Genomic DNA, 72089 nt, shown 5'->3' on the forward strand with positions numbered 1-72089 from the left:
CAATTATGGCACTGCAGTCCATGTCCTCATCCTCCAAGAACAAATTCTTCAACCCAGCGAGTGCTTCTTCCTCTGTAGTTCCCCATATTGTGTCAGCATGATGAAAAGCCTATTCCAAACATGGCACTAGTTGCTCAAGAGGGTAATATGGTCCAAGCCATGGAGGCGACCAATCATTGTACTCTTGCCATGTATATCGGTATCCGAGCCCAAAAGTGGTACCATGATTTTTCAGCTGTATTGGCTTGGTGATACCTTGGAGGTTCTTTCCCAACCCTTTGCCGGGTTCATATCCGAACCATGCTAGTATGCTTTCTATTTTGTTACTCCACCACTTATCCTTCTCGATGGCATTGACCCGTTCGATGTGATGATAGGTTTCTCCTCCTAGCCTTCTTCTATGTCCAATGGTCGGGATGATTTGACTAGTGTAGATAGGGTTACTCCCATCTCCGTATATGATCACCTCTTAAAAGTTCCATTTGAATTTCATGGCTTGATGTAGTGTGGAAGTCACGGCTCCAGCAGCATGGATCCATGGCCGGCCCAACAGAAGATTATATGAGGCTGGTATGTCAAGCTCTTGGAATTCAATGTCGAACCAAATTGGACCCATCTGCAAGCAAAGGTCGATTTCCCCGATCGTGGCCCTCTAGGACCCATAAAGAGCCTTCACATTCATGCTTCCTACCCGTATCTCTTGGAAACCTTTGTCCAACCTCTTCAGAGTGTCCAATGGACAAATATTCAGGCTCAAACCTCCATCAACCAGGACCCTGGCAATGAACTTATCTTCAAATTGCACTGTGATATATAGTACCCGATTGTGATTCAAACCCTCGGACGGTAGCTCATCTTCATAGAATATAATCTTATGGCTCTCCAACACCTGACCGACCATGTTGGCCATTTCTCCACCAGTGATGTTATTGGGTACATAAGCCTTGCTCAATACTTTCATTAAGGCGTTCTTGTGTGCCTCTGAGTTCTGCAATAGTGACAGGATAGATATCTGAGTAGGGACATTGTTCAGGTGATCAACAATGGAGTACTCATTTGCCTGTAGTTTCCTCGACAAGTCATGTGGCCCGGTCTCAATAATAGGCTATCTAGTAGTGCCCTCCTTACTTGAACCTACTAGGTTTTCAGGTGGATAGACTCTTCCAGTTCTAGTCATCCCTTGTGTAGCTTCAGATTCCTCTACCTTGGATTTCCTCTTTCGCCGAGCCTCGGCAACATAATCCCAGGGTATTGCTTTTGAGCTGAATGGGGGTGTAGTTGATATTGTCACAGTAAAATGTGTGACCACTTCTACTTCAAATGGAGCGGAGGTGGCTGCGGGCGGAGCTACTTCTACCTCGAATGGAACTGATGCAGTTACTCAACATCAATAGGTGCCTGAGTTTGAACCACAATAGGAGTAAGTGTGACTGCAACCTTAAAGCCATCGCCTTCTCGAATAAGTCCGATCGACCTCTCAGGGTCCCATTCTTCATTTGTCTCTATCACATGTACACCATCACCTATGTGATCAGGGAGGAGATTGTTGCAGACATTAGGTGCAGCTTCCTTTGCTTCTATGACCTTGTTGTCAATGAGTGTCTGGATCTTATCCTTTAATGTTTGGCACTCAGCAGTGGTGTGCCTTTTCATACCGGAATGGTACGCACAAGTTTTGTTCGGATTGACCCATTGGGATGGATTTACTAACGCTACAGTGAGAACAGGAGTGACGTAGCCTACGGCTTTCAACCTTTCATACAGTTGGTCGATGGGCTCAGCAATGGTAGTATATTATCTGGGTGGCTTGCGGTCGAAGTTGGGTCTTGGTCTTGGATAGTTTTGGCGAGTTGGTGGTGATTGAAAGTGGGATGGTTGGGAGTTATAGGTATGATGGATAGTGGATGGTTAGGAATATCTGGGAGATGAAGGTCGATATGTAGGCGTTAATGTTTGGTATGTGGGTGGAGGTGCTTGATATGTGGGTGGAGGTTTTGGATATGTTGGTGGAGGTGTTTGATAGGTGGGTGGAGGTGTTTGATATATGAGTGGAGAATTTGGGTCCTGGGCCACCATTACTGCCCCAACATCTCTCTTCTTTGATATGCCACCTGATTGTAGTGCCTTATTTGTGGCTTGCAGTGCCTCGAAGTTCGTTACCATCCTGCTCTTGATTCCTTCTTCGATTTTTTCCCCGAGTTTGATGATGTCATAGAATTTGTGATTTTCGATAACCATCAACCTCTCATAATATTGTGGATCCTGTGCCTTGGCGAAGAATTTATTCATTTGTTCTTTGTCCAAAGATGGCCTGACCTTGGCCACTTCTGACCTCCAACGAGTAGCGTATTCATAGAAAGTCTTCGTAGGTTTCTTCTTAATGTTCTGGATGTAGAAGACATCCAGTGCATTTTCTGTGTTGAACCTGAACCGGTCCATGAAATCTGACGCCATGCTTACCCAATTAGACTAGTTTTTGGGATTTTGGCTGATATACCAAGATAAAATGTCCCTAGTAAGGCTCCTCATAAAGAGCTTCATTTGGACCTTCTCATCTTTCCCGACCCCAAAAAGCTTATCACAATAGGTCCTGAGATGAACCCTGGGATCACCTGTACCATCAAACATTTCGAACTTGGGAGGTTTGTACCCTTCTGGCAGGTCAACATTCGGCTGTATGCACAAATCTTCATAGTTCAAACCTTCTATTCCTCTGTCGCCTTCAACACCTTGAACTCGGCTTGTCAACTTCTTAAGTTCTTCAGCCATGTTTTTAATAAGCAGGTCCTTCTCGGAGGATTCTGGTGCACAGGAGATTGGTTGGGTAGAATGAGGTATAGTTTCTACATATATAAGATTGCTTTGATGGGTTCCAGGAACTTGGGTGTAGTGATGGTCATTGGTGGAGTTTTGTGGATCGGGAATGGGTTGTGTGTTTTGGGGAGTGTGGTAAGTGGTGGTTGGTGGATACTGAATTAGTTGTTGATGATATTGTGGTAGAGTTGGTATTGGCAGTGGATTGATGTTGTGGGGTGGGGTTGCATATTGATTTAGTGCAGTAGGATTTTGTGGCTGTTGGTTTTGTGTGTTCTAAGGAGGTGTTGGGTTCTTTGTGTTTTGTTGGTGGATATCGGGGACATTGAGTGTGAGTGACAGGTTTGCTAGGTTGGGATCTGCTCAAGTTCTCCTTGCAGTTCTAGTATCTTTAGTTCCAATCTCAAAACTAGGTCATTCGGGGTCGGAGTACTACGGCCATCTAAAGTTTCTGCATTCTCAACATTTTCCTTTCAGATTCTGCTTAAGTCGTTCATCTTTGTCTTTCCTTTGCCCTTTATGTTGCTTGGAGGAAGAGGAGGTGGAGGGCCTCTAGATCTGGTATGATATGTTGATGAGGCCAGTATGAATGAACCAACCTAAGGGGATGGGAATAATCAAAAAGTAAAGAAAAACAAAAGGTAACAAGTCGGTGAGAATTCTGAAATATTTGTAGTATTTAAACACATATTGCGGAATGTAAACTCATTTCCTATTTGGGGAACCACATTGTGCTCGAGGTAGGCCTAGCGACAAATAAACTTGGAGAACTTTTAATGCCAATAAATACTTCATTTCATAATATAAAAATAGACGAATCCCAAAACGACACTAAGATAATAATAAACTAAGTCACTATTGGCACTTGGCCTTATTACATTTAGGAAAAGCAAGTAAATCTAGCCTATTTGGTCCCAGAAGGACCTTCTCCAGATTCGATCTTCCGGACTCCATCATATAGATCCCCCAGCTCGCGCAGTCCCAGTAGCAAGTAGGCTCTGGCCAGATTTCCTCCTTCAGCATTCTGGCAATTTTCAATCCTCTTTATGACTTTGCCTTCCAGCTCCACTATTCCTCGCCCTAGGTATTCCAGCTTTCTGTTGGAAGTGACTGCCATTTCTTTCCACTCCTCGATCAACCTCACATTCCTTTCATGTATTTCCCGGTGATTATTCTCAGAGTTGTGGACCCTCTTGCGCAGCCTGTTGTATTTAACTTGAGCTTCAGCTTCCTCGTCTATGATTCTGTTCCCTTGACCGATCACTGGTGTCACCATTCCTTTCAGATTATCCTCCAACCATGCCAAGTAGAGAGGCTCGCACCCTGTATGATACCTGTCTGGTTCAACGGTGCTTTTTTCCACAATGATTTTGCAGTGCCACACGTGCTGAGCTTGGCACTTGTAAGGGACGTCGTCATCTTGGAAGTATGCCCTGAAATGACTCATTTTGACAACCCTTGGTACAACCTATTTTCTGCCTGCTTGCCTCATAACTCGCATAGGGACATATGGGTATATTCCTCTCAACCCGATCAGCACCAAGTATGGAGTGTCCCGGGACCTGATAATAAACTAGTCTATTGGGAACCATTCAAACATCACTGCACCTATTCCTCGGTCAGATTATCGAAGAATTCTACCCATTCCTTGGCGCTTTCCGGCTGAGCAAATCTATCTGGACTGTAAGTCATCTGCTGAGGGTGATGGAAGGCAATGTGGTCGTTCCAAGCCCTTCGCATAAATTCTTGATGATAGCGAGCCTTTTGGAAATGTTCCAGCAACCATAACTGCAGCAACAAATTACAACCCTCGAAATGTTTGACCCATTTTTGACAGTGTTCCAGAACCCTGTAGATGTCAGCTATGATCATGGGGACTATGGTATATGTCTATCCATTAATCCCTTCCATTAGAGTCTTAGCGACCATGGCCAACCTAGTGTGGATTCTTCCTTTTTTCATTGGGAACACTATCAGGCCTAGAAAGCATACAATGAATACATACACTCTACGGTGGATGCGACCCAAAGAAGTGAGAGAGATCTCATCATGGTAGGTACATAAAGACTTGCTATGGCCATACCTCTTGTACAAGTATTTGAAAGGTATGTAGGAGTCCTTTAAGCATACTAGGTCGACATCCTTCTTCAGCCCCATCATCGTCAAAAACCCCCTGCCCGTACAATTTTCTGGTAACAATAGCTTGGGACTGTCCCAAGTCAATCCTGCAAGCCCTCCTATTTTCTCTAGAAGCGGTGTCATCTCTATGTCACCGAAACGAAACACAGCTCTTTCACTATCCCAGAATAAAGTGGCAGCCTCGATCAATTTGTTGTTTGGCTCAATATCTAGCAAGGAAGGAGGTTACCCAGGCACTTTTTCACATGTTTCTTGTCACTTGAGGAAAGGTCCTCTCACCAATCTAACAACAATGGTGGGATGTTGCTAACCATACCGAATCTGGGGACCTCGTGCCTCATTTTCTGCAAAACAAAAGGGTTAGACCTTACTCCCACCGGACTCAACTATTTATACATTTATGATCAACATATCGGCATTTAGTTCTCCAAATTAATGCACAAAATATGGTTGCATCTGTTGGGATTATGTAAAACCCGATGGACTTTGGATAAGGCCTATCTTAAATGATCATTATGTGGACAACATAACTGATCCGACTAGGTTTGACCATGATACATGCATACTTTTAACCAGAGTAAGGATTCTATAGGGTTTTAGACTGGTACCCTCAAGCGGACAACTCGAGGGGGAAGGCATGGAACCGTCAACTGCACCACTGATCGACTAGTTTTACCGCAAATAAGACTTTCCGAATTTAAGGGTAGTAAATAGGAAGAGCACAACCACTCATTAAAGCGTTGTTATAGGATTTGATACGCACGAGTGGAATATGACGCGGAGCATGATTTATGCAGCAATTAATAACATGTAGTCAAGTATTTTCATGTAGGAAAATAAATACAGCATTTAAATAATTAAAAGAAAACTACAGAAAAAGAAAACAAAGAGACAAGTCAGTTTCAGGACGATAAGTAAATCATAAATTCTTGAAAAATAGACAGTTAAATTCAAATAAGGGATAAAGTTACGGGATAAAGCATGCTTGGACTAATTTGTAAAAGATAAGTTTGTTATGGTAAGAGCCTAAAAATATCCCCAGCATAGTCTCCATGCTGTCGCGCCCCCTTTTTTTCCCTCCGCGGAGAGAGGTATGGGTTTCGACATTCCATGGGGTATGATAACTCATTTCCTTTTTGGGAATTGGTTACTTGAAGAGTCGCCACTTAACAGATTACGGTGCGTTAGGGCAGCTAGAGTGACTAACTCTTGGATTGGTTTGCATTACCAGAGATTTGGGGTAAGGGCTCAAAATAACCTCAAGGGGAAGGTGTTAGGCACCCCTCTTGGTCCACAACTGTGGGTCCCAGCCGTACTCATATTCACAAATTATTCCATTACAAATAAATAGTTGAATCAAATAGGTTGCAAGTAAAGCACGTTGGATAACTCAGATAGAGACAAGTTGTATAAAACAAAGGTTTTAACAAAAAAAGGAATTTTGGAAAAAGAGGAGTCCTAGGTTAGTTAGCCTATAGGATCACCCCACACAATGTCCAATAAACACTCCTCAATGAGGGGCTACACGTGACATTAGCGCGTAGTCATCATATCCCATATCTACCCTTCCCACCCCCTTAGTGGTCATTTAAAGCGAGTGTTTGGTCAGCGATCTCTATTGTGTGTTGTTACTCGTCCCTTCTTAATGGTCCCGGAGGGATTTAGGACATATACCTATAGGTGGTTCTAAATAGACCCCTAAGGTTTAAAAGGTGAAAATACTAAGGTGGCGGGCAAGAACAGTTAGGACTTTTAGCAAATAAGAATAAAAGGGAGCAATTAGAGGCTTAAAGTTTCCTCCTCAAACAAGGCACATAAATAGCACGACTCAAGCACAAATAAGGTCTTTTGTTAAACAGTATCCTAAGTCATAATGTCAAAGTGAATATACAGAAAACAGGCAGTTTGTTTTATAAACCCAGAAGTAATGACCCTATCAGTTGCCAACTGATTTTTTAAAACCCGTTAAAAAGATCAGAATGACATCAAGTATCAAAAATAGTTTTAGCATTGCAAGTTTTGGAAATGCCCTATAGGCTTGCCTACGCATGGAATAATGGTGACTATATTTTATATAGAACGAGACAAGGCAGGTTTAAAACGGACTCTTTTAATCTCTATAGGTATGATGTCTAAGGCGATTTTAAAAGAACTCACTTCAAGGAAATATAAACCACTAATTGAACTGATTTAGAAGTGAACTAATCGTTAACCAGATTAATTTATTTAAAACCAAAATAGTGTAGATCTATAGGCAGAATTTCTGGTGTTGTTTCCTATAGGCATGATATCTAGTTGAATACCGATTTTAGAAACTTGCAGGCATGAACACATGTAAACACTTGTCATAACAGAATTTGGATTAAATTATATCCTATAGGCATGGCATCTATTTGTGAAGCTGATTTTAAGACTTGTAGACATGATTTCTATTACGGAATTATTTGAAAGCTATAGGCATGATTTCTAACTGTATTACCCCATAAACATGCAGCTACCCACCCCTTTCACTAATTACTCCAATATTCGTTTACAAGTTATTACAGGCCATATGAATGAATTACATAAGTAAATAAGAAAAGAAGAAGTTATTCTATAGGGAGCCTATAGATAGGCCCAGATTTCCCAAAGCCTCAAATAGCCTCAATTCCATAGAAATTATCATAGTCTAGGTGCATCAAAGTTCCCAAAGGATCTCAAGAATCCCGGGCAGTGCTTACACCTAGACTTTGTAATCAAAATTGAATAAGTGCAGTGTGGAAGATCTAGCCTCGGTATGCCAAAGTTCAGAGGATTCTCCAGAGGATCCCAAGGCAGTACTGATACTGGAGGGGGTAGAACTTATTGACTTAGAAGTAGAGTGAAAGTGCTTGACACAAGTTGAAAGGTTTTAATGGGAAAACTGTACTAAGAGGAAGTTTGTTTGAAATAACTTAGTAAAACAACAGAGATAGTTTGAAAAGATAGTGGAGGAGCAAACAACAGTCCAAACACAACACTTTTAAGACAGGTTCATGCACAACCAAGGGTCACAGAACCAAAGCAGGTTCAGTAGTCAGGGGTCAAGGGATTGGGGGATACATAGAACACTTGATTGTGAACACATAAAAAGAAAAGGTCCTGGGAATTGATATAGACTTGCTCAGAAACAACTGACCAGACATAGTAACAGAACCAGACATAAAGAACAAACTTACATACATGGGTGATAGGGATTTGGGGGTACATGAGGATAAGCACATAACAGGCAGAGGTGATTGGTACATACATGCTCAAAAACAATTGATCAGACATGGGGGGACATGTTTATACTAATTCTAAGGAAGGGGAGTTCATAACCTGCTAATCATGTAAGCATATTAACTACAAGTCTCACAGTAAAACCATAGATAAAATTAAACTAGAAACAGGATGGATTGAAACAATAAAAGAACCATATTGTTGTTGGAACTTGAATTGAAACTAGAACATACCAGTAGAGAAGACAGTAAACAAAAGTGAAGGAGCAGGAGAATACAATGGTTAGAATTGGCTTGCAGCCGACTAACTTAGAATAGTAGCAAGTAGCACAAAAAGAGAGCAGAAAGTTTAAGTGTGTGTGTGTGAGAGAGAGAGAGAGAGAGCTTTTGAACCAAGAGTGTTCGTGTGTTTGTGGTAACAAGAGAGTGTGTCTATATAGTTTGAAAGCAGGTAGCAAATAAGGTAAAAATCAAAGTTCATCAGTAATTATGGGGACTCATAATCAATCAGTCATGAAATCAAAGTAAGTACTCCTTTAATTGAGGAGTCAACTTCAAATGGTATTAAACATGTGGCAAATAAGGAAGGAAATCGTATAAGGCTAAGCATAACAAATAAGGAAATATTTTTGCATAGTACCAGTACCCAACATGTAATAGAGGCTAGGTTCAGCATATTACAAGCAAGGAAAAGATTTAAGAAACTAATTAATAGCATAATTGACCGTAGAATAAGGTTAGAAAATATTTTACAAGGTTAAAAATTAGTAGAGATATCACGCGAAATCAGTGAAAAATCAATCACAAAGACTCAAGGACTCAAAATTAGAAAATAGCACTGATTTAGCACAACTTTATAAGAACAACCACATAGTAAGCAAAAACCAGAACTCTAAAAGGTCGAGTAGGACAAAAATCGTATATAAATTAGGGATTCATGTAGAGCACAGTCTGAATTAGTAGAATAAGCATACATGTAGGAGAAGTGAAGAATCAGAAACATTGGTGAACAAAATAGGGTAAAATCACACAATAGGCAGGGATAACCATACTTAGGAACCTTAGCAAGCAATCATAGGGTAAAATCACAGAATCACAGAAACATATAGATTAACTAAACACACTATCAAAACAAAACTTAGAAACCCAAGATTGGAACTAAGAAATTAGGGTTTTCAACATAGGCAAGTTGAAAAGGTAGTAAAATCATACAATCAGTCGAAATATACAAGAGATAGAAGTTTAAACATAAAGAATCGGTTTAACAAGTTTTTAGAAGAAGTTCCGAAAACCCTAATTTTAGAAGAAGGTGAAAACACTTTGAAATCGATGATTCTTGTAAAGAGTTACAAAGAGAGTGTAAAACATCAAAGAAATAGACTCAAATCATTTTAAGAATCGTACAGATCTAGCAAATGTAAGCAAAAATTAGGGTTTCAGAAGAAACCCAAGTAAAAATGAAAGAAAAAATAAAAATGAAAGAACCTGTCTAAAATCTCCAAGATCGTAACAAGTATAGCAAGATTTTGCTTGAAATCATATTGAAGTAGCCCAGAATAGACCAGATGGCAAACACTAGATGCAAGTCAGCTTGGCCCAGGGCCCTTGAAGGCCTCAGAGAAGGCGAGCATGGCAATAGAGGAGCCATTAGAGGCTTAGGAGTTGAAGGGAGATCACCGGAGAAGACCGGAGAAGGCAGTCGACGGTTGAAGGAGCTAGGGTTAGGTTGAGGGGTTGAGAGAGGAGAGGAGATGAGAAAATATAGAGGCGACGGATTTGAGAAATGAGATAGGGTTAGGGGTCGTTTGGGATAAAAAGGGAAAGAACTCATGAGGGCCATTGATCTTTTAGATCAACGGCCGGGATTTAACGGGTCTTGGGTCGGGTAGGCGGATTCAGGGTTTGGGTCAGGTGTTTCGGTTAGAAATTGAGCTGGGGTTGAGTTTAAAATTGGGCTGAAATTGAAAGGCAAATCTGGCTATATTTTAAATAGCCAATTTTCACCTATATAATTTATAATAAATAATAAATAATTTTTGGAAAATAATTTTGTGTACCAAAATGATTAAAAATATATATTTAACATTTTAAAAATATAGAAGATTACTTTCACGCCTATAAATGTAATTATGCATTAAATGGGCTAATATTGCAATTATGTGCAATTTAACTTTAAAAATATGAAATGCAATTATAAAAAATGCCAAAAAATATTTTAACCATATTTTGGCATAAATATAGAAATTAAATGATTAATTACCACAACAATATTTTGAGGGATAATTATTGGGGATTTTATGAATAAAAAGGAAGGAAATAAATCAATTTAAATCCTTAAAATTATGGGTAAAAATTATATAAACCTTATGAATGCTTATATATGCCTATATATGCTATTTTGAAGGTATTTATGCATATATAAAAAATATAGGAAAAAAATTGGGTATCAACAATCAAATCCAGATGAACCCCGGGGATAGGGAAAAGACTTCGTTCATCATGAAGTATGGTACCTACTGTTACAATGTAATGCCCTTCGGGCTGAAAAACTCAGGGGCTATGTACCAATGTCTAGTTAATAAAATATTTGAGCATCAAATAGGCAAATCTGTGGAAGTTTATATTGATGACATGCTAGTTAAGTCCCTGCGCGCAGATGACCATTTGACTCATTTGCAGGAAATATTTGACATCCTCAGAAGTTACAACATGAAGCATAATCCCGAGAAATGTGCCTTCGGAGTGGGTTCGGGCAAGTTCTTAGGCTTCATGGTGTCGAACAGGGGGATCGAGATCAACCCCGACAAAATCAAGGCCATCGAAGAAATCACGGTGATAAATAATGTAAAGGCAGTGCAACGGCTGACAGGGCGGATAGCAGCTCTGGGCAGATTCATATCAAGGTCATCAGATAGGAGTCATCATTTCTTCTTATTTACCGTGAAAATGATAATAACAAATAAATTTGATTATGGGATTCTAAAAATACGTGATCTAATTTTATGATAGTTGCTAGGCTGTTGATGCTATGTGAAAGACTTAGAAATGAGATAAGAGCTTTAAAATGAGATGTTAACCAAACCGAATCGCTGTCAGTCGGGGCCTCGAGCTTGCCTATTCGAGGGCCTTGGGGTCGAGTCTGAAGCTTAGTTGGGAGCTATTAAGGGTGGTTGATTGAGACTAATAGTTATGAATAAATCAATGACGGCTCTTTATGGCTAATAATAAGCAATAAATGATGAACAATAAATAGAACACAATAGATATAAGCAATAAATAGAGTAATGAGATCAAGAGAATATGTTAGAGAGCAGAGAGAATGTTCTTGTGTATTTAATATTGAGCAACAGATGTTTACAAAGTAACAAGGATCCCCTTTATATATAAGGGGAAATCCCAACATAGTACAAGTACATTTATTACAAAGATATGGAGATGGGACAACTAGTTAATGCCATGATGCGGGCTCAGACTAGCGTGACAGACTTTGTCGGCGCTAGCTTCACGCCTTGGGAACTCCCCACTTCTCCCCTAACCGTCAGTCTGTACCGCCCCGAGGTCAAACATCGATGGCCTTCGAGGGATGGAACTCGACCGTGGTTTTGAGCCTCGAGACATTGTAACAATGGAAAATTGGACCCTCCGATTTTACCGTACACAGATAGTCCATGCGTTTCTTAGAGTAGAATGATAAGAAACGACCTTGACAACCAGCTTTCCTAGTTTCCATAATGATATCATACTGATGACGCGAGTCCCCGTGATAACCGAGATGTCCCATCGTTTCACCTTTCTAGAATCATTGAAAACATTACCGTTTCTTATTATTCAAAGCAATAATGTCGTCGTCGGTCTAGCTCCCAAGGATTCATTGAATGCACCTGCTGATACGTCTTTCAAAGACAATAATTGCGCCGTCAGTTACCCTGCCGCCCTTTCTATAAATGGGTGCCTCCTTGAACCAACTTTTTATTCAAGTGCCTTCCAATATCTTTCCATCCTTTTTTTCTCACCATCGTCATCCATTGTTATCCACCATGTTTGAGGCTCATGGCCTTAAGGTTACATGGAGGCGTTCTCATTGGTCGCGCCATGGCCTTTTTCCTAGGCTTTTCCTTGCCGATCAAGATTACACCGTCTTGTCATTGTTGTTGTTGTTGTTGTTGTTGTTGTTGTTGTTACTACTATCGTAGTTGGCTCGAGACGATGAGACAGGGGCTGATTTCTTCCGGCTTCAGAAGGTATTTGGACTCTTCACCGCTGCTCACGAGGGCGTTCGGACTATACACCGCTGCTCCCCTTCCTACCCCGACCTGGCATGGCACTTTATCCCTTTTGCTTTCTGTGGGGTGAAGTGGCACCTCTGGCTGGTAGCTTGTATGGCACGATGTCCCAAGAAGTGGACTCAAAGTATCCATGCAAGTAAGGCCAATGCCCATCATGTCTTCTACCAGATCGTGATCTTCCTGGCCTGGTGAAAGCATTTACTCTTTGGCAGGCTATGGTATTTTTTCATCCCTTTCTGCTTCTTCATATACGAGCGGCTCCTTTTAGAGCTTAATTTCTTCCTGAGAGAGGTCCTCAAGATAGGTTACCATCTCGGGACTTGCAATGGTGACAATGGCTTTCTGGAGCCCATCTTCCTTTGGATGGAGGTCCTTGAGATCGGGTACCATCTCAGGACTTGTAGTGATATTAATGGCTTCTTGGAGCATGTCTTCCTTTTTATGGAGGTCCTCGAGATCGGGTACCATCTCGGGACTTACAATGATGTCAATGGCTTCCTAGAGCCTAACTTTTTTTGATGGAGGTCCTCGATATTGGGTACCATCTCAGGACTTGCAATGATGCCAATGGCTTCTTGGAGCCTAACTTCTTTTTGATGGAGGTCCTCAAGATCGGGTACCATCTTGGGACTTGAAATGATGCCAATGGCTTCCTGGAGCCTAACTTCTTTTTTATGGAGGTCCTCGAGATCGGGTACCATCCCGGGACTTGCAATGATGCCAATGGCTTCCTGGAGCCTAACTTCTTTTTGAGGGAGGTCCTCGAGATTGGGTACCATCTCGGGACTTGGTTGGTGCGGGGGTCTCCGACCCTAAAACATCACATAGAGTCGTCAAATGTATGACACGGCTACAAAGTGACCGAGGCGATCCCGCTAGCACATCTTCCCGAAGTGATATCGACCAGTATTTTTAATTGGCCTTTGAGGCAGGCGGACCGTCACTGCCTTTTCCATATATAGGGTTGTCTCCGCCCTTCTGGAGATTCCGTCACTCTGAGTGGTTAGTCTCACTTACTACGTTAGGCCTTCCATTATTTCAGTACTAACGCTCTTGCAGTTCTCTAATTTTTCCACAGTCATGAATGCTACTTCAGGATCCGTTCGGTAGGGAGAAGAGAGTTTCGCCTCCGGTTCTCGCCTCGTTGGCGGAGCACCGCTGATGCCAAGCGGGCCTAACTCGGGGCATTTTTCTTGGAGAGGGGACTTTTTATCAGAGAAGTACCCCGATGCTCAGGATCAACAGGAGCATACCTTGAAGTTTACTTCTTCGATAGGAGAGGAACACCTTGGGTTGGTGAGAAAAGACTATGGATAGGGGGGAAGGTAGTATTGCAGATACTTTCCCCGGATGAGGGCATCACGAATCATGCCGATGGGTTTTTGAATGTATACACATATCCTTTCACGCTTGCCCCCCATTGATGGGGTCATGCTCGACTTTTGTCGAAAGTACCAGGTCACCTTGGCACAAATTCACCCGTTATTTTGGCAGACAGTATTGATGATAAGGTTCTTTACAAAAGATGTAGGTCTTAAATTCACTCTTAATCACCTCATCAGGATGTATCATCCCTTTCATCATCGAGGCATGTTGACCCTGCGATGCCGATCCACTACATCTTTCGTTGTTGACGACAAAGAAGATGGAGATCGGGGGTGGATGAGCCGATTCGTTCGGATACAGACTGTCGATATTATTCCAGTGGAGTTTCTGCCATTTCCTGAGGAATGGAATTTTACACGTAAGTGGTACACTCGTGCCTTCTTAGTTTTGTTTATAGCGAATGTTGGCTTCGTGAATGCGCCTCCTTTTCTTTTTCTGCAGCGATTTCGTGGATGCCAGGCGAGGTTCTCGATCTGCCGGATTGGGTTTGGAAGTTGGCGACCCACTCGACTTACAATGAGCATAAGTGGAGAGCTTTATCTATGGATAGGTGGGAGGCAAAACACCATAGTACGTGCTATGTGATTTGCTCCCCCCCCCCCCTTTTTCCTCTCGGAAGGGCACATTTTCTTTCTGCATACTAACTCTGTCATCGTAGGCATTGGGGAGTCCCTCAAAGCAAGGTCGTGCCATTTATGAGAGAGGGGAAGATTTCCAACTTCTGGGCTAAAGAATGATAACAATAAGAGATAGATGCCTCTGTAGGGCGACGGCACTCAAAGCAAGCGAACCTGTACCGGGGGCCCCGAGTGGAAGTATTGACTGAGCCTGCCGTGCATGTGATTCCTGGTTTTGGAAAGGCAGTTTCTCCTCTGATGTTATCTTCTTTTTCCATCGAAGGTACTTCGAGGGACACTCAAAACTCGGGGTCGTATGCACGGAGCGACTGTGCCTCAATCGGGGTCGACTGTTTCAGAGCTGAGGGAGCAAGGTTAGAAGATGTGCTCTTGACCTTCGAGGAAGCCCATCGGATTCACTCTGTGGTGAGTTTTGGCATAGGCCTTTCAAGTTTCGCGCCTTCCCTTCCTTATTGAGTTCTCTTTTGCAGGCCTTTGACAAGTTTAAGTCCGAACTGCTTCACCGTGAGGCCAGGATACGGAAAGCTCTGGATGAGGAGAAATCCCTTAGGCTCCTTTGTGATGAAAAGGATGTCAACTTGGCACACTTACGGTATGAGGCGAGTCGGAGCTTGAATTATGAGAGCTACTTGAAGGAATAGGTAGTTTTTGTTCCGAGTGAGTGTGTGTTCCTCCTTCTAGCTCCTGAGGCTAATGTTTCGTTTATTTCAGTTGCAGAAAAAGATGGAGGACTTGGAGCGCCTTCGGGATGATATTGGCCAAGCCAAGTGCGAGTATGACGAGTTAAAGACTCAGGCGGACGCTCAGGAGTCGACGGAGAAGGGTGCTCTGGCTAAAGCTTCTGCCTTTGAGGTTCAACTTCGCTTAGCTCATGATAATAGCTTGGTTCGAACAGATATGATTATGAAGCTCGAGTCTGAGCTCTTGAAAATAAAGGCTGAGGTTGTGGATGCTCGGGCTGAAGCTATAATGAGCCAAACTAAGGCTGACCAGAAAGTGGCGATCTATTTGAAGGACGATGTCGATGCCCAAGCTGGGCTGAGAAGGACTCTTGACCGTGAGGGAAGGAGCAAGGAATATACTCGGTGTAAGTCTCGAACGGAACCCTTCGAGGAGATTCATGCTAGGGCCTTTGACCTCTCGAAAGAGGTGAAGCGGGTGAAGGCGGACGAACATGGCGCTAAGTCACTTCTGTCTGACGCCGAGGATAATGAGGATGAGGCCGATGGGCCATAGTCCCCAAGGGGGACATAGATTTCCTTTTCTGATTCTACACATAGTACTTTCGAAGTATGTTGTAAATGGAGCTTCTATTTTCCCGCATGTATGTATAAAAGGAAACCCTCGCGGTTTCATTTCTTCTGCATTTCTTTTTGCCTTGATTTTAGCCATATGAACTAGTTTTTTAGTTAGAAGGAATCCTTAGATTCGTGGTATGGCCCTGAGGCTCATTAAGCTAGCCCGTAGGCTCTTACGCGATTGGTAGATACGACCTTTGGTTTTAGTGCTGGCGACAGTGGCTCTTACGCTTTTGGTCGGTTCGACCTTCGATATTAGTGATAGAGATAGTGGCTCTTACACATTTGCTCTTAGGCATATTCAGTTAACTATTTTGGGTTCAGTCTCCAAATCGAGTTTTGACTCGAGCTCATTCGACCCTCAAGTTTTTGAATTGCAAGCTGGTCCTTAGGCTCTTACGCGTTGGGTTGGTGCACCTTTTCTATGGTCTGGCAACAATGGCTCTTATGCCTTAGGTCGATACAACCTTTTATGTGGTCTGGAAATAATGGCTCTTACGCCTTAGGTCGATGTGGCCTTTTATGTGGGCTGGCAACAATGGCTCTTACGCCTTGGGTCGATGCAACCTCTAATATAGGCTTTATTTTTTCCTCATTAAGGACTTTCCGAAATAGTGTTTGCTTAACTCTTCTATGGTTTAATAAAAAACCTCGATTGTGAGTCATTATGTAACGATGATCGAGCACCTCGGGAGGTTTGGCTCAGAGGCTGAGTGTCTCGAAGCCAGTGTTTAGGAGCTAACATGGTCGAAGCTCTTTTGCCTATATCGAGGGTAGCCTGTTTAACCAGTTCTTTCGAAGCATATTCGAAGTAATTGAAGGCCTATGATTTATAGAGACGGTTAGGCATCCCCGAGTCGCATTAGTTTGGCTGGTATAGCCTTGTGACCAAGTTCGATATATATTGAGGGTATGCCTTTTTAGGGGTCTTACAAGTTCGATATATAGCCTAAACTTTGAGATCGGGTTTATGCCTTTAGTAAGGTCTTACAATTTTTACATGCATTTGAGGTCTTATAGTTTTGGATATTGGTACAAGTATGGTTCATGCCTTGCTTGAGGTCTTACAGATATTGCTATTGCCTTTTATAGGTCTTACGAGACCGAGGCTGCCCACATGTGGCCTTACGGCCCCGGGTTTGATAAGTTGATGGAGATGGCAATTGATCACAGTCCCCGAGGCATCGAGGGTTTCTTGGCTCGGGAGCCATTACTTGTGAACTTGGTATTGCCTCATTGAGGGCTTGCAACTTTGTAGTTTCCAACCCGGAGGTCGTGTGGCCTTGAGTTTTTGATACCAGTCCCCGAGTGTTCGGGACGTTTTTGGCTCTGGAATTATTTTTTGATCTCGTTGTTGCCTCATTGAGGGCTTATGAGTTTGAAGCTCCTACCCGGGGGTCGTACTTTTTCAAGTTGTTGACGCCAGTCCCCGAGTATTCGGGACGTTTTTTGGCTCAAGGGCCATTTTTACAAAAAATGATGAGCATCCTTGACACGCAAAATGCTTTGGAAAGTATTCTTTGATTACTTGGTACAAGTATACATGTCTTTGTTGTTTAAAGGCCCAGTTGTTCTATACGGGCATGGTTTGCTCGACGGTTTGGCCCGGTACATTATTTTCCTATCGAAACCCTTCTTGACGTATCTTGGCTTCTCTGAGTCGGTGACCTTCCGTGGGGATGCCCCCCAATATTCAAGGTTGATTGAAAAAGAAGCCTTGGATACTTGTTGAGTCTTCCTCAGGTAGCATATGGGTGTTGCCTCGTTAAAAACCTTGTTGGTAAAACCCTTTTTGGGATAAAAACTTGGTCGAAGGAAAAGTGTGCAATGCATGCTTTTTGAAACCTAATGCCTTCGAGTTGGAGAGTGCCTTGGTCATTTCAATCTGATGCCTGCACTCAGATCGGTGTAGAATGTAATTGAAAGAGAAAAGAGATGGTCATACCTTAGTGCAGAATGTCGGCGAGGTTTCGAGCCCTGGTATGTTTCAGTCGCTTGTGATGAGGACGCGGCACAATCCCCTACTTTGTTTAGTCGGGGATAGCTGAGATTGTAGCTTGTTATTGCTATTTTACTATTTGCTTATCCTTCGGCACCTTCGAAGGTGGAGGTACCGGTGTCAGGGCCACATCGTGCACCGCAAACATTTCTCTCACCGCATGTTGTTCCCTATAGATGGTCTTAATCCCATTCTATATGGGGAATTTCATTATTTGATGGAGGGTGGATGGTACTACTCTCATGCACTGTATCCATGGCCTTTCGAGCAAGGCGTTGTACCTCATGTCTCCCTCGATGACATGGAATTTGGCATTTTAGGTTGTGCCGGCCACGTTGGCTGGGAGGGTGATTTCCCCTTTTGTTGTTTCTCTTGCCATGTTGAATCCGTTGAGGACTCGAGAGGCGGGTATGATTTGGTCAAGCAGTCCAAGATGCTCTACCACCCTCGACCTGATAATATTAGTCGAGCTACCTGGATCCACAAGTACACGTTTAATTTGAAATGTATATACAAGAAAATAGATTACCAGTGCGTCGTTGTGAGGTTAAGACAAGGTCTCGATGTCCTCGTCGTTGAATGTGAGGGCATCCTCGGGTATGTAAACTCGAGTTCGCTTTTCTCTGGTGATGGATATTTTTGTTTTTCTCATCATGGGCTCCTGTGGGGCATCGATGCCTCCCAAGATAATGTGGATGACATGTTGTGGCTCATTCGTTTCGTTCTTCTTGGACTCCTCTCTATCTCTCGGAACTGATTTTTGGCCCGGTCGCTGAAGAACTCTTGGATGTGACCTTTATTGAGTAGTCTGGCTACTTCCTCTCGAAGCTGGTGGCAATACTTGGTCCTATGGCCGTGCGTGTTGTGAAATTCACACACTAAGTTATGATTTCTTTGTGAATGATCTGATTGCATAGGCCTGGGCCACCTGGCGTCTCTGATTTTACTGATGGCGAACACGATGTCTGATATGTCTACATTGAAGTTGTATTCTGACAAGCAAGGTGCCTCCGTCGGCCTTGTGTACCTATCGAGCCCAGCTCTGTTGACAAGTCCTCGAGGATTCTGACCTCGGTCCATCCTTCGATCATTGCGGGGTATGTTGTGCCTCAGGGCGTTTCTTCTATCTTCAACGTATGGTTGGTATCTTTCCTTATTTGGCTTTGGCTCCTTCGCCAGAAGCCTACTTGGATATACCGAGCCTGAGGGGGGCCTTAGTTGGTCGTCTTGACCCTAATTTTTGATTGATATTGATTGTGAACATCCGACCAAGTCACGGCGAGATATTCAACTAGATTTTGTTTAAGCTTCTTCGAAGCCACCGAGCTTCGTTCATTTAGACCTTGAGTAAAGACCTGCACTGCCCAATCGTCGGAGACTGGTGGTAACTCCATTTTTTCCATTTGAAAACGAGATACGAACTCCCGCAGCATCTCATTCTCCCTCTGTTTGATCTTGAAGACGTCGGATTTCCTCGTTGCTAATTTGATGGCACCGGCATGTGCCTTTATGAAAGAATCTGTCAGCATGTCAAATGAGTCTATAGAGTTAGGAGCTAGGTTGTGATACCACATCAGGGCCCCTTTCGAGAGTGTTTTCCCGAACTTCTTTAGCAAGACGGTCTCAATCCCGTCGTCCTTTAGATCGTTGCCCTTCACTGCAAAAGTGTAAGCAGTAACGTGCTCATTAGGGTCTGAGGTTCCATTATATTTCGGAAGGTCTGGCATTCTGAACTTCTTTGGAATGGGTTTTGGAGCCGCTTCCTCTGGGAACAGCCTTTGTATGAACTTTTTTGAATACACACCTTTCAGAATCAGGGGTGTGCTCGAAATTTGGTCGACCCTGGAGTTGTAGGTCTCGACCTTTTTGTCGTTGGCTTCTATGTTCTTATTGCCCTATTCGATCCTCTTTGTGAGGTCTTTGAGTATATTTACGATGGTAGGGTTAGCCATTGACCCGTTGTTGCTTGATCTCTCTGGTACTTGCTCGGCTGGGGGAGCCGTCCCCGGTGCTATCGTGTTGGGAGTTTTCTGGTGACTTTGCAACTGAGCTGTCGCTAGCTATTGTGCCTGCAACATTTCAAAAATAACGTAAAGGCTAACCTCCTGTTCTTCCCTAGCTGGAGTTTTTTGAGCTTCTTGTTGGTATCCTCGGTGCACGCTCCTGTTAGTGTGGGAGCTTACATCAACTTGTTGAGCATCGTGTGAGACTGCGTCCACGGGAATCAATTCTGGTGTGTTCTCAGGGTTTCGTGGTGGTACACCAACTCCTAGAACATCCACACAATTTTCTCCATGGTTCTCAAGTTGTTGTTCACTGAGTCAGACATTTTGACCTGAAATCAAAGATCTTGGGCAAGAAAATGTGTGAAATATAACTTGTGCTATGTAGTTAAACAAGCAAGAAAATAATCACTACTATTTTTATCCCCATGATGGGCGCCAAACTTTTTACCGTGAAAATGGTAATAACAATTAAATTTGATTATGGGATTCTAAAAATACGTGATCTATTTTTATGCTAGTTGCTAGCAGTTGATGCAATATGAAAGACCTAGAAACGAGATAAGAGCTTAAAAACGAGATGTTAACCAAATCGAATCGCTGTCAATTGGGGCCTTGAGCTTGCCTATTCGAGGGCCTTGGGTCGATTCTGAAGCTCGATTGGGATCTATCGAGGGTGGTCGATGGAGACTAACAGTTATGAATAAATCAATGACCGCTCTTTATGGCCAATAATAAGCAATAAATGATGAACAATAAATAGAACACAATAGATATAAGCAATAAATGGAGTAATGAGATCAAGAGAATATGTTAGAGAGCAGAGAGAATGTTCTTGTGTATTTAGTAATGAGCAACAGATATTTACAAAGTAACAAGGATCCCCTTTATATATGAGGGGACATCCCAACATAGTACAAGTACATTTATTACAAAGATATGGAGATGGGATAGCTAGTTAATGCCATGAGGGCTTAGACTATCCTGACAGATTTTGTCGGCTCTAGCTTCACGCCTTGGGAACTCTCCACTTTCTCCCCATAACCGTCGGTCCGTACCGCCCCAAGGTCCAGCATCAATGGCCCTCGAGGGATGGAACTCAACCGTGGTTTTGAGCCTTCGAGACTTCATAACAATGGAAAATTGGACCTCCAATTTTATTGTACAGACTTCTCTTTACTCAAAAAGAAAAACAACTTCGAATGGACTCCAGAATGCCAACACGCCTTGGAGGAATTGAAGCAATATCTGACTAGTCTGCCTATGTTCCACACACCAAAAGAGGATGAAATGTTGTATTTATACCTAGCCGTATCCGAGATAGCGGTGAGCGGTGTCCTAGTTCGAGAAGAGCAAGGTACGTAATTCCCTATTTATTATGTAAGTCGGACCCTAGGGGATGATGAAACCAAGTATCCGCACCTAGAAAAATTAGCTCTCGCATTAATAGGCGCATTGCAAAAATTGAAACCTTATTTTCAATGCCACCGTATTTGCATTTTAACAACGTATCCTCTCCGAAGCATATTGCATAAACCCGAACTGTCAGATTGATTGGCCAAATGGGCCATCGAACTCGGGGGGTATGATATCGAGTATCAAACCCGAACGGCTATCAAATCCCAAATTCTGGCGGACTTTATGGCTGACTTCTCGCCCTCCCTCGTGCCCGAGGTAGAAAAGTAACTTTTACTAAAAATAGGCACATCTTTCAGGGTATGGATCCTATTCACTGATGGCGCCACGAATGTGAGAGGATCCGTACTCGGTATAGTCCTGAAGCGACCTACGAGTGGCATAATCAGGCAATCTATAAAAACTGCAAGATTGACTAACAACGAAGCCAAGTATGAGGCTATGATTGCAGGTCTGTAATTGGCCAAAAACCTGAGAGTTGAGATCATTGAAGCAAAGTGCGATTCGCTCCTGGTAGTAAATAAGGTAAACGGGAGCTACGAGGTCCGAGAAGACAGGATGCAAAGATACTTTGACAAAATCCAAGTCACATTACACCGTTTCAAAGAATGGACCCTGGTCCACATACCTCGAGAGCATAACAGTGAGGTTGATGCCCTCGTAAACCTGGGATCATTTGTTGAAGAAGATGACCTACTCCCTGGGGCTGTTGTTCAGCTATCCAAATTAGTGGTCGTGGAAGGTCATGCCAAGATTAATTCCACTAGCCTAACATGGGATTAAAGGAACAAATATATTGACTATTTGAAAGATGGGAAACTACCCAGGGATCCTAAGGTATCGAGGGCCCTGCGAAACATAGCAGCCCGATTCTCGCTCAACGAAAACGAGACTCTGTACGAAAGAACTTTCAATGTCCCCCTAGCAGTATGTCTGCGACCGGGAGACATAGATTATGTACTCCGAGAAATTTACCAGGGTACTTGCGGAAACCACTCCAGCGCCGATTCCTTAGTCTGAAAGGTGATCAGGGCAGGCTACTACTGGGACAACATGGAAAAAGACACCAAGGAAATTGTCCGAAAGTGCGACAAATGCCAGAGATTTTCCCTATGATTCACCAACCCAGCGAACAACTACATTCGGTCTTATCGTCATGGCCGTACATGAAATGGGGAATGGACATCGTCGGACCTCTACCAACGGCACCAAGTAAAGCTAAATTTATTTTATTTATGACTGACTATTTCTAAAAATGGGTGGAAGCGTAGGCCTTCGAAAAGATAAGAGAAAAAGAAGTCATTGACTTCATCTGGGACCACATTAAGTGCTGATTCGGGATTCTTTCCGAGATAACAAGCGATAATGGGAGGCTGTTCATTGGAAGCAAAGTAACATAGTTCCTCGAGGATCACAAAATCAATAGAATCCTATCGACGCCCTACCACCCGTGTGCAAATGGTCAGGCTGAGTCTACAAACAAAACCATCATCCAAAACTTAAAAAAGAAGTTGGAAAGCGCTAAGGGAAAGTGGAGAGAAATATTGCCCGGAGTGTTGTGGGCATACCGAACAACTCCAAAATCAAGCATAGGGGAAACACCTTTCTCTCTAGTATATGGTGTCGAGGTTTTGATACCAGTGGAGGTCAGAGAGCCAAGCTCCAGATTCTGACACACCACCTAGAGCTCAAACAATGAGGCCATGACTATGGCCCTCGAACTATTGGATGAAAAGCGAGAAGCCTCACTGGTCCGAATGGCCGCCCAAAAGCAAAGGATTGAAAGGTACTATAACAGGAGAACAAACCTCCGACATCTCGGAGTCGGGGACTTGGTCCTAAGTAAAGTCACCCTCAACATCCGAAACCCTAATGAAGGAAATCTAGGCCAAAATTGGGAAGGACCGTACCGCATCCTCGGAGTAATCGGCAAAGGGTCCTACAAGCTCGATACCATGGAAGGAGAACAGCTTCCAAGCAATTGGAACATATCAATTCTGAAATGATACTACTGCTAAGGTGTCCAATGGAAGATTCTGAAACACCCTCAAACTCGAGAACATCGGGTTCTTAAAAGCATGCATTGTACTCTTTTCCTTCGACCGGATTTTGTCCTTAAAAGGGTTTTACCGGCAAGGTTTTTAACTAGGCAGCATTTATATGCTACCTAAGGAAAACTCAACAAGTATTCAAGGCTTCTTTTGCAGTCAACCTCGAATACCGTGGGGCATCCCCCCCGAAAGGTCACCTCATCAGAAAAGCCAAGAAGTGCTGAACGGGGTCTCGATAGGAAAATAATGTACCGGGCCAAACGGTCGAACGAACCATGTCCATATAAGAATAATCGAGTCCCTAACAGCGAAAACATGCATACTTGTACCAAGTAACCGAAGAATACTTTCCATCAAAGCATTTCGCGTTTCAAAGAAGATCGGTATTTTTGCAAAAACGGCCCCAGAGCCAAAAACATCCCGAATACTTGGGAACTGGCGTCAACAACTCGAAGTCATATGATTCCCTGGTCGGAGCTTCAAACTCATAAGCCCTCAATGAGGCAACATCAAGATCACAAAATGGCCCTAGAGCCAAAAACGTCCCGAACACTCGGGGGCTGGCATCGAAAACTCAAAACCACATGACCTCTGGGTCGAAAACTCCGAAATCATAAGCCCTCAATGAGGCAATAACAAGTTTACAAGTAATGGATCCCAAGCCAAGAAACTTTCAATGACTCGGGGACTGCCGCTAACTGCCACCCCCATCGACATATCAAAACCCGAGGCCATAAGACCACATGCGGTAGCCTCGGTATCCTAAGACCTATATAAGGCAACAACACTATACGTAACACCTCAATTAAGGCATGAACCACACTTGTACTAAGTAAGCAACAACAATATCTGTAAGATCTCAAGCAAGGCATGAACCATACTTGTACCAAGTAAACAAGACTGTAAGACCTCAAAGGCATGTAAAATTTGTAAGACCTTACTAAAGGCATAATCCCGATCTTAAAGTTAAGGCTATATATCGAACTTGTAAGACCCCTAAAAAGGAATACCCTCGATATATATCGAACTTGGTCACAATCTCAAAAAGTCCTTAGCGAGGGAAAAATAAAGTCCATATAAGAGGTATTACCGACCCAATGCGTAAGAGCCACTTTCGCCAGCCCATACAAGAGGTCTTACCGACCCAACGCATAAGAGCCTAAGGGTCAGCTTGAAATTCAAAAACTTGAGGATCGAATGAGCTTGAGTCGACACCCGACCTGGAGACTGAACCCAAAATTGTTAACTAAATATGCCTAAGAACAAAAGCGTAAGAGCCACTACCGCCAGCCCGTATGAAAGGTCGTACTGACCTAAAGCGTAAGAGCCTAAAGGCCAGCTCTAAATTCAAAAACTTTAAGGCCAATGAGCTCGAGTCGAAACCCGACTTGGAGACCAAGCCCAAAACAGTCAACTAAAAAAGCCTAAAGGCCCAACGCATAAGAGCCACTGTCGCCAGCACTAAAATCGAAGGTCGCACCGACCCAACGCGTGAGATCCACTGTCGCCAGCACTAAAATCGAAGATCGCACCTACCGAACGTATAAAAGCCAAGGCCTACTTCTAGACCTAAGGGTCAGTAAACCCGCGCCGAGGTACCGATGTAGGGATTGGGCCCCGCACGTTCGACCTTTGACCATTACGAGTCGCTCAGCAATAGCAAAAACCTGAGGGTCTAACCCAAGGTCTAAGATCTCAAATTGATTATCAAAAAACATCACACATTATTCAGGCAAAGGAGAAAAGAAGTGATAACAAACGGAAAGCCTTTTATACATATTGCTCACAGAGGTACGTTTACAAGGCCTTTAAAAACCCTCACAAAGAAGGAGCCGAATTTAATCTATCATCGAGCCTACATCTTTGACGGCTCCACCGGAGGTTGTGCCCCAACGGATCCGGCTACAACCCCAGGACCTTCAACGGCCTCTTCCCCTTTGGGGATCCCGCCTTCATTCTCATCATCTCCTGAGCCACTACCCGACACACTGCCAAAAGTAACCAGTGCAGCAGCTTTCTTCTCTAGAGTCTTCACCCTTTCGAGCTCGGCAGACAAATTGATACCCCCCACGTTTATATCCTCGAGAGTCCACCTCCGAGATTCTAACCGATCATGCTCCACGGCTCGATTTAGCTTCAATTCAGCCTCCTCGGGCACTCTCCCGGCTTGAGCGTTTATTATAACAACATCCTCCTTGTGCAAAGATATGAGCGCCTCAGCTTCAGTTTTGATCCCGGATAGTACAGCAACTAACTCGGAATGGAGACCTCTATACTTATCACTATCACCCTCACGTCATGAAGCTGGTGCCCGACTAAGGCCATATTTTTCTGGAGGGTATCCCTCTCAGAAGTTATCTTTGTCATGTGTCGTTTGAGTTTGAGAACTTCAGAGTCTCTGTCTCGGAGCTCCTCCCTCAATAGGGCACCTTCCTTCTCAAACTGCACGAATCAGATCAAAAATGTCAAAACGCTAGGATCTAGTAAACATTCAGATGATAACAAATGGAAACTAGGTAACATGTTCGACAAGATGAGTCTTCTCACGCTCATAACAGGTAACCTCAGCTTGAAACTATGCAAAACTCTAGTTGTAAAACGCCATGGGCTGAAGCCACGAAAAAGACAAGTTAGAAAGACAAAGATCAGGACGACAGGAAAGATTTACAAAATCTACCTGCTCACAAAACCTGTTCATCTCGCTAAAGACGAATGAAGCATCGAGCTCGGGAATTCCCTAGGGAACGGCTAAAGGCCTTTCAAATGTATCTCTACCTCTGAGGGGCACTCCCACATCGGAAGTTTCTTCATTTTGGGCATCTTGCGCTCATGTAAAAGGTAAGGTCTTTCCCTGAGGGAATCACTCACGACAATAGCACCAACAGGGTCAATCGAGGTCGTCTCTCGTCCCTACAGGGCTTCAGAACTAGGTTCCTCCGAACCGCCTGCCGAATGCGTCTCAGCTTGATAGATATTTTGGCCACCAGCCGGCTCGAGGACTTCATCCAATACTTCCTTAGTGGCCTCTCCAGCCCAAAGTTGGACCACGATGACATCAAGCTCCATCTCGGAAGCCACTGTCTCTACGGCGCAAGGGTCGATTGGGTCCCCTTCCTCTCCTCCCCCCGACACTATTAAGAAATTATTTCCCCTCTCGCCTTCAGCTCGGGGATTTCCCGCTGCTTCTAGAGTGAAGGCTTCTGGGTCAGCCTTAACTCCATCCACCTTGGTCTTCTTGGATTTCGAAGGTTCATTCGACGATTCCTTTTGTCTTTTCTTCCCTTCGTCGGGTCTCGAGATATCCTCTTCACCAGGTGATGTTTCCTTAATCGAGGAGACCTCCCCTATACCTACACAAATACAAGAGGTAAGCACAAGGAGTAAGGACACTATCAGTAACAATTCTAATTACAAGGTATGACTACAGCAGGAGTAAAGGCTCACCATGATACTTGGCTTCCCATCGAGCTTGGGACAGATCACGCCACACCCGCTCGGTGTATGGGCAAATTGAGTCCAGCCGGTCGACCCATCCTGAGAGGTCCATAACCATACCAGGATAAACTACTATGGTTGCATCAGCAGAAGGAATTAGTGCGTGGAAAGATGTACCTAAAAAGAAGCAAAGAGATGCTAGATAACGTATCTACTTATGTTCCATGTTCCACCTTTCGGGGAACGGCATCCTTTCCATCGGGATCAAGTCTAAAGTCCTAACTAGGACAAAACGGCTCGCCCACCCTCCGTTCCCAACTTCGTCAATGTAAGCAAAAAGGTCCCTCGAGGCTCGGCAGTGGAGCTTAATCAAGCCCCCACGAAAGAGACGGAGGTTGTACATCCTGACCAGGTGATCGAGGGTGAAGGGCATCTCCCCAATCAAGCTCACATAATACCTGATCATGTAGACAATGCGCCAGAACGAAGGGTGAATTTGGCCGAGGGTCACTCGATACCGTTGACAGAAGTCGAGAATCAAGGGGTCTATCGGAGGCAAGGATGGCCTCACCGGCCCAAGGGTAAATGGGTAAGTATACACACTGAGAAAATCGGCTTTGTATGTCGTTATATCCTCCTCCCTAGAAGGGACCTCCACGAGCACCGTATCCCCCCAGCGGCAATCAGTCCTCACCTTTTTAACGTCTGCTATTGAGCTAATATACTGAGACACAAGCTCACGACGCCCCGGCTTCAAAGAAGGTTTCTCGACCTTGAAATCGGAAGACATTGCAAAAGATCCTGGAATGCATTCCCAAACACGAGGAGGCAATGCTGCTTTTCCTTTAGATGAAAGCGAAGAGGAGGAGGTTACATTCTCTTGAGAAGTGGAAGTTTTCGCCATTCTTAAAAGATTTTAGAGGAGAAAAAGAAATTGCATTTCAAAGAAAGAACAAAAGTGAAGGTAGAAAGAACTTTTTGAGGGCTTGGTGGTGCAGTGAACAATAAAGAACGAGAGAAGAGGTATTTATAGAGGTCCAACACGCACGTTGAAGGAGGCCAAAGGACAGCCAGCCACTGTAATCAATACAAAGGCTTTTAAGTGTTGTCTGTACACGACCTTTTGGCACCCTATTTTATCGTTTCAATCATTTGGCAAGATGTGACCGCCATCATTATGGAAGTACCAGAAGGGCATAGATTCGAGGTCGTTTCTTATCATTTTATTCTAAGAAACGGGGGGACTATTTGTATACAGGCGAAATCGGGAGGCCCTATTTCACGACCATTGTGTCTCTTCCTTAGCCTCAAAAAGGCCCCGAAGATCCGGGGACACAGCTCGAGGCTTCGACCTTAAAGGCTTTCACACTTGACCTTGACGCAGCATGAGTCGGTGGTTACCGAGGGCAAGTGGGAAGTTCCCTAGGCATGTAGTCCGATCTGGCATCACCTGCAAGAATAATACCAGTCTGCACCAGATTGCTAGGTAGTTGTACCAGCCGTCTTACTTTGTAATAAATGCATTTGTACTATGTTGGGGTTCTCCCTCATATATAAAGGGGATCCTTGTCATTTTATAAGGATCTGATGAAAAATACTAAATACACAAGAACATTCTCTCTGCTCTCTAACATATTCTCTTGCTCTCATTACTCCCATTTATTGCTTATATTTATTGTGTTATATATGATGTGTTAATGTTGTTATTGTTCTTCATTTATTGCTTATAATTGAACATAAAGAGCCACCACCGTAGCTCTCATAACTATTATCCTTCCCTCGATCGCTCTAAGCCAGCCACCTGACTCGACCTTGAGGCCCCATATACGCGAGCTCGAGGCCCAGATCTCCAGCCGTTTGGTTTGACTATCATATCGTTTTCTAGCTATAATCTTGCTTTCTAATCTCTTATTTTAAAAAAATCTCTTACTTTAGCATCCATTGCCTAACAACTAGCATAAAAGTAGATTATGTATTTTTAAAGCCACAAAATCAAATTTAATTGTTATTACCATTTTCACGGTAAACACTCGTGTTTCCTCAAGTAAATCTAACTTGACTAGCAACGCTTCTTTGTTCGCTTCTTCATTTGCCTGGGAAAATCTTAAGGTAGGCTGCCCCACTTTCATCGGTATCAACTGAAGGCGTGAGGAACGGAGAAGATTTAGATGTGAGACCTGACATTATCTAGGATCCAGAAGAGAACTATTTAAACAACTATGAAAGAGCTCGAAATTGTTATATTAATTATCCATTGGCCCGACAGAAAAGTGTATGTTGGGAAAAACTTAAGTCTGGAGCTGAAAAGTAAGTTAATTGAATTTTCACGTGCTAACGCAGGTTGCTTTGCTTGGTCACACTCAGATATGATAGGTGTCACACCTCCTTTTTACCTACACCCCCGTAAATGTGTATAAGGGAGTTTTTTCCAACTTAAAGTGACAATCGAAACGGGATTATTTTATTTAAAATTCAGAGTCGCCACTTGGGATAATTTATGGTGTCCCAAGTCACCGGTTCAAATCCCGAATCGAGGAAAGATTGACTCTATTTTACAGTCCGCGAATGCAGAAATCCGGGTAAGGAATTATGTTAACCCGGGAGAAGGTGTTAGGCATTCCCGAGTTCCGTGGTTCTAGCACGGTCGCTCAACTATTACAATTGGCCTATTATCTGATTTTAACACATGTTTTAACCTATGTGCATTTTAACTTTAAACCGCTTTTAACCATTTTTTAAGAAAATATTGCAACGTCATTTAAAATATGTCTTGAACCACGTCACATAAATGCACTCACAGTCCACAACACATTTTATATAACATTGTTGAGATTTGGATTTGGGTCACATAAATGCGCACCCGAGTTTAAGAAGGTAATTTATTAAAATAACGCGCCTAAAGCAACTGCGCATTTTTAAATTTGCGAGGGCCATGGAAATTCAACTAAATGGCACACCTCGAATTCTAAAGGAAAAGCATTCAACTAAAAGCCCAAGGTGCGATGAAGCTTATTCCGGTCCAAATCTTTTAACAACTAGCCTACCCAAATGTGGTCGTCCTAAACATGCTTCTAGGTGACAATAAAAATAAAATAAAATAAAATAGAACTAAATAAATCAACGAAATATTGTGGAGAAAGAAAATCCAAATTAATGTTTACCTTTAATTAGCAAGGAGAAATTTAGTAATACTATACTCATAATTGAATAATATGGCATCTACTTCTTTAGCCTTCCACTCCCCACAGTATATTTCCAATTAATCATCATCACTGAATGACATTCTTTTTCTTTATATCTTTCATTTCTCATTTTATCAACAACAACAAAATAATGAAAAATCATGTCAAACTAAAGAAAATCAGATGCTAAGAATCAAACAACCAAAAATGAGCTCACATAGAAATTTATCACTAAGTAAACACATTTAAAATGAGATTCTGATCCATTAAATTCAAGAATAAAAAATGAGAGATTGACCTCAAGCAATTACAGCAGCGTAACAGGAGCCGAAAAACAGCAGCAACATGAAATTATTCCACGAACCTCGAACCTCGGACGACACCCTCGACCCAGACCTTGACGACTTCGAGCGGGAAACAGTGAATAGTGATCTCAAACTGAAAATCTCACCGGCAAATTCGAAAATCCGTAGCAGCAGACTTGAAGCTTGTTTGACGGAGGTTCACATGGTATTGGGAGGAATGATAGTTACCAATTTTTGTTCAAGGTGGTGTTACTGGATTTTTATGAGTTTAATTAGTTTTGGTTGGATAGTGTTTATTTAATGATGAGTTTTTATGGAAAAGCTGGTTTAAGATCAGAAAACGTAATTAGTTAAGGTGAGGATGAGTCTTTTTTTTTTTGGAAGTTGGGAGGGATGTCTATCGTTTCTTTTGTTGTTGACGAAGAAGCTCTCAAGGCTACCCATTCCTTTTTTTCCTCTATTTCAGTGTATTTTCCTCTCTTTAAATAGGTAGCATAAATTAATTACCTATTCACAAATACCCCTTCCCCAATTTTTTATTTGACTCCACTCAAATCCTTTTCTTTACTCTATTCAGTAATGCACTCCCAACCCCACCACTCTAGAAGCTTCCTAATTAGTTAGGTAAGACTACCCAATTTAAACAATCCCTAGACTACCCTTAAAACCCCATGTTAATTACTTCAAAAACCAAATGGGTCAAATTGACCCAAGATTCAGCTTATCAAATTAGATTAATTACTCAAAATAATAATTATCCCAACTAATTAAATACCAAAGAAAATTGCCAAAATTCGAAAATTAAAGAGTAAAATGCAACATGACTATTTTTTATGATTTTTTCTATTTTTGTCAAACAACAACTTACTTAATTAATTTAAAAATGTAAAATAAAATCATAAATGTAGATGCAATATATTTTTTTATATTTTATGATTTGAAATAAATGTCAAAACTAATCCTAATTAATTAAACTAAACATGAAACTATTTTTGTGTTTTCAAAATTATATAAAGATAAAAATAAGGTACTATTTTTTGTATTATTATTTTTTTTTTAAAAAATTATGAAAATACATAAACTAAAATATTTTTTGTAATTTTCATTTTTCTTGTAATAAAATAAAGTAAAAAGAGTCAAAATGAGTTGAAATAGTTATATTAGGCCTAAATTAAATATTTACATGCTAAAATATAAAAATATTGGGGAGGGTCAAAAATCACATGTCTACAGTTGTCCCTCTTTGACTGGAACGCGAAGAGTTTTCAGACAAAGAATGACTAGATAGGTTTTTTGACCCGACCCTTATCTGGAGGGACTAAAACTAAGAGAAAAGGGGAATGTGACTGAGCCCTGGTATTTGAGTTGCCTACATATCCTTGGATATAAAGGAATCAGGCCACGTGTAGTTTAGAGATGAGTGAGATGATGGAGTATACCGAGGTGGAGCCGATCGAGGTGCCATTCCATCGAGGTTCCGGTCCGCGGGCCTGTTATTACATCAAAATTAAAAAATGAAAAAGACTAACTAAGTCTGTCAACTATGAGTTACAAGATTCTTATCTATAAGTCTTCTGAAGCTTGATCTTGAGTCTTGAATGGTTCTTCATGCAGACTTTGGATTTGAACCTTGACGCTTGCTAGTTGCAGATGCTAGTTCGTTCTTCTTCAGATTTTCGGATCAAGATCGGACATGTAGTGCTTGTGACCTCAACCATGTCTTGGGTAACCCACATCTTTCATCAACTTCTGCATTTGGATTAACTTCTTGCCTTTCTCCTCTCTCTTTTTTCTTTATTGTGACTAACTTCTGTTGATCACCTCGGATTGTTGACTCGCATTCTTGCCGCGAGCTTCTTTTGTTGCTGAATTGAATTGTAATCTGAGATGCTTTCCCTTTCTCCAGGTGGATGCCTGACTGCTGAACTTAAATTATATTCCCGTGCTCTCCAGGTGGGCTCCTGACTACTGAACTTGAATGTATTCTCGTGCTCTCCAGGTGGACACCTGACTACTGAGCATGAATGTATTCCCATGCTCTCTAGGTGGGCACCTGACTGTTGAACTTGAATTGTATTTCCTTTCTCTCCAGGTGGGCGCCTGATTGCTGAACTTGAATTATATTCCCTTGCTCTCCAGGTGTGCGTCTGACTGCTGAACTTGAATTGTATTCCCTTGCTCTCCAGGTGGGAACCTGATTGCTGAACTTGAATTGCATTCCCTTGCTCTCCAGGTGGGCGCCTGATTGCTGAAATTGAATTGTATTCTCTTGCTCTCCAGGTGGGCGCCTGATTGCTGAACTTGAATTGTATTCCCTTGCTCTCCAAGTGGGTACCTAATTTTAACAAAACTAGACAAAACAAAGAAAATTTTCTACCCCAGTTTGGTAGCTGGGCACATATGTGAGTGTTAAACTGAATCATATTACTAAGAATTTGAAATCTAGGTCCCATTATCCAGGGGGGTCCTGACAACTCTTAACTAAACGACAATTTTAAATTAAGCTATATCTTTTAAAGGTATGACTTCCGCTAAATCTTGTTATCTAATAGGGTCTTAAACTACTCCCCACTATCCAGGAGGGTCCTGACAACTCTTAACTAAACGACAATTTTAAATCTAAGTTATATCTTCTAAAGGTGTTACTTCCACTAAATCTTGTTATGCAAGCCAGTTTTAAACTACGTCCCATTATCCAGGAGGGTCCTGACAATCAAAAATCAAGTCTTATCTTAAGGGTGACAATTTTACTGCTAAATTATATTACCCTACAATAGAACTTATGCTAAACCTTGTTATCTAATGGAAATCTTAAAGCTAGGTCCCATTATTCAGGAGGGTCCTGAAAACTCCTAATTGAATCATATCTCAAACATGCAAACTTTGAAACCAACTTATATTCCTTGGGGTACATTTATGCTAGATTTTGCTACTTATGATTGTTTCGATTTTTAAACTAGGTCCCATTTTCCAGGAGGGTCCTGAAAACTTTAAATTAAATCATATCCTAAGAATGAAAGCTTTAAAGCCAACTTATATCCTTTTGGGGTACATTTATACTAGATCTTGCTACTCATGATTGTTTTGAATTTTAAACTAGGTCCCATTTTCCAGGAGGGTCCTGAAAATTTCAAAATAAATCTAACCTTAAGAGTGACAAATTCAAAGCTAAATCCTATTTCCTAAAGGTAAAACTTATGCTAAATCTTATTTTCTATGAAGGTCTTAGAACTAAATCCCATTGTCCAGGAGGGTCCTGAACACTTAAAACTAAATCCCATTATCCATGAAGGTCTTGAAGAGCCGAGAATGAACTTAACTAAGCCATGCTTTCTTTCTAGAGGATCTCTGCAGAACGAACAAAATTCCTTACCTCTGAACCATGCTTTTCCTCATGGAGGGTTCCAACAGATTGAACAAATTTCCTTTTCCCTTCTCAAACCGTCTTTGTGCTGACAAAATTTGGGCATAACACTTGAAAAAAATTCAAACTTCCAAGCTTTGATTTGGACACAATTTTCGTCCCTTGTTTCAAACAAAGAAAACTTGTGAGTTTATAAATATGGTGCTTGGTTTGTGGCATTGACTTTGAGGGCGATTGCTCCTTCACTTCCCATGATAACTTTGGTTTCAATTTGAAAGACCTTGCCTGTTTATTGACTGACCACTTTCTCGGTCACCCTCATCACAGAAAATACCTCTGATCCGTTGAGACCCAATACCTTCTATCTGTTGCATTGCTCATGAACCGACATCTACCAAACCTTTGTGTTTCACATGATCCCCATGGTATATTGATTATTACCAACTTCAATGCACACATTGTTCTTTCCTGATTTAAATCACTGGCCTTGGTCTTGAGGTCTTGCTCCATCGCTTGCCATGATAGCTTTGATTTCTGCATGGAAGATCTTGCTTGTCACTGGTTTACCACCTTTTTTTTGTATTTCACATGGATCCCAACGCATGTTGATTGTTACCAACTCAGTGTATATGATGTTCTTCCTTGACTTAAACCACTGGCCTTGTCCTTGAGGTCTACTGCTCCCTCGCTTGCCATGATAACTTTGGTTTCTGCTTGGAAGACCTTGCTTGCCACTGGTTAACCACTTTTGTCAATCTTACCACAAAAGATACCTTTGATACGTTCACCTAACACCCTCCATTTGTTGCATTGTCCAGGGACTGATATGTACCAAAGCTTTGTATTTCACAAGGATCCCAAAGCATATTGATTGTTACCAACTTAGTGCGCTTGTTGTTCTTTCCTGACTTATGATGCTTTAATGTGCTAGCCAGATCTCATTTTGTGCACTTGGAAAGCTGGTGGCAAATTTTGAAGTCATTTCTCACTTGTTTTGACCAAACAGACTTAGAAAAGGAAGTAAACACGACAAAAGAAACAGAGTAAAGGACAAGGGAAAGAGATGATTCCTAACAAGAAAACTACAAAGGAGAAACCTATCAGATTGGATACCAACTCTAATGACCATGACATGCACTTGTGGCCTATTCTGTCAAGCAAGTCTGATGTTCAACTATTGTTGTACCCTCTGAGCCGTGAAACCAGGCTTCAATGCTCCGATTATCCAATCTGATTTATAATCCTTATTCGACTTGTAGTACCCAAAGGGTTATCACCATCAAGCCTCTCTCATTTGATTCTTTCTCTCAACTTTCAGTCACCTCAAGGTGCCTGTGAAGGTTTTCACCAATAAGACTCTCTCATTTTTATTTCTCTCAACTCCCGTCGCTTTACGGTGCCTGTGAGGGTTTTCACCAATAAGACTCTCTCATTTTCATTATTTTTCCTGCTTTGACTAAAGTGTTGCCCCTGATATGAATCACCTCTATTTGCTCGACTTGGCATCTCTCGAAGACTGATCGGAAGGTCTTTCTTTGGACCGTAATGCGGGCTTTTGGATGGGGTTAGAAAGAAAGGGTATAAAAGGCTCAAAACAGTTCGACATGGGTTTAAAATTACAACTTTTGGAATCAGATTTCTTACAGCAAACACAACTTCTACCCCAGTTTCTTTGCTTGGGGACTTTTGAATTTTTATTTTGATGGGACCGAACCGTGAGGCTGCCTACGTATCCTTAAAAGGAATCAGGTTGAATGTAGTTCATATCATAGAAATTATTTTGTTGTTGTGATTTTTCTTTCCTTTTTCTTCCTCTTTCTCTTCTTTCTTTTTTTCTCTTTTTGTTATTTTGTTATTTTCTTTTTCTTTTTCTTTTTCTTTTTATCTTTCTCTTTCTTTTTCTTCCTTTTTTTTCCTTTCCTTCTTCTTTTTCCTTCACTTATCTTTCACGCTTGCGTTTCTGATCTTTACTATTGATTCCGAAAGAGGGGTATGAAAGAAAAATAAATAAGGCTCAAAGGGGTAACGAAGGATAAAGTGTTTAGATAGCAGAACAAAATGCCTTCGTCATTCCAATCTCCAAAACATGCTAAGTACAAACAACACAATTAAACAAACCAAGGAAAGCATTTGTAACATCTTTTGATTGCGCCAGACTTGATAACTATATCCACACATTCGCCTTCTACATTTGTTACATACAAAGCACCATTGGACAACACTCTCACTTTCATTACCACGAATGACCCCCTACAAATTTGGGTCAAACCTGTCGTTATCTTTACCCTGATGCGGTATGTTGCATTTCAATAGGGTTTCTCTATGTTCTATCTGCCCTAGTTTCACACAATTCAGGCTTGAAGTGATCTCATAATGCCTTTACTTATTTCCCTCAAATGTCACTATCATCTTCAAAATTGTTTCATTGCTTCCTGACTAAACTAACTTTTAAAGATTAGGCTGAGAATTATGCGTGCATGTCATGTCTCTAGGACAAGCATGAAAAGAACAATAAAAGGAGAAGAGAACTAAACAAAAATGATTAGAAATAGTAAAAAATAGAGAATTGTATTAGACAGACAGTGAAAGGGTTTGAACAACAAAACAAGCAAAATATACTGGGGTACAACCCTAGAACAAACCTAGATAACACTTAATGAGAAACTACAACTAAAGGAACTAGACAAAATAAAAGGATAGAAGGATTTGAATCACAAGACAATATCCGGATTACAACCCTGAAGTAACCCGGACAACAGAAATGACAACAAAATAAACCACCAAGACTTCTCCCTGGTTATCCAAGAGATGGAGCATCTTTCCAATCACCAAACTCAATATCTTAGCCACTGACTTCTGCATCAACAATACTAGGACCTTCACAAGTCTCCATCACATTGTTCTTAACAAATTGCTTTTGGGTTCCTTTTGCCTACTCGTTCTTAGGATCAACCTCTGATAGTGTTGAAAGTTTCACAGCACGTGGACCTCCGAGGACCTCAGAAGAATTCTCATATTCCTTTTCAAGACAAATCATACCCACCATATGTGTCTCATTATGCATAGGTGATGGACTTTGGCTAGTGTCTACTGCATCTGGACTTTGCACGACAATGTCGCCTGTATCAATAAGCTTCTGAATCGCATTCTTCAGATTCCAACACTTCTCTATGTCATGCTCCGGGGCATCTGAGCAATAGGCACACCTTTGAGAAAAATCAAACTTCTTTGAAAGAGGGTTTGGCATTTTTATCTGGATCGGCTTCAACATGTCCAATTTCCTTAGCCTCTGGAACAGACTGGAATATGACACTCCCAATGGAGTGAATGTTTTCTTCTTCTGTAACCTTTCGTTCTTAAAGTCTTGATTGGGCCGGAAACCTGATCCAGGGGGTTTTCGGTAGGCTCGTGGGGGTAGATAGGCATTTTGTGGAGCTGGGTACTGGGAAAGTGATGTGCGACTTTGGGAGTTCTATAGAGAGAAGTAGAATTGGGGAGGGTCATCTGGTGCATAAGCATATCCATGGGGACGATGTCGAGACTGGAAGTGTTGATCGGGAAAGCCCATCGGATCATCTTTTCTGTTTCTCTTTCTTCCACCCAAGCTTATTGGGATGTTCCGAATGTTTTTCGAACAACTCATGATTTTGCCTGACTTGATTCCCTCGTCTACTAGCTCCCCATTTTTAACACATCATTGAAAGGCTTTCCCAAGGCCGGGATCAAATGACTGAAGTAGGTGGGCCCTTGGGCTTTAAGAAAAGCTCAACCATTTCTTCTTCACCAATCGGGGTATTGACTCGAGCAGCCTGCTCCCTCCATCTGAGTCCAAATTCTCTAAAGCTTTCCTTCGGCTTTTTTTCCATTCTAGATAGGGAGGAGCGGTCTGGGGTAACGCCTGATCTGTATAGAAAGTATCGAACAAAATCTTGAGCCATGTCACCCAATGTAGGCCACTTACCAACATCTTGATGAATATGCCAGTCCAAAGCTGCCCCAGCCAGGCTTTTACTGAAATATGCCATCAACAGGTCATATTTCTCTCCAACGCTTCTCATTTCACTGCAATAGACCCTCAGGTGGGCTACCGGATCTCCACACCCATCATACAAGTTAAATTTTGGCACTTTGAACCCCGCGGGCAGGCGAACATCAGGGGACACAGACAGTTCTTTGTAAGCCATGCTACCCTGGTCTTCCCTTCCTTGTTTGTTCTTCAAGGATTGTTCTATGCCTTTCAGCCTCCTGGGTATCCCATCTTTCCCTTCTCTTCCTGTGAACCTTTCATTTTCAACATGAAGCTTATCCCAAGGGCTCTTCTTGTATGAGTCAGGAACTTTGTAGGCAACCTCTACGGGGTAGTTTTGGTCATGAGCTTTGAGTGGATATTCATTGTTGGGAATAGTGGATATGACAGAAGGGCACTTTTGGGAAAAGATAGTTGGAGGACGAGTGATGGAGCTACTAGGGTGGTTGGGAAAGCTGTGATAAGCGGGTAGATCTGGAGAGTATGGAGGATCATCTGGCATTGTGTCCGGAGTTTGGGTAAGGGCAGCATCTAGGAAGCTAGGCGGTGGCGGGGGTGGTGCCTTCCCAGTCATCCAAACCTGATACATGTCCTCCATGTGTTGTCTTAACATCTTTACCTCTTCAACCAACTCATTGTCCTGTTCAACCAACTGCTTTCGGGCACCGATATCAACCAAATCAGTTCTGTTGTTGTCTGCCATTGCCTTTTGACTTTGTGTTGTAGAGAAGAGTTACCACTTTAAAAACCACAAACCAACCACCCTTCTGCTATGAATATAACAAAATGAGGCCATCACGTTAGCGTTAGGGCATTTAACAGCAAAATATCACATTGCGTGCAACGCACCTAGCCATAATTAACGGTTCTAGAATGACTTCGAGGGTCATAAGGTCACTTGGCATCATCCCAATTTGTTCATTTCAACCTCTCTTTTCTTTGCTTTTCTAGCACTTGCTTGATCATTCTCCTTCCTCTCTTTTTTTCTAATTATCACTCTTTTCTTTCCTCTCATTTCTCACGTCCCATAATTTCACCCTTTTTTCTTTTTTTTCTTCTTTTTTTTCTTTTAATAGTAAAAAAATAAAATGATTTGATCGAACCCTATGTAGGTTGCCTACGTATCATGACGCCGCATGAATCAGATCTTTGCGTAGTTCTGGAAGAGCGGGAATAAAGTAAACAAACTGACATTCTCCTTTTTTTCTTTTTTTACCTTAACGACTACTCGGAAGAGAAGAGAGAAATAAAAGCAGCAAATCCCCCTTCTTTTTTATTTTTTTTATTTTCTAGACTTAACGTTCTATGACCTATTCTAAGCTCAAACTTAACGGGCATGTTTTTTTTTTGTTTATTTATTCTTTTGAAACAAATACTCTATCAAGGAAATATCCTAGAAGAGAAAAATATTTTTTGATTATTATTTATTTATTTATTTATTTTTAGGAAGAAAATCTAAAGAATAAACCACATAAAAATGTTTAAATTTTCATTTGATATCTTGACGCAAGATTTTGAAACAAGCAATATTTTTGGATTTCAATTTTGATTGCCTAAAAGAAAAACTTTGAAAATAAACCAAAGATAAAGTATGTTGTCTTTTTTTTTCTTCTATGTACAATATCCTAAAGTTCTAATGAAAAAATAAAAAGAATTTTTTTTTCATTTTTCACTAATTTCCAAAGAAACACCTCAAAAGAAAATCTTTTTGGATTTTGGAATTAACACCTTAAAGAAAGCTTTTAAAGAAGTACTAAAAGAAAATTCTCTTTTTTTGAATTTTGGTCCTAATATACTTAAAGGAAACATAAAAACAACTCATTTTAAGTCCTATATTAATTGCCTAAAGGAAGAACAACCTTAAAAAAAATTCTTTTTTTTTCCATTTCTAGAATTAGTAATCTAAAGAAAACTTATAACGGAAATATAAAATGCAACATCTCTTTTTTTTTTTGGATTTTTGAGTTACAACACATTTTTTCAAATATAAAGCAGAAAATACAATAATAAAAGACTTGACATTACTGTACAAAAACTAGAAAGTAAAAGACGACATAAAATGAAGAACGGACTCAAAACATAAAAATAAAACAAATCTCCTTAAGTAACTCCTAATTGAGCGATCCTGACTGGATGGTCACGGGGTGTTTGTCATGCTCAAACTCCGGTAAATAAATCCACACCTATATGAGAAAACTTTAAATCAACACTATGTGAGACAATAACACTCCCTACTGGACACATGCAAGACATGATTGAGGCTATTTTTGCAAAATGACTTATTTGGCCAAAAGGTGGCTAGAAGTGCAAAATTTGGCTAAGACCTCACAAAGCCAAGAACCTAAGATTTACTAGGAAGACCGGACCCTATGTGGGTTGCCTACGTATCCCGCCCCGAGAGACGAAAATCAGGTTCGCGTAGTTCGGGCAATTTGGATACGGGCGAGAATTAAAACAAAAACAACTAATTTAGAGAAAATATATATTTTTTTTTTGTCTTTTCCTTGAAAATAATGAAACATGCAACATCTTTTTTTGTATTTTCTTTTTCCCTTTTTTTTTTATTTTTGATTTTCAAAAACGATGAAAAAGTGCAAATCTTTTTTTTTTTTGAATTTTCAAGCTCTTTTCCCTTAACAAAAAATGTGACAGAAAACATAATTGAGCCCCACTCTATTCACACTTCACCCTCTCTTTTTTCTTTTTCTTTTTTTTTCTTTTTTTTCATTTGCTCTCAACTATCATTAGTCCGCCAAATGACCCTTTTACCCTCGAAGAAATGCAACATGTAGCACATAGGATGCATCAAGATGGTCTGTTATATTGGGTACATCTGTCCTAGACAGACCCAACCCCTGTGTTGAGTTTCCAAAGTCAAATGTACATAATGCAGATAAACGTTCCTACTACGGATCCGGCATGAGGCTGAGTTATTCTAGGTTTAAAACCTGGGTGTATTGTTCTAGACCTGGCTTACCCGAGCGGACAACTCGAGCCGAGGGGGGGCGGCGTACCGGTAACCAAAAGATCATCCGGCTTTGCAACTTGTTTGAACCTCGTTCTATTTGGGACATGACACTAATAGAAAGAAGTCACGACCAGCGTGCACTCCTCGGGAGAGAGAAGAGAGGGTTTCGTAGTAGTTTATATATACAGTTCAGATAATATCAAAGCAGTAAAAAGCAACATTTAGCACATTAGGCCCAAACATGTAATAAAATCAGATAAAAAATAAAGCCAAATATAACAATTCATCTAAGCTCGAATTCTGAACCCTGAACCAGAGATTCTGGGTTCGATCCCCAGAAGAGTCGCCAGAGCTGTCACACCTCCTTTTTATCTACACCTCCGTAAAGGTGTATAAGGGAGTTTTTTCCAACTTAAAGTGACAATCGAAATGGGATTATTTTATTTAAACTTCAGAGTCACCACTTGGGATAATTTATGGTGTCCCAAGTCACCGGTTCAAATCCCGAATCGAGGAAAGATTGACTCTGTTTTACAGTCCGCGAACACAGAAATCCGGGTAAGGAATTCTGTTAACCCGGGAGAAGGTGTTAGGCATTCCCGAGTTCCGTGGTTCCAGCACGGTCGCTCAACTATTACAATTGGCCTATTATCTGATTTTAACACATGTTTTAACCTATGTGCATTTTAACTTTAAACCGCTTTTAACCATTTTTTAAGAAAATATTGCAACGTCATTTAAAATATGTCTTAAACCATGCCACATAAATGCAACCGCAGTCCACAACACATTTTATATAACATTGTTGAGATTTGGATTTGGGTCACATAAATGCGCACCCGAGTTTAAGAAAGTAATTTATTAAAATAACGCGCCTAAAGCAACTACGCGTTTTTAAATTTGCGAGGGCCATGGAAATTCAACTAAATGGCATGCCTCGAATTCTAAAGGAAAAGCATTCAACTAAAAGCCCAAGGTGCGATGAAGCTTATTCCGGTCCAAATCTTTTAACAATTAGCCTACCCAAATGTGGTCATCCTAAACATGCTTCTAGGTGACAATAAAAATAAAATAAAATAAATTAGAACTAAATAAATCAACGAAATATTGTGGAGAAAAAAATCCAAATTAATGTTTACCTTTAATTAGCAAGGAGAAATTTAGTAATTCTATACTCAAAATTGAATAATACGGGATCTATTTCTTTAGCCTTCCACTCCCCACAGTATATTTCCAATTAATCATCGTCACTGAACGACATTCTTTTTCTTTATATCTTTCATTTCTCATTTTATCAACAACAACAAAATAATGAAAAATCATGTCAAACTAAAGAAAATCAGATGCTAAGAATCAAACAACCAAATATAAGCTCACATAGAAATTTATCACTAAGTAAACACATTTAAAACGAGATTCTGATCCATTAAATTCAAGAATCAAAAATGAGAGATTGACCTCAAGCAATTACAGCAGCGTAACAGGAGCCGAAAAAAAAGCAGCAACATGAAATTATTCCACGAACCTCGAACCTCGGACGACACCCTCAACCCAGACCTTGACGACTTCGAGCGGGAAATAGTGAATAGCGATCTCAAACGGAAAATCTCACCGGCAAATTCGAAAATCCGCAGCAGCAGACTTGAAGCTTGTTTGACGGAGGTTCACATGGTAGTGGGAGGAATGATAGTTACCAATCTTTGTTCAAGGTGGTGTTACTGGATTTTTATGAGTTTAATTAGTTTTGGTTGGATAGTGTTTATTTAATGATGAGCTTTTATGGAGAAGCTGGTTTAAGATTAGAAAACGTAATTAGTTACGGTGAGGATGAGTCTTTTTTTTTGGAAGTTGGGAGGGATGTCTATCGTTTCTTTTGTTGTTGACAAAGAAGCTCTCAAGGCTGCCCATTCTTTTTTTCCCTATTTCAGTGTATTTCCCTCTCTTTAAATAGGTAGCAGAAATGAATTACTTATTCACAAATACCCCTTCCCCAATTTTTTATTTGACTCCACTCAAATCCTTTTCTTTACTCTATTCAGTAATGCACTCCCAACCCCACCACTCTAGAAGCTTCCTAATTAGTTAGGTAAGACTACCCAATTTAAACAATCCCTAGACTACCCTTAAAACCCTATGTTAATTACTTCAAAAACCAAATGGGTCAAATTGACCTAAGATTCAGCTTATCAAATTAGATTAATTACTCAAAATAATAATTATCCCAACTAATTAAATACCAAAGAAAATTGCCAAAATTCGAAAATTAAAGAGTAAAATGTAACATGACTATTTTTTATAATTTTTTCTATTTTTGTCAAACAACAACTTACTTAATTAATCTAAAAATGTAAAATAAAATCCTAAATGCAGATGCAATATATTTTTTTATATTTTTATGATTTGAAATAAATGTCAAAGCTAATCCTAATTAATTAAACTAAAAATGAAACTATTTTTGTGTTTTCGAAATTATATAAAGATAAAAATAAGGTACTACTTTTTGTATTATTTTTTTTTTAAAACAAAATTATGAATACATAAACTAAAATATTTTTTGTAATTTTCATTTTTCTTGTAATAAAATAAAGTAAAAAGAGTCAAAATGAGTTGAAATAGCTATATTAGGCCTAAATTAAATATTTACATACTAAAATATAAAAATATTAGGGAGGGTCAAAAATCACATGTCTACAATAGGTATACCATTGAAGGTAATGACTTATAAGCTAAATGATGATCAATTATACCCGCCGGTGAAGCGAAAGAAGAGAAAGTAGAGAGCATTCAAAAATCAGGTAGTTCGAGAAAAGGTAAGTAAACTTTTGAAAATTAGTTCATTTCGTGAGGTAAAATATCCTGACTGTTTAGCCAATAATGTTGTAGTACCTAAGAAAAATGGAAAATGACGAGTATGTGTAGATTATATTGATCTAAATAAGGTGTGTCCTAATGATTCATTTCCTTTACTACATATAGATCAATTAATCCATTCTACTGCTGCTCATGAACTTTTAAGTTTTTTTATGCTTATTCTGGATATAAGCAGATAAAAATGGATCCCCAAGACGAGAAAAAAACTTCTTTTAATTTATTACACACATGGGGAGACGACTTATTGTTACAAAGTCATGCCTTTTATCTTGAAGAATGTTGGAGCTACGTACCAGAGGTTGGTGACCAAAATGTTTCAAGAACATTTATTGAAAACCACGGAAGTATACATTGATGACATGCTAGTTAAATCGGCAAAAGCAGAAGATCATATGAAACATTTGAGCCCTTTGATATACTTCGCAAATATAATATGAAGTTGAACCTAGAGAAATGCGCTTTTAGTGTGCATCAGATAAATTTTTAGGTTTTCTTGTTTCTAACAGGGGGATTGAAGTATATCCAGCTTAGATCAAAGAAATACCGGATGTACTTACAAGTAAAATGAAAGTACAAAGGCTAACTAGGAGAGTAGCTATTATGGGGAGATTCATATCAAGATCCTCATAGAATTGTTTCAAATTTTTCTCGTTATTGAAAAAACAAAATCAGTTCGAATGGACTAATGACTACCAACACGCTTTGAAAGAATTGAAAGTGTACCTGTCAAAACCGCCTCTGCTATCGAAGCGAAGGGATGGAGGGAGATTACCCATCCACTTAGTTGATCTGAAGTGGTAGAAAGCATCGTATTAGTATGAGAAGTAAGAGGTACGCAATCTCCCATTTACTATATTAGCAAGTCTTTATTGGAAGCTGAGACATGATATCCTCATTTGGAAAAACTAGCGCTAGCATTAATAATGGCATCTAGAAAGTTACGACCCTATTTTCAGTGTCTTCCTATTTTTGTCGTAACTACTTTTCCATTACGAAATATTTTACATAAACATGGATTATCAGGGAGATTAGCTAAATGGGTGATAGAACATAGTGAATATGATATTACTTATCAGCCACGAACAGCCATAAAGTCACAGTACTAGCAGATTTTAGTTCAAGTTTACTTCCTGAAGCTGAAAATGAGGTACGGGCGTTTATCGGATCTAATGTGGGGACTTGGACATTATACACTAACGGTTCCTCAACTATAAAAGGAGCAGGTTTGGGTATTGTTTTAATTTCACCTTAGGGGGGAATTATTAGGCAAGCAATAAAATGCTACCCTACAGATATTAATTCAAATTGTCAGATGTTAATTTTAGCAAAACAATACCAGAAGGAACTTTAAATAACTAGTCTCAGGAGATGTGAACAACCAGTCAATAATAACACAGAGACATTTAACAAAAGAATTGACAGCATAACTCACCAGATCCTTGTTGTATAAGACATTACAATACAAAGGAGAAGAAAGATTTTCAATTTGGGAAAGACAACAATTTGAAGAAGATAGCTGTACATTTAATGAGTAAAAAATGCCACTGTGAAGTGTTAAAGAAAAGAATCAGTATTTGATGGATGTCTTGCATCAAAAGCTTTCGCTGAAGCTTTTACTTCCATCGAAGCCTCTATTATCTTTCTTCGTCCTCCTACTCATCTCCATTTCCTTGCTCAGTTGGCCTTCACAATTTGATCCAGACGGATGCAAGCCATACTCACTTGTTGGATTACTGTACTGATCAGTGCTGCCATATTCTTGGCTTGCAAGTGCTAACTTCCTAAATTTCTTCATATCATCACTGTATTGGGAAGCATCATAATCCGAACTTCCGTATGAACTGTACACTGTGCTGTGTCCAGGTCTAATCCCTTCATTGAGATCGGACAATGACATATCCCCTTCTAAAGCTCTGACAACCTGCTCAATTTCAAAGTTTTAGCTTAGCATTTTTGCATCTGGACAAGGACATTGGACCTAATGTTTTAATAGCACCTTAGCTAGTATATTGAGTTCACTGAACATGGTTTTAGTTACGTTAATTCCAAATACCTCAGGTAGTAAGAAGTTGAGATATCTTAAAACTTCAAAAGATGGCTGTATCATTACTAGATGAAACTTTCTCAGTGCATGCCAGGATAAGAGCTGTACTAATTGACTGCTGAGAACAAACTCTTTCAGAAAAAAATTATTTTACCTGGCTCATTCGCGGTCGACGCTTTGCTGAATGGCGAACAGAAGAAGCAGCACAAGCAACCATCCGAACCATCTCATTATGGCTATAATCATTTTCCAACCGTGGATCAACAAGTGTATCAAACTTTTCATCTTCAAGTGCTCGTGTCAACAAAGGTCTTGCCTGTAACAGGCAAGGAGATCAGTAACTTTTCTTCAATGATAAAAAAAAACTAATGACACTGTGAGAAGAAGTTTGGATATATATTGATTGGATGTATATTCTTCAACACGCTAATATAAGTACCTACCCAGTCCACCAAACTGTCATCCATGGATGATTGACTAGAGCCAACGGGGCGTCGTCCAGTTAACAACTCTAGAAGCATTACTCCAAAGGAGTACACATCTGATTTTTCTGAAAGCTTCCCAGAAGAAGCATATTCTGGAGCCAAATATCTAGAGTCAACACAAAAAGCAAAATACAGTTAGACTCTAATTGGTAAAAATGAAAGAAGAAAAAAAACATTAAAATTGTTAACACGGATATTAATTGGGAATGTCAATAACATGCAATCGGAGATTAAATATCAACTCCATTTGCAAATAGAGATTTGTCTTGGAAGTCAGAGAGTAAGCAGCATACAAGTTGAAAGAATCTAAAATCTTACCCAAAAGTTCCCATCACTCTGGTAGAAACATGAGTGTTAAAATCAGAAGTGATCTTTGCAAGTCCAAAATCTGCAACCTGATAGACAAACAGGGTTTATTTATTAGTGCAGAAACGAAAACAAGACGCTGGATTCCAGATCAGTTTCTGTCATGTATGTCAAACTAGTAACGGAATATAGTTTCTTATGGTGAATTTAACTTCTCGTGTATTATCTGACAAGAGGGGTTGCTCTGATGGTAAACAACCCCCACTTCCAACCGAGAGGTTGTGAGTTCGAGTCTCCCCAAGAGCAAGGTGGGAAGTTCTTGGAGGGAAGGATGCCGGGGGTCTATTTGGAAACAGTCTCTCTACCCTAGGGTAGGGGTAAGGTCTGCGTACACACTACCCTCCTCAGACCCCACTAAGTGGGATTATACTGGGTTGTTGTTGTTGCTGTAGTTGTGTATTATCTGTACTTTATGAAATATCCACCGGAACGTACTCTCGGTAATAATACGATAACATAGACCCAAGCAAATGAAGTTCTAGTCATATTCTGGTCATGTATGCTGAAGTCTGTACCTTTGCCTCAAAGTTAAAGTCAATAAGTATATTAGCTGTCTTGATTTCACGATGTATGATTTTAGGTTGGCCTGTGATGTGAAGGAAAAGACTTCATTTAGGGTACAGAACTAATCTGACACAAAAGCCAATAAGGATTTATCAAATGATTTAACAAGAAAACTGTTAAACCAAGAGAGTAAGAAAAACGTACAATCTTCATGCAAGTATGCCAGTCCTTTGGCAGACCCTAGAGCAATCTTCAATCGTGCTGGCCAATCCAATGTAGGCCTTCCCTTTTCTGAAATTATAAGCATTTGAAGGCATATTTAGCTAAGATTGAATCAGGCAGGTTATGTTTTTTGATAGAAAAAGGTTGTATGTTTAATTTACCATGTAAATGGAATTCCAATGTGTTGTTTGGAACAAATTCGTAGACAAGCATCCTCTGAGATCCAGTGATACAGTATCCGACAAGAGAGACAAGATGTCTATGATGTACACGGCTAATGATCTCAACCTCAGCCTGAAATTCACGCTCGCCCTGTCTACTTCCAGCCTTAAGCTGTTTAATAGCAACCACTTTGCCATTAGGAAGGAGTCCTCTATACACATAACCAAAACCACCTTGTCCAAGAAGGTTTGCATTTGAGAAGCCATCAGTTGCCCGTGCCAATTCCTCATATGTGAATGTGCTCTGAGGGAAACCTAACGCCATTTCAGGAGAAGGCGGTGGGAGTGGGTTTTCAGATCCAGAATAATTCGATGATGCTCCACTACTGCTCATGTAAGGCAGGGGCTGAGGAGGAAGTAGAGAGTGTGGAGGCCGTGCTGCCCCTGCCGGTGGTGGAGATGGTTTCAGGGGAACTGAAACAAAATGATCTCCAGGTAATGGAGCATTTTGCTGCCAGTGAGAGTCAGCTGCAAAATAAGACTAACATCAGTCTTAAAGTGATATGATAATGAAGTCCGACAACAGTAAAAACATCAACCTACCTGTACATTGACTGTAATACTACATATATTAAAAATCGAAGAAAACACGTTCCCCATATTCAATTTTTTCAAACTTAAAAAGTAAAAGAACAATTGTATAATTTATGATTCTCAACCCATATAATATTCAGACAATTAATAGAGCGATGGTATAACAAAAATTTGGTAAATTTTTTGGTGAATAAAAAATGTCTGTACAACGAAAATCAAATAATTTGAATTTTGAACAAAAGATTGCACCTTTGATCGGCAATGGTGGTGGAGGTGGATTATAGTAATCTATTGGTCTCTTCCTCTTTCTCTTGCACTATATGATTATCAAAGCCAGCACCGCCAGAATCACAAGACCCCCTATGGCTATTCCCACCACTGCTCCTGTCGGTATTCCTGAAGACCCTCCACCTGACGGCGGCGATGACGACGCCGGCGTTGAGGGCCCTCCTCCACTAGGTAGGGGTGGGCATATCTCGGTCGGAACCGAACTAACCGACCGAATCGAATTTTTTTTTTTTTATTTCGGTTTCGGTTATTCGGTCGATTTCGGTTTAAAATTTTAAAATTTCGGTTTTTCGGTTCAGTTAACCGAAAAATCGAATTATTAACATATATGTTCTTTAAGTTATATATAGGCTAAGCCCATAGGTAATAAATTAATACTATTAGGTCCAATCTATCAAAGACTCAACCCAATTAAGTAAGTCCATCAACTTTCCAATCTTAAAGACTTTCAGTCTATTAAAACTTCCATAGCATATGTGATAGATACCGGGAGAATTTCACACAGAGTTGTAATTTACACTATGTTTGAATTTTATGATCCATAAAGTGTGCAAAGTTTAGTCTATTTTTTTTCTCTATAAACACAATATTTCCAACAATTTCGAAGTTTTGGGGAAAATCAACAAATTCGTCAGTCGTATTATTACATAGAAGGAGTCCAATATGATAATGTTCAAACCGAAAACCGAACCGAAATAACCGAACCGAAATTAGAATAACCGAACTGAACCGAACTTATTTCAGTTCGGTTTCGATTACTACTTTTACAAAACCGAAAACCGAATAACCGAACCGAATTTCTTCAAACCGAACCGAACCGACCGAATGCCCACCCCTACCACTAGGTGATGGCTGAGACCCTCCTGACCTAGAAGGTGTTGAATGAGAGTGTCACGAATGGAGACAACATTGGGCCAATCCAGGAAGCTGAAGTACAAGTTGATCCACCAAGTGGGCCTAGAAGTTTGCCCAGAAGAAGTAAGAGGGGTCGAATACCAGCCCAAAGGCTAGATGATTATGTATGGGGGCATTTGCATCTATACCCGCTTTTTGTGTCACGTTTTAACTTATGTTCGCTTTGCAAAAAAAATTGCAAGCGTACCTGCTTTTTCGCATAACTTCAGCATACGGGGCTGAAGTAGCAAAGGTAATCGCGCAAAATTTCAGCATTCTAGTAGTCGGGCCTGAAGTTCAGCTCTAGAGCTGAAGTTTTTGTTTTGTAACTGTCGAACTTCAGCTCTAGAGCTGAAGTTTTTGTTTGTAACTGGCGAAGTTTTTGTTTGTAAGCTTCAGCTCTAGAGCTGAAATTTTTATTTTTTAACTATCGAACTTCATCTCTAGAGCTGAAATTTTTTGTTTGTAACTGGGGAACTTCAGCTCTAGAGCTGAAGTTTTTATCTTTTTAACTAGGGAACTTCAGCTCTAGAGCTGAAGTTTTTATTTTTTTTAACTGGCGAAGAGCTGAAGTTCCAAGACTGCAATTGCATAGTTATAACTCACCAGTGATATCCATGAGTGCGTGGAAGATAAGAAATGACTGGACAAGAAAATATACAGCACTATTAGCATGGGAAAACGTATGGTATCCAAAATCTGCTAGGGGTTTCAATTTTATTGCTCTGATTGGATGTGCATTGACTTCTTTTTCATTCGTCACTGTTGCTTTTTGTTAATAAACTGGTCCAGACCAACCAAGGCAACAATGTTACCACAAGGTACATCCTCAACAGTTTCCTGCTTCTTACTCATCCAGATAAGAGTTCACACTGACGAAGAAAACAAGTTACACTAGAAAAGCAACACGAGAAGCCTAGATTTCTGGCACTTTTGTACAGAGATGTATTAGTGGTTTTAACTATAGTCAAACTTATACATAGCTGTAACGGATTTCTTGCAGAAAAGGGAGAAGGAGAAGTTTGAGAAAGAAGAGGTGGATATAACTTTGAGGAGGAGAAGGAGGAGGAGAAAGGGAGCTGAAGTTGTTTAAAAAGTGGGTACAAGTTAAAAGTTTTTAAAAAATGGGTATAGGTTAAATGGGGGCGACCAAATAGGACGCCCCGTGCATTTTTTACTTATGTATGGGATACTGGCTAATTAGGAGAACTTGTTGTCCAATACATATCTCAGGAGGGGACCAGTTAGTAGTATATTAATAGAGGAATGGAGACAGAGTAGAGCGGGCAAGAGTTTGTTAGAATATTTCCCTTCCTCTGTCTGTGGCTCTATCCTCCCACTATTTTTTCTTTCTGTCATTGTCATTTCCATTCCAGTGTTTGTTGGTATTTTCCTCTCAACTTGTATTATATTTTTATCATCAGAAATCAAAGCCCATTTTGTTTGATTAGTCTGTTTGTCAGATCATAACATTTGGTGCTTTCATTGACTTCATCTACCATGGTAGATACAAAGCTTTCTGCTGGTACATCATCGGAGCCGGTGATGGATCCTTCGTCCGCTAGCTCACCAGCAGTGGTCGAATTCCGTGTTGTGGTCGAAGACAACCAGCGTTTCATGAAAGAAATGTTCGCTCAAATGGCGGCTCTCACAACCCAAATCCGGCTTCCCACCGGTGAAGCTCCTCAAAAGCGACCAGCTGAGATAACCTTACCTCCTGACAAGGTAGGGCATCACCACCCCACGTTACGCCATAAACCCGCTCCTGTTGAGATAAGCCGTTTTGATGGCGAAAACCCAGCAACTTGGATTTTTCAGGTGGAGCGCTACTTTGATTTTTATCGCATTGCCGATGATGAAAAACTCACTATCGCTTCGTTTTACCTTGACGGAGAGGCTAGAGATTGGTACCGATGGCTTCATAGGAACCGGCAATTGGTAGATCGGGGCCACTTTGATGAGAAGTTGCTCATTTGCTTTAAGAAGCGTATGGTTCTGGGTCCAGCCGGTCGACTATCAAAGCTACTGCAAACTTCGACGGTAGCAGAGTTTCAGTCACGTTTTGAAGCTCTATCCACTGAAACGGTGTCATTGCCTGAAGAATTTATGGTTGAATGTTTTTTGTCTGGGCTCCGCCCAGATATTCAGTCGGCAGTCGTGGCACATGAGCCCACTATGCTAGAGCGGACCATATTTTTGGCCCATATCCAAGAGCAGTGCATAGCTTATGAAAAAGGCCCTGCAACCCCTACGCCCAACTATACCTAATATGCAAATAAGCCCACTTATAACAAATCACCCCCTCTGTTACCAACACCATCTCCCACAACTCTAATTTTACAGTCCGCCCCAGCTAGATCTCCGGCGACACGCCTTCTAATAAAACTCTTATCTTCCGCTGAAACTCAACAAAAATGCCGAAAAGGGCTTTGTTTCTATTGTGATGAACGGTACACCCCTGTCCATAAGTGTAAAACGCAACCCCAACTTCTTCTTCTTGATGAGAGCCCATCCGAGCTCAGTGCCTCATCGGACACGTTCGTCTCAGACGATGTTATCGTCGAGGAACTTCAATGTCTCGAAGTTCAATCACACTCTGCGATTTCCTATCATGCTTTAGCTGGTGGCAATTCACCAACCACTCTCCGCTTCACTTGGTCCATTAATGGATCACCTGTTCAAACACTTATTGATGGGGGGAGTACTCATAACTTCATTCAGCCTCGAGCCGCCAAATTTTTGAACTTTCAGTGGAACCTACACCCTGTTTCTCTGCGGTGGTGGGAAGTGGGCAGCGGCTTAAATGTGAAGGGGTGGTTCGAGTTGTACCCTTGGTGATTCAAGGCTATTCTTTGGTACTAGATCTTTACCTTCTATCCTTCTATGGAGCAGATGTGGTACTCAGAGTTTCATGGTTGGAGACTTTAGGTCCGGTGCTTACGAACTATAAGACTCGCCAATTTGAGTTCTCGTGGGAAGGGGCACAGTATAGCTGGTTAGGAGATTCGTCCATTGATGTTCAACCAGTACAGTTCCAGACTATTTGTAGGTTGACTGAGGTGGATGGCATCACATGTTACTATCGCCTAGAGCTGGTTCGAGATCACAAGCCAGCGACACCTTTATACCCAGCTGATTTGACAACTGTGTTGCAACGATTTAAGGATGTGTTTTGCAAACCACATGGACTTCCCCCATCTAGAGCTCAGGATCATGCCATCATTTACAACCTCAAGCAGGGCCTGTGAATGTGAAACCTTATCGCTACCCCTATTTCCAAAAGCAGGTGATGGAACAATTGGTGCCTGACATGATGAAGGAAGGGATAGTTCGACTCAGCTTTAGTCCCTTCTCTTCTCCAGTGTTACTAGTCAAGAAAAAGGATGGCACTTGGCCTTTTTTTGTACTATCGCGCGCTCAATGCTATCACGGTGAAAGACAAGTTTCCAATGCCCACAATCGATGAGCTGTTTGGCGAACTTCATGGAGCTCGCTATTTTTCAAAGTTGGACCTGTTGTCTGGTTACCATCAAATTAGAATTAAGCTCGAGGATGTGGAGAAAACTGCTTTTAGGACTCATGAAGGCCATTACGAATTCTTAGTAATGCCTTTCGGATTGTCTAATGCGCCCTCGACCTTTCAAGCTATCATGAACTCTTTATTTCGGCCTCATCTCCGTCGGTTCGTTTTTGTATTCTTCGACGATATCTTGGTTTACAGTGGATCGTGGAAATTACATTTGGAACACCAAGCCACTGTTCTGCAGTTGCTCAAGGACCACAAATTGGTAGCAAAGGAGGCTAAGAGTTTATTTGGGCAAAAGAAGATCGATTACTTGGGCCATGTAGTTTCGGAGAAGGGGCTATCAGTCAATCTAACCAAAATTCAAGCCATTTTACAATGGCCAGTTCCACAAAATGTAAAGGAGGTTCGTAGTTTTTTGGGACTTGCCGGTTATTATCGCCGGTTTATCCGCCAATATGCTTCTATCTCTAGCCCTATAACGGATTTGCTGTGAAAGGAACCGTTCAAGTGGACTGATCAAACCCAAGAGGCATTTTGAAATTCTCAAGAAGGCATTAGGCCCTGCTCCAGTTCTTTCTCTGCCCGACTTCTCATTGGAATTCCATATTGAAACAGATGCTTCTAGGTCGGGAATTTGGGTTGTGCTATCTCAGCGAAGCCACCTAATAGCTTACTATAGCCATAAACTTTGTCCGCACGTGCGAAATGCTTCAACCTATCACCGAGAAATGTTCACAATAACGCAGGCAGTCAGTAAATGGAGGTAATACCTGCTGGGTAGGTGTTTTATCATCTACACTGACCAACAGGCTTTGAAAAATTTGACTAATCAGGTGATACAGACTCCAGAGCAGCAGCAATGCCTTAGCAAATTAGTGGGATATGATTTCAAGATTCTCTATAAGCCAGGGAAGCATAATATAGCGGCTGATGCTTTATACCGCATGCCTGAGGCTTCTTTTCTAGCCTTGTCTGGTTAAAATTTCGACATCATTACCGTATTACAACAGGCTAACCAGAAACATCCAAAATTATTGGAGATTCAGAAATAACTCCAGATGAGTCCAACAACTATCACAGACTATATCTTCCGTGATGGCTTACTGCTATTTCGAGGACGCTTAGTCTTGCCATCTGATTCTCCTTTGCGAGTACAATTGTTGGAAGAATTTCATTCCTCCCCTATTGGAGGACATGCTGGGGTTTATCGGACTTTCCATCGCCTCTCATCTAATTTCTTTTGGAAGGGAATGCGCAAGGATGTCCAAACCTTCGTGTCTTCATGCCAAGTATGCCAGCAGATAAAGGACTTGTATCGGCAACCAGCAGGCTTGTTGCAACCTCTTCCCGTGCCGGACTTGGTATTTGAAGATATCACCATGGACTTTATTACCTTCTTACCTAGCTCGAAGGGAAAGGAAACCATTATGACGGTGGTGGACCGATTGTCAAAATATGCACATTTTGTAGCCATTCCTTCACCTTCACGGCCCAGACTGTGGCAACAACTTTTGTGGCAGAAATCATAAGACTTCATGGACCCCAAAGGTAATCGTGACAGATAGAGATTCCCGGTTCATGAATTCATTTTGGAAAGAGATTCATCGGCTTCAAGGCACACCTTATCAATGAGTACGGCCTATCACCCACAAACCGATGGCCAGTCAGAGGCTTTAAACAAATGTGTCGAGCAATATTTGTGTTGCTTTGTAGTGGACAGCCCACATGAATAGTCTCCCCTCTTGCCCTGAGCTGAGTACTGGTATAATGCAGCCTACCAGACTTCGGCGAGGATGACACCCTTTCAAGCATTATACGGGTGTGAACCTCCAACTCTGGTTCGCTATGCATTGGGTTCTAGTTCAAATGACTCATTGAGCAGTACATGCTGCAAAGGGATGCAGTAATGGATCTGTTAAAGTATAATCTTGCTAAGGCACAATAGAAGATGAAAGAGTTTGCATATAAAAAGCACAACTTTGTGGAGTTCTCTGAGGATGATTGGGTTTTTGTAAAATTGAAACCATACAGACAAAACTCCCTACAATTGCAGAAACATCAGAAACTTGGGCGTCGCTTCTTTGGACCCATTAAGGTGCTCAGGAGAATCGGTGAGGTCGCTTACAAATTGGATTTACCAGATGAGGCCAAGATTCATCTGGTTTTTCATGTCTCTATGCTGCGCAAATGTATAGGATTGCCTGAAAATCATATTACCCCATTGCAATTGTTCGATGCACCACAAACGAACCTTGAGGGCAAGGTTCAATCTGGAGATGAGGGTATTGTCACGAATGGAGACAACATTGGGCCAATCCAGGAAGCTGAAGTACTAGTTGATCCACCAAGTGGGCCTAGAAGTTTGCCCAGAAGAAGTAAGAGGGGTCGAATACCATCCCAAAGGCTAGATGATTATGTATGGGATGCGGGCTAATTAGGAGAACTTGTTGTCCAAGACATATCTCATGAGGGGACCAGTTAGTAGTATATTAATAGAGGAATGGAGACAGAGTAGAGTGGGCAAGAGTTTGTTAGAATATTTCCCTTCCTCTGTATGTGGCTCTATCCTCCCACTATCTTTTCTTTCTATCATTGTCATTTCCATTCCAGTGTTTGTTGGTATTTTCTTTTCAACTTGTATTGCATTTTTATCATCAGAAATCAAAGTCCATTTTGTTTTCTTAGTCTGTTTATCAGATCATAACAGAGAGTCTACGCTCGTCGGCGGTGAAGGCAAAGAACCGGAATTAGGAGGAGAAGGGTTGGTGGAGGTAGGAGATTCATATGGCGGAAAACCAGAGGCGGCCGGAGGCGGAGTTATCGCAAGGGGTGTTGGGAATGAAGGACGAGCTTGAGCTGGAGGGGCCGGTGGTGGTAGTGATGGAGATGAAGCAGCAGCAGGAGGAGGAGCTGTTGTGTTAGTAGACAGCGCAGGAGGCGACGGTGGCCCCGGAGTGGACATTTTCCAGAGAGCCCTTTATTATTATAGAAATAAAACAAAAACACAAGCGCGCAACAAATGCAAATATATAAACTTGGATAATATGAAATATGTTGCTGGCAAAGTTTGCTTTATCCTTTGCTTCTCTCTGTAGATATTTACTGGTAGCAGTTAGGATTGAAAGATGTAGATTTTTATAAGCTACTGCTACTCAGGGCGGATTTCGGGGCAGAACGGTTCACTCGCTAGAAAAAGTTACACTATACATATAAAGCAATTCCTTTTATCTCTACTACCATTGCTACTGCAATGCTATATTATGTTGATGGAGACTGGGGATCATGTTCGTGTGGGGCAGAACTCAGAAGGAGAATGATCGGACAGGTTGGAACAGAATGGGACCCACGTGTTACACCCCTGTCCGCGGATTTACCTGCTCCCATATGTCTAATCCTTCTTAGAGTAGATTTTAAGTGAGGCTACAGTGATTGAATGAACATGAATTGGCGCCCGTCGGTTTCAATTCATGCAGGGATGTTTGATTGAACACAATTTAAGAAAAAAAATAATATTAGCATCTGTGACTTTAAATATATTATACAGTTAGGAGTCGTTTGGTAGAGTGTACAAGAATAATGCTAAATAAGGTGTATTAGTAATGCAGGAATTAATAATACATGAGTTAGTAATGCAAGTATTAGCTATGCAGAGATTATTTATTATCCATTGTTTGGTGCGGTGTATAAAAAATTAAAATTCATTGCATATTTTTAAGAAAATTATGTGTTTACAAAAATGCCCTCCATATTCTTTAGTTTTAAGGGACTTTAAGGATAATTTTGCATTTAATCATACTAATGCATGCATTAGTAGCCTTGGTATTGCTAATACCATGGTTTGCTATGCATTAGCTATACGTAGGATAATACCAAATAGGGTGTATATTGTTATACATATGTTGAAAAAGTGTACCAAACAAGGTTTTACTAATACACAAAGTTAATGCATGCATTATTTTCCCTAATGTACTCTGATGATAGGCTATAATTATGTATTTTAGTCGCTTATTTCACTCAAATTTACTGCACTTTAATTGAGTTTGAGCTTTAATCGCTAGTGTCTTGCACTAATTGTATGTTTTATGCCTTGTATGAGTGATTCCGAGCTATGTAGATGTTATGGAATGAATTCAAATGATTTGAAGCTTTGAAGTCTGAGTAAAAGCTCGAGGATTTAGGCCGGGATCGTGTTCGGGGGTCAACGGATGATAGTTAGAACAAACGAAGAATCGAGTAGGCATATTGTGCACTATCTAGTAAAATGTGCATAACCTTTTTCTCAAAACTCCATTTAGGCTCCACAATATATGATTGGAAAGCTAACTCAAAGGGCTACAACTTTTATGATTTACGTTTTTCCAAATTCCAAATGGAACAGCGTGAAAGACGCGCAGCCGCACTCAGGCCACGCTTGTCAGGCAAAATACTGGGCAATATGCACGGTCACGAGCGCGGCCGCGCTAGTCAAACCTGGGAAAAGTGTTTTTCCATCTAGGAGAAGGTATAAGTGTTTGGGCTCGACCCTACTTGGTATATATACATGGGAAAACGGTATTTTGACAACTTTTGACATACTTTTGACAATTTAGACCTAAGGAGGCTAAGGAGACCGGGAATTCGACCTAAGGAGGCAAGAACACATTAGGAGCAAGGCGAAGAATTCGTCCACAAATTTTTCACTTCCTTCTTCCTATTTTCATTGTTGGTTATGAATTTGAGTATTGTGTTTTCATATACTTTTATGAATAGTTAATTTGTTGTGATGACCCAAAATGTCATCTTTTAAATTAAATAATCATCTCGGTATTTTAAGACCTTGAAAAGCGCTATCAATAATTCCTCGACTTGCATACACAGTCCGTATAATTTTTCGGAAGATTTTTATGTAAAAAAAATGGATTAAATTGTGAACTAGAGCTTTAAAGCTCAATTGAGTTGACTTCGGTCAACATTCTGAGCAAACGAACCCGGATAAAAGTTTTGACCATTCCGGTAGTTTCGTATCATGATTTGGAACTTGGTCATATGCCCGAAATCGAATTCGGAGGTCCCTAGATCAAATTATCGCCATTTAACGGAATGTAGAAATCTAAGGCTAAAGATTTCTTAAGTTTGACCGGAGATTTGACTTTTGAGAAAAGACCCCGGAATGGAATTTTGATGATTCCAATAGTTTCGTATGGTGATTTTGGACTTAGGCACATGTTCGGATTTGGATTTGAAAGTCTGTAGGATAATTCGGCGCATTTTGGCGAAAGTTGGAAAATAGAAGATTTTTGAAAAGTTTGACCGAGGGTTGACTTTTTGATATCGGGGTCAGAATCCAGCTCTGAAAATTTTCATAGCTTCGTTATGTCATTTATGACTTGTATGCAAAATTTGAAGTCATTCGGACTTGATTTGATAGGATTTTGCATCGAATATAGAAGTTGAACGTTCTTAGATTCATTAGGCTTGAATTGGGGTGTGATGCACGGTTTTAGCATTTTATGATGTGATTTGAGGTTTCGACTAAGTTCCTATGATGTTTTAGGACTTTTGGTGTATTTTGTTGAGGTCCCGAGGGTCTCGGGTGGATTTCGGAAGGTTAACGGATCAATTTGGACTTGTATTTATCTGCTGAAATTTTCTGGGCAGTTTCTACATTTTTCGCACGTGTGAACAGTGACCGCACCTGCGTGAAAAGTATCCATGTACAGTAGCGTGTACAGTATCCATGAACATTATCCATGAACAGTATCCATGAACAAAACCATGAATAGTACCCGTGAACAGTCCCCGAAATTTTCTGGACAGATTTAACTCTAGCAGTCCGGGTTTTGGGTCAATTTTTTGACTTCAAAACTCGGATTTTGGCAATTTGAGCGAGAAATCACGGGAATACTTGAGGCAAGTCCCTTGTGATCATTATTAGTCAATATTATTAAATTATCATTGAATATCCCAGCTAGATTATGTGTTTTTGAGGTGTAAATCGGGAATTTGGGCCTAGGGATTTGAAAATAAGATTTGATGATTTGGAGGCCGAATTGTTGTCGGATTTTGGTAAAATTTGTATGATTGGACTCGTGGTTGGATGGGGGTTCATATTCCGTAATTTTTGTCGGGTTCCGAGACGTTGGCCCCACGGGCAAATTTTTAGTGCAATTTTGAATTTTTTATGGAAAATGTAGAATTTCATGTGGAATTAATTCCTATATTTTTATTGACTGAATTGAATTATTGTGGCTAGATTCAAGGCATTTAGAGGTCGATTTGAGAGGCAAAGGCATTTCAGAGTAGAAGTTTTGCTCGGATTGAGGTAAGTAACGGTTATAAATCTGGTCCTGAGGGTATTAAACCCTGGACATTGTGTTGTATGACTATTTTGGAGGTGATGCACATGCTAGGTAACGGGCGTGTGGGCGTGCACCATAGGGATTGTGACTTGGTCCGTCTCGCGAGACTGTGGAATTAATTGGCCTACTGTTTAATACATGTTCCCTTTGTTTTCATAGAAATTGACTATACTTCATGTTAGAAATCATGTTTAGGCCTTATGTGATCACTGTTGAGACCTGCGAGGTTGTGTACTTATTGAATTAGCTGCTAATTATTGTTTTGTACTCAGTCATAGCTTTTCTTGCTTATTATGCCTCTGTCTCTTGTTGTTCGTTGTTGATACATGACATTACCTCTATTTGGGCTGTTTATATGATTTTTGAGAGCCAGAGAGACTGGAGAGATTGATGACTGAGTGAGGCCAAGGGCCTGATCTGTGAGGATATTAAGGGATCAGGCTGCAAGCTGCAGCATGTTGTTACTGATTTATGACTGAGTGAGGCCGAGGGCCTGATCTATGAGGATATTTATGGGATCGGGTTGCACGCCGCATCATGTTATTACTGATTTATGATTGAGTGAGGCCGAGTGTCACGACCCGGATTTTCCACCCTCGAGAGTCGTGATGGTGCCTACTAATGGGATCTAGGCAAGCCAAACCTTAACTACCTACTACACTTTCATATTGCTTCATTTTAACAAACACGAGGAGATAACATGATAACAGCGGAATTTTAAGTAAATAAGCAGAAGTCAACAGTTATAAAACTTAAAACTACATCTATTACAACTTTTAAACTTTAATTACCCCAAAATCTGGTGTCACAGTATCACAGTCTGTCTAAGAGTTACTACATACAAGGTCTGAAGAAATAACAGCACATCGTTTCTGAAGTATGAAAAATGAAACAGGAGATAGAGATAGAGGGAGACGCCAGGGCCTACGGACCCATGCAGGTCTACCTTGGGTCTACGAGTGGACTGAAGGAAGCCCTCCAACTACTGTCCGAAAGCGGCTCCGGGATCTGCGCACAGTGCAGAGTGTAGTATCAGCACAACCGACCCCATGTACTGGTAAGTGCCTGGCCTAACCCCGGCGAAGTAGTGACGAGGCTAGGACCAGACTCCAGATAAACCTGTGCAGTTATATAACATATTGCAGAAAAGTAACAATTAATAAGCAATTAAAGCTGGGGAAGGGGAACATGCTTCGGGGGTAACTGACAAAACAAAATAACAAGAAATAATAAGGAAGCTAACAATATAACTTCTAATACAGATAAAGAAAAGTAAAGACAACTTTCACTTATAGTTCCCATCTTGTTGCAGGCGTGCAACCCGATCCCATTTCTCATATCTTGTGGTAGGCGTACCACCCGCTCCCATTTCATCATATCTTGTGGTAGGCGTACCACCCGCTCCCATTTCATAATATCTTGTGGTAGGCGTAGCACACGCTCCCATTTCATAATATCTTGTGGTAGGCGTACCACCCACTCCCATTTTATTATTTTGTGGTAGGCGTACCACCCGCTCCCATTTCATAATATCTTGTGGTAGGCGTACCATCCGCTCCCATTTTATTATCTTGTGGTAGGCATACCACCCGCTTCCATTTCATTATCTTGTGGTAGGCGTACCACCCGCTCTCATTTCACAGTTCATCACACAATCACAAGAAATCCCGGCAAGGGAACAAAAGCAATATAATAATCTCCCGGCAAGGGAACAAAAGCAATATAATAATCTCCCGGCAAGGGAACAACAATATCGAAATAGTCATCCCGGCAAGGGAGAATCAGCTATAACCAATCTCACTTAGCTGGTACTCAGTTCAATTAATGGAAATGATCAACCATAGAAGATCATTCATTAAAGCATACAAGGTGTCATTCAAGAACATAACAACTTTCAATTTAAGACCTACGGTCATGCTTGACACCAACGTATAGATACTTGTCACCATGTCTATATGTCGTACTCAATAAGAAGCAAGTAGCAAGTATAACTCAACTCCTAATCCCTCAAGCTAGGGTTAGACCAAACACTTACCTCGATGCCTTGAACACCACTGAAGCCTCAAGTATAGCTTTACCCCTCGATTCCACCACCAATCGGCTCGAATCTAGTCACAAGTTACTTAATTACATCAATAAGTGCTAAATGAATCAACCCCAATGCATGAAAAATGAGTTTTCCAAGGTTTTACCCAAAAGTCAAAAATCACCTCTGGGCCCACATGGTTGAAACCCGAGGTTCGGACCAAAACCCGATTACCCATTCCCCCACGAATCCAAATATATAACTTGTTTTGAAATCGGACCTCAAATTGAGGTCCAAATTCCCAATTTTAGAAAAATCTAGGTTCTACCAAAACACCCAATTTTGCCCATGAAAATCTTTGATTTGAAGTTGAAATCATGTTAAAAGATGTTAAGGAGTGAAGAAAATGAGTTAGAAATCACTTACCAACGTTTTGGAGAAGAAAGGTTGTTTGAAAAATCGCCTCTTATGTTTTTGGGGTTTTGAAAAGTGAAAAATAACTAAAATTCCCGTTTATTTATACCCCTCTCAGAACCCCCTGTGCGGACCGCATCAAATGGACCGCGGCCGCACAGGCCTCCCTGAAGACCTGCAGTTCAGCACCCTGTGCGGATCGCACAAAGGCGACTGAGGCCGCACAGCCTCCACCGCGCTCCGCACAAAGATGACCACGGCCGCGCTGGCCCTTCCGCGGCCACACGCGATTTCTCGCGGACCTCACTAAAGGGTTCAGAGACCTGCAACTTCCTGGACCTGCAACATCTGACTTTCTAAGCCTAAGGCATCCCGGAACCTACTCGAAACTCACCCGAGCCCTCGAAACTCCAACCCAAGTATACATACAACCTCAAAAACATCATACGGACATATTCGTGTAATCAAAATACCAAAATAACATCGCGAGCATCGAATTAAACCTCGAGATCAATGAAATTTCTCAAAACTCTTTTAAACATCAAATTTCTCAATTAAGGTCCGGATCGCGTCAAACAATGTCTGTTTTTAACCAGATTTCACAGGAATGACTCAAGTCATATATAAGACTTGTACCGGGCACCGAAACCAAAATACGGGCCCGATACCATTGCTTTCTAATCAGTTTTCATTTCAAATTTCCTTAAACAATTTCTGAAAATAATTTCACTTAAAAATTCATTTCTCGGACTTAGGACCTCGAAATTCGATTTCGGGCATACGCCCAAGTCCCATATTTTCCTACGGACCCTCCGAGACTATCAAATAATGGATCCGGGTCCGTTTACCCAAAATATTGATCGAAGTCAAATTTATTCATTTTAACATCAAAACTTAGCATTTTTCACAGAGTTTCATATTTAAGCTTTCCGACTATGCGTCCGGAATGCGCATGCAAAATTGAGGTGACTCTAATGAGGTTTTCAAGGCCTCGGAGACACATAAATCAACTGAAAGCAAGTGATGACCCTTTGGGTCATCACACCGAGGGCCTGAGTGATTTATGCCACGAGGTGGCTTGTTAAAGCTCTTGGGCTGAAGGAGCCCCTCCGGAGTCTGTACACTCCTCCACTGAGAGCAGGTACCTATTGAGTGCGAGTGCCGAGTGCTGAGCAACTGGGAGGAATGAGTGAATGTGAGGAATGAATGATTGTGAGGTTGGAGTTAATGGGAGGACAAAGTGACTGTTATTCTGAGAAAATACATTTACTTCATTACTGTTGCATCGCAGATGTCATATCACTGTTTTGAAAATTATTGGAAGATATTATTTACTGCTCAGTCAATTTGATATCTAGTTTATTGAGTATGTACTGATGTGACTTAAACTGTTAAATTGAAAGTATGACTACTCTTATTTGAAAGTTATTGAGATAACTGTATTTGCATAGCTCGTCACTACTTCTCAGTTCCTTATTTATTTATGTTACTTACTGAGTTGGTGTACTCATGTTACCCCATGTACCTCGTGTACAGATCTAGACACTTCTGGTCACGGCGGTTGCTGATTGAGGAGTCAGACTCAGGAGACTATTGAGGTAGTTGCATGGCGTTCGCTGACCTTGACTCCCCTTTCCTTTTATGTTGTACTGTACTATATTTCCAGACAGTGTTTTATCAGTCGGATGTTGTTATCATTTAGATGCTCATGCACTCAGTGACACCGAGTTTTGGGGATGGATTGTTTAGTATTTTTGGAGTTATATTCTGTTCTAAAAGGTTTTATTTAATGTTAACTACTTCCGTCTTTATTTAAAAGTTCTACTGTGTTGAGATGTTGAGTTGAGGCTTGCCTTGTACCACGATAGCAGCCATTACGACGGGTGAGATTTTGGGTCGTGACAAGTTGGTATCAGAGCACTATGTTACATAGGTCTCACGAGTCATGAGCAGGTTTAGTAGAGTCTTGCGGATCGGTACAGAGACGTCTGTACTTATCTTCGAGAGGCTGCAGAACCCTTTAGGAAATTCCACATTCTTGAATTCTTATCATGCGACATTGATTAAACTTGAAGCATAATTCCTTGAATTCCTTCCACGCATTCATGTGCGCACATGAGCGCTCAATATCTACTGTACATCGACAGCTTGTGATTCCTAGATGAGGTGCTAGATGTGATTTCTATGTGTGATGTTGGGCCAGTCTGGAGGACTTGAGGCCAGGTTTTGTCTGTGGCTTGAGTACTGAGATTTCGATTGTGTGAACACGTGCATTTGGGACGTATATGTCAGTTTGTGTCTTTACTGGTGGGATTTATGACTGGATGACTAGGGGTAAGTATGATTTGATTGCGAGATGTGTTCAAATTGTTCGAATGTGACGGGAAGAGTTTGCTGAGGATGTAGCAAGGATTATTAGGTGTTTGACTTCTGTCTTGAATTGGTATATGGCCTCGAGCTATGGGTGTATTGAAGGACCTCTCGTGTAGTTAGTTGTGGAGCGGAGTAAATCTTCATATTGTGTTATGAGTTCAGACTCAGAGGGAGATTAAGTGATTGTGTAATTGTTATGATTATGGAAGAGTATAGAGAGATACCAGTTTGAGGCTAAGCAAGTGGATTATCTTCTGCGGGATGTCCTAAAGTTTGTGTGATCCTTCTGTTGTTGGTTGGCAGTCCTCTTTTACCAGTGAAATATACGTGTTGCAATTTGAGTTTGGATCGGTTATAAGAGTGGGCTTGACTGTTACGAGGGTGAATGCAAGATTTACAAATGGTTTGAGGAATTAGATGGATTGTGTTGCATGAGCTTATGAACGATTTAGCTTAATCTCATCCAGTTGGGGCAGCTCAACCAGTTATTGCGGCACAGGCCGATGACAGGTCTACCTTGTCTTTTGAGGCTTTGCTGAGATAGGATAAGTTTACCTAGCTATTTCCAGTCCATTTTAGTTGTACACCTTCTGAGGACCCACAGGATTTTCTGAACAGCTGCCATGAAGTATTGCAGAATATGGGAATAGTTGAAAGAAATAGGGGTTAATTTTACTGTGTTCAGATGACGGGTTCCGCCAAGAGATGGTGGAAAGATTAGGTATTTACTAGACCCTTTATAGTTCCGTCTGAAGATGCGGACGTATTGAGAAGATCACCCAGTGAATCATGTAAGGGTGCAATGGACCTTGACATCTGGTTGATTTATATGAGTTACAAATGTCAACATTGTGGATTATCGGATGTTGTGACCCATGACTTCACGCCAAATGGGGATGTCTACTATCAATGAATGGATCGAATGGTCATGTGTTATATTAGTTTTGACCTGAAATATATATATATGGTACTGAAAGGCTCCCCAATAATTTACACATATTTAAGGCCTGAGACATGCAGAGGATAAGGTTGGGACTTACGGTATGTCTGCCTCTTTAATTATCCACTACTCCAATATCAAAGGAGTTAGAAAAACAACCTTAAATTTATATATATATATATATATATATATATATATATGGTACTGAAAGGCTCCCCAATAATTTATACATATTTAAGGCCTGAGACATGCAGGGGATAAGGTTGGGACTTGCGGTATGTCTGCCTCTTTAATTATCCACTACTTCAATATCAAAGGAGTTAGAAAAACAACCTTAAATTTATTGAAGTTCTGCTTAGTGTGGAAGTCAAGGTTGCAGATTTTGGGGTGCTTTAGAGGAAGTATAGTGGTTGATGATCTTCTGGACTATGTAGTTCGTGCCAAGATTTATCTTGATGGAGCTATACTTTTGTCATTATTGTGCATAATTAGGGGAAAGAGATACGTCAAAGAAGAATTGAAGAGTATATGAATAAATAGGTTAGCTCAGCAATGTTAAGCCAACATAGCAAAAGAAGAAATTAGCCGCCGGTGTTTGTGGCAAGCCTATGAAGAGGGCTGACTAGCCAATGCAACACCACCTACTCAGCTTAGTTCTCAGAAATATTTTTGAAGGAGTTTGTCTACCGGATTCTCTGTAATATGTGGTATATGTGGTCTGAACGGTTGTGTTAGGTCACCATGACAGTGTCAGAATATGTCATCAGGTTCAATAAGTTAGCTGTCATACTCCTACTTTGGTTCCTAATCTAGAGGGCGAGTCCACAGACTCATTAAAGGACTCAATTATGATCTTGAAATTTAGTAAAACCTGGGAAGCTACAGGTTGATGCTTCATTTCGGCTAGTGGTAGAAATTGCCAAAATGTTAGAATATGTTCTGGATGAGGAAAAGAGGAAACTAAAACGACCAAGAGGTCTCGAGGTTTCAAAGGATTCAGCGGATTCTACTCTGCAACTACAAATCATTATGACAGGGGCTCGGGTAGCTGGCCAGCCCAGTCAATATATCTGATTACTCAGGGTGCTCCAGTAAGTTCTTTTAATGCACTACCAACACAAGGTTTATATAATGGTTAATACAGTTATCTAGCATAGACTCAGTATGAGCAACTGAACCCTCAAAGGGATTGTTATGAATGTGGTAGTACTATGCACATCATGGTAAAATTGTCCTAGACATGGGAGAAACATAATTTTTAAAAGCACTCAGGCTACATGCCTCATTGCAGTTACTACTCCACTTAAATGACTAGTGAGAGGTAGGGGTCAGGATGTTAGAGGTGGAGGTGAGACTCCTAGATGTGGAGACCCAGCCCGTTAATATATTTTCTATGGTATGGCTGAGGTCACAACACCAGATGGTGTCATTACAAGTACGGTCTTGAATTATTATATGGTAATAATTTTCTTAACTTGATTCGGTTCTGAGTATCGAGGCAAGAACACATTAGGAGCAACCTAGGAGCAAGAACACATTACGCTGACCTTGACTCTCCTTTCCTTTCATGTTGTACTGTTCTATATTTCCAGACAATGTTTTATCAGTCGGATGTTATTATCATTTAGATGGTAAAATTGTCCTAGACATGGGAGAAACATAATTTTTAAAAGCACTCAGGCTACACGCCTCATTGCAGTTACTACTCCACTTAAATGACTAGTGAGAGATAGGGGTCAGGATGTTAGAGGTGGAGGTGAGACTCCTAGATGTGGAGACCCAGCCCGTTAATATATTTTCTATGGTATGGCTGAGGTCACAACACCAGATGGTGTCATTACAAGTACGGTCTTGAATTATTATAAGGTAATAATTTTCTTAACTTGATTCGGTTCTGAGTATCGAGGCTAGAACACATTAGGAGCAACCTAGGAGCAAGAACACATTTCGCTGACCTTGACTTTCCTTTCCTTTCATGTTGTACTGTTCTATATTTCCAGACAGTATTTTATCAGTCGGATGTTATTATCATTTAGATGCTCATGCACTCAGTGACATCGGATTTTGGGGATGGATTGTTTAGTACTTTTGGAGTTATATTCTATTCTAAAAGGTTTTATTTAATATTAACTGCTTCCGCCTTTATTTAAAAGTTCTACTGTGTTGATATGTTGAGTTGAGGCTTGCTTGTACCACGATAGGCGCCATCACGACGGGTGAGATTTTGGGTCGTGACATTTGTTATCTAGGGTTTTGATGGAACTTTTTGTAGGATAAATTCTCGTTATGTTTTTATATAATTGAGTCATAGTATTTTCTCTATTTGTTCAACTATATTATTCTTTTGGTTGATTGAAGGGCCCTCAATTAGCTGTGCCTATTTAGTATGTATTAGTCGGGAGAGAGTGCATATTCAGGTAGTTGTTGAACAATATCACTCTCGACGTATGTGAGGAATCAATAACCAAGGGTCTAAAGGTGGGATTAGGGATAACGAAACCTTGGGTGCGATCTAAGTGAGCTGTAATTAAAGCCAGTTAGTGTAACTCGGGAGAGTATGTCTAGTAAATTATCGTAGTTACTCGGGAGAGAATTACAACACGCAGAGCGCTCATGATAGGTAGAGAATACTTAGGCGAAATTATAGAAGACATAGCGGGAAGGATTTCGACAATTGGGGAAATCATAACTCTAGACCTCCTTAATCTTTTCTCCAACATGTTGTATCTTTAGTGTTAATTTATTATTTTAATTAGTTAGTTAGTTAGTTAAACACAAGAATCTTAATATCTATAAGTTAGGAATTGTTCAAGCTTGTATTCTTGGTGATAGTGAACAACTGTAGCTAAACCTTAGTTCTCTGTGGAATTCGACTCCGAACTTGTAAACCGAATTATATTTGCAACGACCGCTTTGTCCTTTTTATAAGGCATAGTTGGGCGTAATCACACTCTACCAAACAACCTCTTAAATTACTTATAAAATAATTCTAATTTCATTTATATAATAAATATATATTATTAGGTGATAACCTAATTAATTATAATGATCACCTAGCTACGGGTTATTAATTGATACTAATATATATATATATATATATATATATATATATATATATATATATATATATATATATATGAGAGAGAGAGAGAGAGAGAGAGAGAGGAGTAATATCATTTATATAAAAGTATATCATTTATATTGAAATAGAGGGAGTAATATAAATGATATACTTTTTTTATTAGTTTGTTCCAAAAAGAATGACATGTTTCTATATTTGAAAACAATTTAACTTTAAACATTTCATTTTACCTATTGTACCTTTAATGAGAAGTTTTTATAGCCACACAAATATCATGACCCCAAAAACATATATATATATATATATATATATTACTCCCTCTATTTCAATATAAATGATATTTTTTTTTTATTAGTCTGTTCCAAAAAGAATGACATGTTTCTATATTTGAAAACAATTTAACTTTAAACATTTCATTTTACCTATTGTACCTTTAATGAGAAGTTTTTATAGTCACACAAATATCATGACCCCAAAAATTTTTTGTCCCTTAAGCTTTTAAGACTACATGTTTTTAAAGTATTTATTTCCTTAAATTTTATGCCAAGTTAAACTATATCATCTAAATTGAAACGGATGGAATTCAAAAATATCACATAAAATAAGACAGAGACAATTGTGCGGCGTTTTGTGTTCTTGGATAACGTATGGATTGTCCTTTTTTCCATTTTGGGAATAAGGTTCTTTTGCAGTCCCACTAGTGACAAATTAGAATAGTTAAAATAGCACGAGCTAGCCAATTTTCGGATTGGTCATTCAAAAATAACTAATGATTGCAAAGTTATTGAAAAATAGTTATTATTTTGCTGCAATACAAAAATTTCCAGCATAATATAATGGAGACCGGTACATTTGTGTATGAACTTCCAGTATATTATGCTGAAACTCCAACAAGCGGAAAGTTCCAGTATAATATACTGGAGATTAGAGCACCGATGCTCCAATCTCCAGTATATTATGCTGGACCGGTATATTATACTGTAACTCCAGTATATTATACTGGAGTATTTTTTGAATTTTGAATAGTATTTTCATTCAAATTTATCTTTACATAAAAGGTGGCTAAATTTCTATTACTTTTAAAGTTGTGACTATTTTTAAATGACCCAATTTGAATTTATCCTATTGGAATAGGGTGAGCTGGTTATTCCCACGGTAGCTCCATCTCATCTTACCTACGGTTACCGTTTCTAATTTCATATGTTTGACCTAATTCATTCTTTCCAATTTGGTTAACATTGCTTAATTGGATGTCAACCGAACTAAATAGCCTCAGTTCACCTATTAAGTCAAAAATATCCTGCAAAAATTAATAGACCATTTAAAACAAAACGGGAAAAATCAAAATTGTCCCTAACCTATTACACTTGGTTAAATATATTCTTTGTTAATCATATATCAAATTATATTACACATATATTTTTAAAGATTCAACCTGCCCATAAGATCCAAATTTGAATTTAATAAGAGAATTCCACACCCGAACTCTTTCCTTGTTTTCCAATGAGTTTAATCATCTTTTTGTATCTTCTTATTATGAAAATTATGGTTATAATGTCCGGTAAACTCTAGAATCACTGAAATTCACTAGATTGACTCACTTATGGTTCCAAATTTTCAAACCTATCCAATAATTTTAATTCATAATAAGAGAACTAAAATTCAACTGTATTGCAGAAAACAAATTTGATGCTAAGAACTGACAAATTCTATGAAGCTCAAGGTTGAAAATATTAAACTACACCTCAAGTGTGTAGATAATCAATATAAAAACTAATATGTACTCTACATTAAAAAAAATACAATTAAATAGTACATTACGCCTAGAACGTGTGTTGTACCCACTTTAAAACTAACAAAAATACAAAAGTGTCCATCGTTTTTTTTAAAAAAGAAAAAAGAAACACTTGAATGCTTTCGTGGTACTTTTATCATAATTGTACATTTTTTGTGCATTAATTTTGCACAAGTAAAAATATTGCCTGTGTTATATTGCTCATATTGTTGGTCTCACAGAGTGTTTCAATTGACTTAGAAGTTGGCCAAGTCAGTTTAAAACTTACTTTTGATTTGTTTTGGTGTTTGACAAGCACCATAAGCGTTTTAAAGCTAGAATAACCCTAAAAATTGGGGGTAAATGACGAGGTGACCTCTTTTCACACTTGAATTGGCCAAGTGATCTTCAGGTTTTACTTATTGTAGGATTGACCTTCATGCTTAATTAATGTTTAAGTGGGATTATAAAGTGAAGGGGAAGTTAAGTCTTTATCCCTAAAGTTTAAGTTATTACACTTTGGCCTCAACCTATATAATTCTAATATTACTAGATTTAAAAAAAAAAATCTCATCCCTTCCCGCTTCATTTGCCGCCCCAATCCCCATTTCCTACGGCTGATTCCTCCATTGCAACTTATTTTTCTTGCATTCAACACACAGAGGCCATCTTCCTTATTCCCCATTCCTCTCAAAACTTTATTATTTTGATTTATCATTTACTTTGAAGAAATCAAAAAATTGGGGGTTGTTCGGATCTTTCGAATTTGGGAAAAAAATTGGTGGTACATTGGATTGATAATTCATTTCCGAAGGTATATTGTGTAACTCCTTCATTTGGTAAGTATTTTCATCCCATCTTCTTCGTCATTGTTATTTGGGTTCTGCAAAAAAATTCTGCACAGTGCTCGACCACTAGTGTACAATAGACCACCGGTTACAATAGACTGATGGGAGATTATATATTAGTATGTGGTCTATATTCCGATGAATGGGTTGAGGGCCAACTAGTTGGAATTGAAATTTCTATACAAAGGTTACAGTACCTATTCGTATACCTAGCAATTGTACATTTGACGAATTTGTTGATGTCATCATTAAACGTGAAAAACTAAAATATTCCTCGAGAAATTTGAATATTACATATATGCTTAGCTCTGCATCGAAGAGGGACAAGATTCCTTTTCATTCATTAAGAATGATAATGATTTGCAATCATACCTCCTTAATGTTACAATTGATGGTATGAGGCCTTGTTTGAAGATATTTGTGGCTGAAAATGAGTTTGAAGAAGGGGCTGAAGTTTCCGTTGAAAGGTCTCATCAAGGTTCAAATGCCGCAGTTGTACCACTACCACCACCAACACAACTACCAATTTTAGAAGTAGAGGAGGAAAGAATGGTGAAAGATGACTTCAGTGGATTTAGTAATGACTTGTATGATTTTGATGACAATGAATGAACTCATACGGTCTGGAAGATGCAGATAGAGCGGAAGAGCTCCCATATATTATCAGTCAGACGGTTGGAGATGAAGGTTTGATGGACTCGTTAGCCATACAACACAACCACCCTGATGATACATGTTTTTTCCTTAGAAAATATATTAACAACAAATTGGATTATATGAAACAGTTAGAGATTGCTTATGTGACAATGCATTTTACATTTCATATGAGGAAGATTAGCAATAAATTTACTTCAGTGGCATGCCGAGATGTGAGTTGCCCGTGGAAGTTACGTGCTTTAAACTATGAGAGTTCTGACATGTTTTATATTACCAAGTACCATAGCGAGCACACATGGGGGGGGGGGGGGTTACAACACATATCAAGCCATTATCCTAACGCGTCGTCGAAGACTTTGGATGCATATTACCAGGAACGGTATGTTAATGGCAAAGCCACATCCTCGTCAGATCTGAAGGATGCTATTTTTGTAAATTTTAATCAAAATCTTACTCACTGGAGGAGCTGGAAGGTAGGTAAAATTGCTAAAGCTATGATCAGGGGTACTTAGGAAGAGGGGTATACTTTGTTGGAAGCGTATCGTCATGTTAAGTTGTCCTATAATGAAGTAAGTATTGTTGATTTGAAGGTTGATGAAAAATAGTATTTTAGATATTTTTTCTTATCTGTTGGAGCTTTCATTCAGGGATTCGCACATATGAAGAAGGTTATTGTTATTGATGGGACATTTGTGAGCAGCGGGTATGAAGGTTGCTTGTTGTCTGTTGTGGCACAAGATACAGAGAATCACATTTTTTTCAATTCCGTTCTGTGTAGTCGATAAAGAGTGCAATGATTCTTCGACCTACTTTGTGAATAGTTACGGCACATTGTTGACGACGGTGATGAATTGTGTATTATCTTTGATCGGCATCTATCTATTGGGAATGGCTTAAAAATATTTTTACTGCCACTCATCATGGATTTTGCACGCATCACACTGATAAAACTATGCGCAAGAGGTTCATAGTGGACTTTTTATTGAGCATTTTTTTTCTGTCGTACAGTCAAATAGTACTGAGAAATTCTTTGACCATTTTCAGCAATTGCATGATAAAAGTAGGGACGTAGCTAACTGTCTCGCGAATGAAATTGGGTTCCAAAAATGAAGTAGGGCCTTATTTCCAGGAA

At 40.4% G+C, this 72089-nt stretch overlaps 1 protein-coding gene across 1 annotated transcript; it reads right to left on the minus strand.

Moving 5' to 3' along the window:
- Positions 1-44823: 44823 nt before the first annotated feature.
- Positions 44824-48303, minus strand: LOC104218423 (proline-rich receptor-like protein kinase PERK1). Its single transcript, XM_070174462.1, has 8 exons — positions 48047-48303; positions 47204-47731; positions 47025-47111; positions 46832-46902; positions 46269-46345; positions 45909-46056; positions 45620-45781; positions 44824-45342 (listed from the first exon to the last, which is right to left on the minus strand). The coding sequence occupies exons 2-8, from the start codon at positions 47595-47597 to the stop codon at positions 45013-45015; spliced, it is 1269 nt and encodes a 422-aa protein (XP_070030563.1). The 5' UTR covers positions 47598-47731; positions 48047-48303; the 3' UTR covers positions 44824-45012.
- Positions 48304-72089: the final 23786 nt, after the last annotated feature.

The sequence above is a fragment of the Nicotiana sylvestris genome, chromosome 5 (genome assembly GCF_000393655.2).
Source record: "Nicotiana sylvestris chromosome 5, ASM39365v2, whole genome shotgun sequence".
NCBI classification, from domain to species: Eukaryota; Viridiplantae; Streptophyta; class Magnoliopsida; order Solanales; family Solanaceae; genus Nicotiana; species Nicotiana sylvestris.

What these genes read in the sequence shown, in the direction of transcription:
- LOC104218423 (XM_070174462.1), bottom strand. Translation starts at nt 47,597, where the DNA reads ATGAGCAGTAGTGGAGCATCATCGAATTATTCTGGATCTGAAAACCCA. An exon ending in ATTGGAATTCCATTTACATG is followed by an intron (nt 47,112 to 47,203) that starts GTAAATTAAACA and finishes TTATAATTTCAG; the next exon opens with AAAAGGGAAGGCCTACATTG. An exon ending in GGCATACTTGCATGAAGATT is followed by an intron (nt 46,903 to 47,024) that starts GTACGTTTTTCT and finishes TTCACATCACAG; the next exon opens with GCCAACCTAAAATCATACAT.